The 72,089-nt window shown below is 43.5% G+C and overlaps 1 protein-coding gene across 3 annotated transcripts; it reads right to left on the bottom strand.

Annotated features, from left to right (window-relative positions):
* Positions 1-21,287: 21,287 nt before the first annotated feature.
* RRAS2 (RAS related 2) lies at positions 21,288-66,956 on the bottom strand. 3 transcript variants are annotated; one of them, XM_075048026.1, is made up of 6 exons: positions 66,632-66,956; positions 34,702-34,789; positions 33,864-33,966; positions 31,395-31,503; positions 23,211-23,329; positions 21,288-22,743 (listed from the first exon to the last, which is right to left on the bottom strand). In XM_075048026.1, exons 1-6 carry the CDS (start codon positions 66,734-66,736, stop codon positions 22,656-22,658), a joined length of 612 nt encoding a protein of 203 aa, XP_074904127.1. In that variant the 5' UTR covers positions 66,737-66,956; the 3' UTR covers positions 21,288-22,655. The 3 variants fall into 3 exon arrangements, with proteins under 3 accessions (XP_074904127.1, XP_074904125.1, XP_074904128.1); XM_075048024.1 differs by lacking the exon at positions 66,632-66,956 and adding an exon at positions 65,529-65,672; XM_075048027.1 differs by lacking the exon at positions 66,632-66,956 and adding an exon at positions 34,901-35,516.
* Positions 66,957-72,089: the final 5,133 nt, after the last annotated feature.

Here is a 72,089-nt window from a genome sequence, read left to right as displayed (position 1 = left end):
ACTCTGCTAGTCCCCATGTGGCACCCCGAGAGGGAGGCATCGCGTGGGCCCTGGACAAAGCCGGGGGGAGGCAGCGAGAGTGCTGATGGGCAACAGCCCAGCTGCCAAAACCTGTGCCGGCACTGAAAACCAAGCACATGAAAAAGGGCAGGTGTGGCTCTGCTCTGGAAGACAAGCATTTCTGCACACCCAGGGGGTAATAGGCATGGTGAGCAAGTAGCGCACTGCTCAAGGGGAAAAGAAACTGAATGAAAATGAGTAGTAACTGTCCAGAAAAGAGCATATCACCAAGGGCAAAGGGTGAAAGAGTGGCATTATCTTACTCTAGGAATTGGCTGGCTGACTCCAGAAGTCCCGAGTATTTCTAGGACCTTCAAAACATCCCCAGTTTTTGTTAATTGCAGCCTATCCTCTGCTTTCAGCTGGCAACATTCAGAGTGATAAAATTATCACAGCACCGAAAAGGGAGGAAGGCAAAGACATGCCCGACACAAGGCTAGCCTTTTAGGAAGGCCAACAAGTCAGGTGTGATCATTAAGAGCCTTTTCATACTGTACTGGTTTCTTTTTCACATACGTGCTGTTCTAGTTTTGGGGGGGGGGGGAAATAAAAGCTTTCCTTTGGTTAGGAGAGCAGCTGAGGTGAACTTTGTTGAACAGTCTTTTCTCATTGCATGGGGCTCCCTCACCTCGAGTTTCACAGTCAGTGTTTGGACTTGCTGCTCTTCATTGCACAAACTACATGCAGGAATGAGCAGTGGTTTTCCCATAGAGAAACCTGGGCAGCAAGTCTAAGGAAAGCCCACAATCACAGGGCCAAATGCTGAGATGATACCCAACAAGTGCTGGATAAACCCCACTAGAAAAACCTCCGCATGCTACACACCAGTGCTTTCATCTGCAAGGCACATGTTCGGCCATTTAGAAGGGACATAGCAACTCCCCTCTTTTCCATGGGCTTCTACCATCAGGCATCTTAGGGAATGCAGAGACCAAAACCTCTGTTTAATTCCCTTCACCTGATTTCATTGGCAATGAGCATTTTTTAAAATGAGAGATGCAGTTGTATTTATGGGAGGCAGCGCCTGCTCCATCGGCCCTGTCCCTCTGTAACTGCAGTGCTGATTCATGAAGGCCATCACCAAGAGGAAAAGCCTGGGCGTGCATCCGGATGAGCGGTCGTCGGCTTTTACACAGCACCTGGCTGGTCACGGTGCTGCCCCGTGCACCCGTGCGGACAGGTACGTGCCTAAACCCCTCCTGCCTCCAGGGAAACACAGGCTGGGGACAAGCAAAAAAGCACAGTGACTTCTGCAGGTCACACAGTAATGAGTAACCCAGGAATTGTAAATATTATGGGTTTAGTGAACAAAAATATATCAGTTATGCTCTCTTTGCTGCTAGCTGATGTTGGAGGAACCCTGCCCGAAACGCTCTGCCACAGAGCAGCTACCCCAAGAGCAGCTGTGATGTTTTGTGGCTGCTGGTGAGGAGGAACAACCCCAGCGTTATCACTTGGTTTCACAGGACTCTTGTAAATGAAGTAAACGTCATTAACCCTGCTTTACGAGCAGCAGCATTTCTTGCCCAAGGTTACAAGCACCCCTTGAGGAAGGAGCAAATTACATTATTTAACCTGACTAGCAAATCTCCTACAACCCACTGCACTGGAGCGCAACTTTCATGAAATCTTGCGATAACTTTTTGTTCCCCCCAAGCCCTGACGGTCGCATAAGCAGTCATGGGAGGGTCTCAGCCTGCGGGGGCTTCGCATGAGCCTGCGGGTCAGAAAGGCATCCTGCGCCCCGCTGGAGCAGAGCCGGGGGGAGACGCCACGTACCCAGGCGTTGGTGCACCCCGCAGATGCTCAAAGATGCTCAAAACGAGCACCTCCCGTCTCCTTCCCTCCCTGGCAGGACGTTCCCCCAAAGCTTTTTTCTGTTGTTGCTCAGCGAGACTGAAGATGGGACAGCGAACGTGCTCCAAATGCAATAGCAGCCAGTTTTGGGGGTTTGGATACAAAAGAGTTAGCTCCTTCTCCTGTCGTGGGCCTGGGCACAGGAGGGGAGTGGGAGGACAGGCTCAGTGTGCGAAAACAACTCTGCACCATTTTTCGGAAAGGGAAGACTGTGAGTAAAAGCAGCAACTCAGCCTCCTGCACTGAAAAATATATAGTGTATGCGGGCATCAGCTCATGGAGCTTAGATTTATCAGGAAAAATCTCAAAACCTGGAAACTGGCCACCAAAAAGCCAGCCTGGGTACTGAAATACTGCATATCTCCCCCCAGGTGCACTACAAAAGCCAAGCAGGGTAGACACAGAAGTGCAGCACACCTCCGGGTTGCAAGGCTAATAAACAGTAATCAGCAACTCATGTGTCAGTGTAAGGAGAACTGAAAACTGTAGAAAGAGACTGCAAACAATACATAAGGTTAAATCAAAAGGTGATAGCACTAGGAGAAAGCATCCAAGAGAAGGTTTTTGTGAAATTTCTGGATTATTTACTGTAGGGTTAGGATGTCAAAGCTGCTGCAAACTTGGACTGCATGGGACAGACCTGAGCACTACAGGGTCTCAGTGCTGCTGTTTCTGAGGACGTGGCATCAGATGGAAAGCATCCTCTGCGTGGGAGAATATACGCATAAAATCATGGCTTGTTGTATAACTTTGCTTTGCATATACAAAAACGTATACACGTTTTTTTAAAGAAGACACTGTTCCTATTGCCACCACTGTATGCATCTGTATGTATTTCCTGCTGAGGCAGTATGAACGTGCTGCAAATGAGTGAAACTCTCTAGATGCATGTATAAACCATATAAACCCACGCACCTGGTGAGCGTGGGCGACACTGAATACACGTTCAAGCACTAAAAACCACTTCCAAAGGTTATTTCTTTGGAATATTGTGGTGGCTTGTGGTAGTGATTCAGTGAGATGCTAATACTGCCTAGCATCTGGCTTCATTTCAGGCGTAATATTTACACAGACAAAAAGTAAAAAAAAAAAAAAAAAAAAAAAGTATGAAGTTTGTACCTTTTTTTCTATCCAGGCTTGAAGAACCTGTCAATCACAACCATGAATCACATAAAAGCAAAACTAATGCTACAATAATTTTCCATTCCCCGGAAGAGGAAAAATATGCATGCACAGTTGCATCTTGAGATGAAACACGGTGTGAGTGTTTTGGCAGTCTCAACGAGACACCTAATTCAGCCCCCTCAGCTCTGTGGTACCTGGGCTGTACGCAGCATTCCTCACAGTTTTTGCTTGAAAATATCACTCGTTAGGCACTCCCTGGCTCCCTGGCTCCTTCCTTTCCCAAGCCTTAGGTTATAAGTGTAGAAAATGTCTAGGTGCCGGCTTTGAACAGCGGTTTCTAGAGATCACCTTTCACAAGTCTAGGCAACTGTAAAAGCAGCGTCAGTAAAGGTTTATGCTTTCCTGAAGAGGGCTCTCCGTCTCAGTTTATATAAACAGCTTACCGGTTTTACAATATCAGGAAGGAAAAAAAAGAAAAAAGAAAAAAACCCAAACCAAAACAAGATAGACGATACCTGTTGTAACTCCATCTACTGTAAGACATGGTCCTGTTGCTGCCGACACCATCCATCTCCGGCTCGCCTACGGCGCTTCCAGCATCGCTCACCTCCCGCGGGCGCCGGCCGCCAGGCTTGGAAACCGAACACCTGCCCCGAGACGGGCCCACCGCCGGGATGCGGGCCCACGCCTCCGGCCTCGCACGGCGGGGCCAAAATTCGCCGCCGAGAGACGGCTTCGCCTTGAGCTCGGGATGCGCGGAGCGAACCACTGCCCGCGCCAGGGAGGGAGGGAGGGATGGAGGGAGAAGGGAGGGATGGAGGGAGGGAGGGCTCCCAGGGTCCCCGCCGAGGGGACGGCCGCCAGGATGCTCCCGGCTGCCCGGCAGACACAAAGGCGCTCAGGTAATAAACTGGAGCGAGGGTGCTAAGCCGCTTAAGAGATATTCGGCGAAGCCGTGCTGGGGAGCGGCGGCTTGTACGCCTCCTGCTCCGGCACACGCGCTTCACTTATTTATTTATTTCTCCCGGTTGCCACAGATACGGGTCCATCGCTCTGACATCAGCCGTCTCCCACCCCGCCGCGGGTCCCCGGGTCTCGCCGTCGTGATTTTCCAGGCGGACAGCGATCACGTCCCCTGGGCGCAGGGGCAGCTCGGCAGGATCACCTCCCTGCCGGGGACACGGCCCCGCCGCTCATCCCGCCGCGGCCCCTGCGCCCAACAGGTCAGCCTACGGATTTCTCCAGGGGTCACTCGGAGTACGGAAAAAAATGCTTCGCGTACCCCGTTTCAGTCACTGGTTTTGCGCGGCGCACAGCCCCGGTTTGCCCCAGAGCCAGGGCATCAGCGTGGCATCCCTCCAGCCTCGACGGGACTCTTTCTGAGCGCAGGCCTTGGGCATAGGACCAAGAGCCAAGCTCCTGCCCGCGTTTCCCCGCTGGGCACCAGCAACGCTCAGTGTTGGGGCCCGTGCCGTGGAGCTGCGGGTCTCTTGCAGAGCAGTTTCTCACCTCCGCCAGCAGCAGGTAGCACTGGGTCTGCTCCGCTCCCAGGTGCCCCATCCACCCCCGTGTGCTGGTGGGAATTAAACCTTGCTTGCTCACTATTTTCTGATCAGTTCCAATAATCTCAATAGGAGGGGAGTGTGAGACAGTAGTTCAAACTGAACCACTTTACCAAAAAAAAAAACCAACCAAACAAAAACAAACAAACAAACAAAATTTCTTCGAATTTACTTGTGGTTTTCTTTTCAGAAAAACAAAAATTTCAGCAGAACTTGCACAGCATCTCTGCATTTTCAAGCCACGTCTGCCTTCAAACTGCGCAGTGGTTTCTTGCATCTCTTAAAATATTTGCTTACCATCAGTTTTCCAGTGCCACACATTTGTGAAGTTTGGTTGCCAAGATGCACAGCTGTGCAATGACAGGCACACAGAGGCAGCTGGATTGTGATCCTCTGAACGGGGCACCCATCATAGCTCCTACCAGAGTTTGATTTGGGCAGCAGATCTCAAAAGCAAGCCTTACTGACGATGCTTGGTGGATGCTCCTGGGACGAGGAGGACGTCTGCAGGGTCAGGTGTAGGCAGGCAGAGGGTTTTCTCTCCAGAAGCCAGTTCAGAGCTGCTCAAACCTTGCCATGCACAGCTGTGCTCAGGGCATCATGTCCCACTCACAGCCCCACGGCACTTTGCTCTGTCCTACTCTTCATTCGTGGTTTAAGGAGTTACAGCTTCCCAATAGCCCGGAATGCCACGGGCGCAGGGGGCTACTGAGAAGACCTGGCCACACCTTGGCCAAGTGAGCTGCTACCTGAAGTGGTGCCAGGTCAGCACGATGAGCCCCCGGCGTGACCCGAGATGTCTATGTACACACGTAGGGGATGGGGGGACTGCTTTCAAGCCATTCCCAGACAGCTTCAGCTCTTTGGCCCACATTAGCATCTCCTGGCCCTTTCCCTCGCTGCAAGGCCAGCCAGGTGCCCAGCCCTGCTCTTAAGCTGTAGGACGCACTCCCAGCTCCTAAGGGTAAGATCTCCCAGCAGAAGTGACTCAAAATCCCAAACATACATAAATAAGGACTGGAAGGGACTTGGGTTAATCAGGCCCAGTCCTTCATCTCACAACCAACCATATCTGATGAGAGGTCTCAAGCTGAAGCTCCAGAGGCTGGTAGTGAAAAGCTTCTAGAAGCTCCTATTGCTATTTCACCGTTCAGTTCCTTTAGTTCAAGTTAAATCCTCTTTCTCTTGAATACCTGCAATCAGTCTGTTCATTTCCGGTCTTTATTTTGGAAGGGTGAATGGGCCAAGCCCTTAATCCTTTCACACAGGGAAAACATCATCCAGGTTTCCTCAAGATGGCAATGAAGATGTCCAGGCCCAAGCCTCATTCCTTGTAACTGTGTCTACCCTGTGAGTGTATCTTCCTGACTCCTGTTACAGATGCTGTTGTCAGTGTTACGTATAGACAGTGTGTTCCCATTTATCTCATGTATAACCTGCGCTGAGTGACCTAGACGAAATGAACCAGCTGGAAAGCAGAGAGTCAGTCACAGCCCAACTCCTCCACCTACCCGCATCTGCTCGCTGCTGTGCTCACACTAAGAAAGTTGTAAATGGGCAAACCGAAACCTGACCATTTACTTGGCTGTTGGATTACTCAGGCCAACATTTTCCACAACAGACAAGCTGAAAATCACCCACATGAGTCCCTGCATCCCAGGGAAGACTCCTTTGTAAGCAAATACTTCAAGGCGCATCAATAAAAGCAAGGAGCGCAGGTTGGCTGCCGGAGCACGGGCTCTCCTCTGCATGTGGCTCACCCGAAGCGTAGCTCGCTGGCACTTCAGGCTCCTTCTCACTCATCCTGGACCAGGGCATTGAGCAGGAATACACCAACCATGGTGGCTCATGCTGCGACAGGGGGAAATGCAGCTGTACACCCAGAGTAGTCTTGTCCCAGGAGCCTCGTTTCCTTATACTGTCATCAGAAATTAAAACTGTCCTGGCACACTGCGGCAGGTGGGTTGTGAAGACTTTGGGTTGACCCTGCTGAACTTCATGGCAAGTACAGCCTCTCTACGTGAGTAACACACCAAAAACCAAAACCCACATCCAAGCTCTAAATACAACAGGGTATTGCTTTGCCAAATCCGTGCTTTGAGAAATTCCCCGTGCCTGCTTCAGGAGACCCCTCCACAAACATCCTTGGACAAGAGATGCTCCAGAATAAAAACAAGTGCAATTTCCCCGTTGCTGTGCTGCAGGTGAATGACAGTTTGAGACTCCTCAGAAAAACAGTCTGGGTGGCAATTTAGCCTCCTAGGACCCAAGTGTCTCCCTGCTTCCTGCGCATGGATGGCAAACTCCCTGAATGCGGGTATGCAAAAACCTCCCACCCCTTCCTCCAAGGCATTTCTCAACTCCTGTGTCACTAGTTCAAAACAAACACTGACAGCTATGATCAATTGTATCTACAGCTCCTGCTGGGCTGTGGCTTTCTTATGCAAGTCTCCCAGTGCCACTTTTGCCATCTGACCCCACAGCTTGCATCGCTGACAATATTACTGTAAACCTGAAATTTGCAAAACAGCTTTGAAGGGGAAGACAGGGCACTCGTAAGCTTGTGCAAGGTGAAGATACACAAATCAGATCCCCGCTGGAGTTCACTCAGCCTCAGAAATGTTTGTCTTGCCATTTGCTCTGCTCCGTTAGCAGTGCCACAAGGCAGGTGTCATCATGTGTTTGTGCATGGGCACATCTACACACATCCGAAATGAGTCACATCTGCTCCCTGTTTCAAGAGATTCCCTCTGACCACTGAAGATACGGGGGCATCTCAAAGTGGGTATGTTTAATCCGGGGGGAGCAAGGGGGCTAGGCTTCTGGATTACAATATGTTAATGCTGGAGCAATAATAAAATTTCAATTCTTCGTTACAAGCATTGGAGAGCCACACCACAGAGCAACCATCCCAGTGCCAGCTGGGGGAAAGGTTGGAACCGAGCACCAAGAAAGCTCAAAACCTTCCTTTTTTCAGGTGTTTAGTATATGGCAAATGACCTTACCACCCAAATAAACATGATCTGCAATACTGGCTTGAGCTGTTGAAATACCACAGAAATGAAACTGGCAGGAGCACTGAAGCAAACAGGCTGTTCCTGCATTTTTATGCTGGCACATACCACGCTGCAAACAAGTGACAAAGTACCCGCTGAGTCACTGGATGGTGTCTAACAGGTTTAACAGTGGAAAGTCAAAAAACCAACATGGAACAACTCCAGATTAGGTATTCTGGAAAGTCTATGAGGTTTAAGCATACATTTTGGGCATCCCCAGACAGGAGTTTTTCCAGCAAAACATCGTGTTCACAACAAACCACCTGTCCCATCATCAGGTGTCTGTGGCTGCAGAATCTGCCCCTTCGTTACAGCCCAGTCCGAGTCAGGAGGTGAGCTCTAGAGAAGGACAGACAGGTCTCTGCATCTGTCCAGCCAGAAAGGCGCTGGCCAGAGCCGACTATGGCATTTGCTTTCCTGCTCCAGAAACCCACCACCAGCGTGGGTGCGCTCTGTCAATGAATTGCCGGGATCTCCCTTTGCATCAGATGGGGCTCGAAGCTGCACCTGCCAGCACCGCTCAGGTCATTTTCTAGCCACAGCCACAAAAAGTTCCTCAATGAGATTACGAGTCCTTCAGCAGTGCTAATTAGTACTTACGCAAGCGAGGATTTCTCCAAGCCCTCGGGCTGCTGCCTGGAGGGGACGATGCTCCTTGGTCTGCAGGCAGTGCCCTGTGACACAGGGACCTTCGTGGGGGCAGAAGGGCACTAACTGCCCCCTTCTCCGTGGTTTCGACCAAAGAATCCCTCCCTTCCTCCTCCGGAGGGTCTGCCTGTGTTCAGCCCCGCGGCCAGATGATCTCCAGGTGATGAGGAGATGAGAGGAGCGAGTGAGGACAGAGGACTCCAAGCCCCAGGTGGAGCAGAGCCAGCCTCCTAAGCGCCGCTGTAAGCAGGGGCTTTTTCAGGAAATCACCATCGCCTGCTTTGAGACACCCGCTGCCTCCGGCACGCTGCTGGCGGGGAGAGTGCCAGGGTGACGTTGATGAGATGTCAGCAGGAGACCACTGCAACCCAGTGTCTGTGTCAGCTCCAGAGGGACTCAGGCTGACTTGAACAAAACTTGCATATTCTCCTTCAGTAATCAGACATATTTTAGGAAAGCAACAGGAAAACCTCGAGAAAAACAAATTATAAACCCTTTGACACCTGGGCAAACGTCCCTGTGTCCCCCTGCAGAATAAACACCTGGGCCTCGCTTAGAAAGAGACTTGGGTTTATACCTAAGCCCCTACGCGACGACCCCCTGGGGTTTAAGCACACCCCTCAGTGAGGTGCATAAAACAAATGAGCAGAGCCTCAAAGCTGGTCACACCCTACCCAGGCAGATTTGGGAATTAAAAGCCTCAATCATTTGTTAGCACCACTTGCTGTTCCTGCAGCTACAGATACTTGGCCAGCCGCAACGCGAGATGCTATAGGTGTTCACGGGAAAGGCACTGCAGAGCCTGTCCTCACGCAGGGCTTTGCTGCCTTAAAAGAAGCACGAGATGCCTGTGAAAAAACACTATATAATTAAAAAAAAAAAAAAAAAGAGGCGAAGACAGGCTGCAAGGTACATTATGTCCTACCACAGCTGAAGAAAACAGCTTAAAAGCATCTGTGCTGGCAGAGAACAGCTAGCCATAATGAGGAGAAATCCACACCAACAGGATGAGCAGTGGAGACTCCAGGCCACCTAACATCTATGCTGGGGACTAATAAGCCAGTGCCTTAAATAAAATAATGTTTTATATCAGGGAACAAGGGAAGTAGGAATGCTGCTGTTTGTTTTTCCACATGTCCTCATATTACCCTGCCAAAATTAAGCTCATGAAAGTTGGGCTTAACAATTTTCTCTGAAAAGAGGGTATTTACATCCTTAGGAGCATCTGCCATATTTCTGTATTTCATCTTCTTTTCAAAGGATAATGCAGCTTCTAAAAATTCCCTCCAAGACTCATTATAATTTTACTCTGCTCCCAATATGATAAACAACTTCATCTGTCAGTCTCCAAGCACTTCGCAAAGAAGCCAGCATCACTATTTACATCTTACAGAGAGGAAACTGAAGCAGCGCAGCTTTCCCAACAGCAACCAAGAAACTACTGCCCGTAGTCTCCCACGTCCCGCTCCAGCACCCCACACATTGCTACTCCCACAAGTCCTACACGTGCACAGGACAGCACCGACCCTCTGACAATCTCTCGCCTGAAAGCATTTAGAAACCTGTTGTCCTGCCCAGCTGCCGTGCAATTTGTGCCTGTTTCAAAGTTCCTCTCTTTACAAACACAAGGAACTGGTGCTGCGCTCACAAGAGCTTGACTTCTTTCTTCCTTTGAGGAATTAGGAAATGCTGTATTTACTATATATGCTACATGCATGCTATATTTACTCTATAGAAAATACTATAATTACTAAACTGGAAAAAGTCCATAGTAGCATGGGTGCTGATCTGTATTTTTTAGCAGACTCTGCCTTCCTCCTGGAGCATATTACTGAAAGGACCTCATGCTGGTTTCAGCCATTTGTACAGTCCTAATTGCTAAGGCAATCTCTTAGTAGCTCTTTTCATCCTCTACTCATCTCTGTAATATTTACTAATTTCCCACATGTGCAGAAATTCTTGTACTTCAAACTCAAGATTGTGCTGATGGATGGTTATAGTGGCCTTCAGCGAAGCATTACTCCATTAATAGGAGTAAAAAATGAAATATGAAAATTGTTTTGACCATTCAGAATTTCCCTTGGGTTAAAGAAGGTACAAAGCTGCTCTGGATACTGATGCTACATTCAACCGCATCCCCCTCCTTTGGGACACCAGCGGCTCCCCAATGTTTACTTCAGGCTGCAGCAGCTCACATCAGCCCCAAAGGCCCCCAGGAGCCAGGTCACAGCTCTGCTCTTTGGGAAAAAGTGCAGAGAATTTGACATAGTGCATCAATCCAGTCTGGTGTTTGCTGTATACAGGCTTTGCGTTTCAAAAAGTTTTGTTTCTATTACTTAAGAGGCCCTAATGGTGCTAGGCTGGACCTGGGCATGTGATTTGAGAAGGCAGCACTCTGCTAATGTGGATCTTGGTTCAGATGGACCAGCTAACAACAGAGATATAAAAACTAGAAAAAAATGGAGGGGAAAGAGCAAAAAGTGGCACAAGAGAGGGCACAGGAGAGGCAGAGCAGAAAAACGCATAACTGCAGTGGGCAGCTACACAGAAAGAAGCTGAGCGAGTAATACATGACCCCAAAACACTGCTCAAGACCAGCAGCCGTATCAGATGCTTCAGCTCCAGAGATAGGCTGTGAAGAAATCATCTCTGAGTTTAGAGGGCTGAGAGAGGGATTAAAGTTATCTTTGATCTTTATTTAAAAAAAAAAAGAAAAAAAAAACAGAAAAAGAAAAAAAAACACGAACAAAATTAGTTCCATTCCAGTCTCCATCTGCTGGAGGATTTTTATAGTGCATCCATTTCTCTGGACCAGCATCTTCGTATCTGTGAAAGAAGTTCCTAGCTTTACTGACAGAAATTCAGGTTCAACAAAAACAAGGTGGCTTTTAAAAATATATCTATTTTTAAGAAACCTGGATAAAACAGTGATTGCGCCTACAGTAATCCACATCATCTGCAAGGAACGGAAGTAAAAATCTAAGCATCGGAAAAGATGAACGACTTTATCGCAGCTAGGCCGAAGCGCCCACCCCGCTACGTTCAGCTGCTGCGTGCGCGTGTTCATAACGCGGCGGGGGCAGAGAGAGGGGCTGCTCTCGGCTGACCCCCGCCAAACGCGGTGCCCGCGCTGGCCCCCGCTCTGTTCCCCAACCCCTGGCGCCCACCCCACGCGCCGTCTCCCGCAATAATTAAACCAGGGGATGTCCTCGCCCCTGGGACTGAGCTCCAGAAGGCAAACGAGCGTCTGGGACGTCCCGCAGCAAGAGCGAGGTGAAGAGCGAAGGACGGGGAGGACGCCGGCCCCCGGCGCTGCCTGCCTCCGCCCTGCGAGATGCCGACAGTTCGGAGCGTCCTTCAAACCTCAGCGTCCTGCGGGAGCGACGGCGTCGGCCCGGCACAGAACCGAGTCCTGCAGCCCAAAGGGGTTTAAATCCCCACCCTGCACCATACCTGCCATCGCCCTTGCTGTTCCTCCACGGCTCCTGCCGGCTTCGGCATTCAGAACCAAACCGTCAATGCCTCTTTGGTTGCGTCCGTGAACGCAACTACTGATGCTCCTGCGGATTTCTGTGACTACCACAGACAACAGACAAATTAGATACCCAGGCAGCCCTGTCCTTAAAGCAGTGCAGTAACGAGGACTGTCACTGACTGGCTTCTACTACGGGAAATTTTAAGCAACAGTAATCTTGCTAGAAAAGAAACTCAGCACCAGGAGCATTAAAGCAGTGCTCCTCCTCAGTTTTTTTACATCTGAATCTGAAAAAAAAAAAAAATAGCAAGTTAGCCAACTTACCCTTTTAAAAATTAATTTTTAAACCTTAAAAAATGAGTTGATGTTGTTTAAACGTCATGGGAAGCTGGGATTACTCTAGGAAGGTAACCAAACAACAGAACCTGAAGTACATAAAAACACCAAACTGTTAATTTGAGATTTTACAATGAAATCCAAGACAGACACATGCCCACATACCCACTTACTTCAGGCTGTTCCCTCTGCTGGGGCAGTGGGAGCTTTGTCACCTCAGTGCAGTAACACAAGCCAAAAATGAGGTGGCCACCACGCCTCAAACAAATGCCATCTTTGCGAGAGCTAAAAAAAAACAACAAAAGGCACCAAAAAAGCCCCACGCAACTGTCAGCTCTACCACATCTCAGGGGTTTTATACAAAACAATGACAGATTTCCTGTTGGAAAACACCCCAATTACACTTTCCAGCTTTTTAATGTCATTCTGACATGTATAATGTAATTTCCAGTTATGGAAATAAGTCACTTGATCCTGCTCTGGCTGAGAAGAGCTTTGAATTGCAAAATCCTTCACTAGACCATAAAACCATAGCAGAGATTGGCTCTTGCACAGGGTGTTGATTTCAGAGGATCCAAATCTGAGTATTAAGTAGCAGAACCTTTTTGCAGGTAATAAGTTGGAAACTAAACTGAAAGCCTAATAACTTATTGATTTCCCATTCATTAAAGACCAAAGCATCTTGTCCTTCCAGACACAAGGTACAGGAACTATTTCATCATTCACCTGAAAAATTGGGACCTGAGCTGCAAACCACCACCATTCGTCTCCTTGTCATCCCATTCGACAAGCTGCTTCTTGCCAATAAACAATCATCTTCTCTGTAGAAGGAAGTAGTATTTAATAGACTCAAAAATACGATGAAGTTATCTGATTATCCCCCTAAAACACCCTGGTCGCACAAGCCGCTGCTCCTCGTTACTACCTTCCCCTTTGGCTCTCTGATGAACGTGCGCCCGCGATGCTCCCCTGGCATGCCCTGGGCAGCCACCTGGGCACAGGTGCTCTGCTCAGCTGAAGCCGTAAACTGCTTTAACTGAAAACTCTGGTTTTAAAAGTTCTCTCAGGAATGTTTTTTAGAGACCCCCCAGGCGTCCCATCGAGGCCCAGAGCGCGCTGCAGTACATCCAGCCACCGCCTGCAACCCGTCGAAGGAAGCGCGCGCTTCGCAGCTCAGGTTCCGTTACTGTTCAATGGCTTGGGCGTACAATCGCACGTACAGAACCAGAAGTAAGGTGTGGTGGGTGCTTGTCACAGTCCAGGTGGAAAGGGTTTGATAGGTTAGACTGATACATATCTTGGGTTATTCCGGTTTGGGCTCAGGGCAGCTGCGTTATTCACTACAGCCAGCATCCTTCAGCCCGAAAAAACCTCTCCAGGACATCAGTTATAATGATATTCTTACTTATTTTCCCAGAAGCATCAAAATGAGAACCACCAGCAATTTCCCTCACAGATGTAACAGATCTGAACGCATATTAGACATCACCACTCTTACTGTCATCAGATTAGGTGGGAGAACCTTTTTCCCTTTCAAACTGAGCTCTTGCTCCATAGTACCTACCTTTTTCAAATGCTCATCTTCTGTAAAAATCATAGGACAATTAAAGTTGAAAGGTATGTCTGGAGGTCTCTTACTCAACCTTCTGCTCAAACTGGGGTCAGCTATGAGGTCAGCTGAGGTTGCTCAGAGCTCTATCCAGTAAGGTGTTTGAAAACTTCCCAGGACAGAGACTGCTCGGCCTCTCTGGGCAGCCCGTCTTCATAGGGAGAAAGTTGGTCTTTATATTCAGTCTGAACCTCTCATTTCAACTGTTGTCCTTTGTCTCTCACCATGCACCACTGAAGGGCCTGGCTCTGTCTGCTCACTGTCTTCCTTGCAGGTACAGTAAGGCTGCTGCTTCCCTCTCCCCCCCTCCCCGCAAGCTTTCCCTTTTCCAGGCTGGACAAACCCAGCTCCCTCAGCCTGTCCTCCCAGGACAAGTGCTCCAGCCCAGCTCCCAGATCTCCTTGGTCACCCTCCTTGGGGCTCGCTCCAGTTGATCAACACCTTTCTTGTACCAGGGGACTCAAAACTGGATGCGGTTTTCTGCGTGGGGTCTCACAAGTGCAGAGAAAAGGAAGGGGGTTAATCTCTTCCCTTGATCCAACGGCCACGCTCTTGTCGGTCCAGCCCGGGGTGCTGTCGGCTGCCGTCGCTGCCGGGGCACTCTGCTGGCTCGTGCCCAGCTCGCTGCCTGCCAAGGCCCCAGGTCCTCTTTGGCCAGACGGTCCCCAGCCGGTGTCGGTGCAGGGGAGGCTTCCTTGCTACGTGCGGGGCTTCGCGTTTGTCCTTGTTAAATTCCATCAGGCTCCCGTTGACCCATTCCTCCAGCCTGTCAGGGTCCCTCTGGATGGCAGCTCCACCCCAAAGCAGATTGACCGGTCCCTCCGACTTGGTGTCACCTCTGCCCGTGGGATAAGGCTGCACTCAGCTGTCTCCTCCAGGTCATTGATAAAGATGTTTAACGTGACAGGAGCCAGGCTAAACCCTGTGGCACCTTCTTGTCACTGTATTCTACCTGGAGGCCAGCCCATTACCCTCCAAAGCCAACCCACCAGTCAGTTTTTTTTACCCGTCTGGTTGTCCATCTACCCAGACCATAACATCCTGACTTTGATACAAAAATACCATGGGAGAAAGCAGCGAAAGCCTTGCTGAGTTGCTCTCCCCTCAACCACACGTTCAGCCATTTTATCACAGAAGGCAATCATGCTGATCAGGCGTGACTGGCCCTGGTAAACTGGCACATTCATGCAGAACGTTTCCAACCACTTCTCTTATGTACCCAGAACTGTGTTCCTGGAGGAGTCGCTGTGCGACTTTCGCAGGACAGGAGGGAGGCTGACTCCTTGCAGTTCCCCACGTTGCTCTCCAAACCTTGCCTGGAGATGGGTGCAACAACACTTGCTTTCCTCCGGTCACCAGGAATTGCCCTGATCCCCATGAAGGTCAGTCCCAGACCTTAGGACTTGGCAGTGACCGATGCCTTCCCAGGCACCTTACAAAACCAACAGAACGTGGTATGAGACCCTGGCAGATGTTGATAATATCAATCAGCTGGTTATTGTAATGAAGATTTGAATGATCTCAAGTTGGTTGTTCAAGAGAGAGATAAACAGGAGAGGTCTCACTTCCTTTTAATCACAAAAAAAGATCAAGAAGTTAAGACTATTAAAGGCATAGTTCATAAAGGCAACTGGAGGAGAGAGGTGAGCAACATCAGTGTGCAACTTGCACATTAGGAATCCACAAGACAGAAAAGTACCAAAACATTCAGAATTCACAAGGTATTCGCCCTCCCGTTTCCCAGAAATACACCTGGATAAATGGAGATTTTAAAAGTGAGATTAGAGAGGAACAAAAAGTTACAGCAAGCATATAATACTTTCCAAGATCTTGAAAAGGTAGCACTCAGAATGACCAAAAGTCAGCCTTCTGAATGTGAGGGATGACTGCATAAGTAGAAGAGGTACCAGGCCATATTGCCAGTGCAGTACTTTATACTGGCATTGAGGCACTTATTTTGTAAATAATAAAAATCAGCTCAAGACACAGAATGGCTTAGTCTCACAAGGAAAGAAATAGGACGGAATGGCTTTTATGGTGAGACAACAAGCCAGCAGTTCAGGAACATGACATTCTTCTGAGAGGCAGTGAAGGACAAGAGTATTTTACAGGTTGCAGAAGAAATATCAGAGGACACGTGAACTTTTACTGCTTGAAAGGCACAGCAAGTGTTGCCTGAAAGTTGCAGTAAGAAGGAGAAACGCATTAGTACTTCGTTTCACTTTCAAAGGTCAGCACCACATTCAAGAGATTTCCCTGCGTCCCAGGGAAATGCCAGGATGGGTGCCTAGACGAGATGGACTACATTTTTCTCATGCCAACAGTCATCCTCATTTAGATGTATTATTTAGCTGAACATGAAGGGTTTATACATAGCTTTCTGACTGCAAATTGTACATGTTACTAGTGCTATACAAAGATTACTTGTTTTTTCTCCTGTATTTGTACTATATTGTAATAAACGTGCATTTAATGTTTTAGATTGCAAGCATCCTTCCTGCTTTTCACAAATTTCTTCAGAACCACTATTTATAAATCACTGTTTTTTCCCTAGCTACTGACCATCCGGATTTTACAGAGTACATAGAACAAAATACTCTGAACTAGCACTGACACATGGCCTCGTTTAATTATAGATCAATGGCTTTGTTATGGTTCTTGTCGTTCATTCCTACCCTGCTTGTAAAAATAAGAACCCTAACTCTGTACAAGGGTCTCGGTAAAAGGAGCACTTAAAAGCCCTTGAAATACATATGTAAGCCTACCGATAGTGACATCTTGTGGTTGTCAATAAAATAGTTTCCCATGCATTTCACATTTACAGCAGAGTTTATTGCAGACCCACTCCAGGGCCAGAGCAACCTGGTGGCAGCATCCCCCGACCCCCCCTTTTGGACACACCACCCCTTAGGAGCAGCTGCAGGAGAGCACAGTGGGAGAGGAGCTGCTCCAGCTTTGCTCCAGCTTTACTCCAACTTGCGGTGCTCGTACCCAGCCGTCTTCTTTAGCATTTCCCCCTCCTTATGCCTTCACCTTCACTGCACTCCACATGGCTCTTACCACTCATTTTTTTATCCCACCTTTCAGCCCACGCTTAGAGGTGCATTCCCTACGCAAGTCCACTGTTTTATAAATAAATAATGGCAACCAAAAGATAATCCACTATCTACTCCGAGCAGATCCTTCTTCTTTAAGAGTACTTGTCTTACCCATGCAGATTACAGCTTTTTACAGGGAGGACAAACTTCTGTTATGTTTGCGTGGTGGACTACATATATGGTCCCAGATAGGGCTCAAAACACCTACTTTACAGAATACTTTCTAAAGCATATAAGCTATTCATATCACTGGAGTAAGTTCATTCTTTACATTTGTCATCAGAAATATGAGATGCACTCAGAGGAGTATTTGTACCATACTGTCACTCTTCAGCAGTCCAGTTCAAGTGAAATTAAAACTGTCTCGTAGTATGTATTAATTCATGCCTAGGACTAAGAGACAAGGAACTAAGAGGTTTTATCATTGCCTCTACTTGCATTTTTGCTGCCTGCACTTTGCTATGGTAACTTCTCGCCCTCTACAATACTTTCATGTCAGAAGCATTTAAAAAAATGCAGTAATTTATGAAGTGTTCACGTCACTACAAATTAATGAGTACCAAATACTCTGTGTATCTCACTACAGTTCACAGGATCCAGTTTAAAAAGTAGCTGGACAGACCAGTATTTGCTTTCCAGCAGCAAGATGATGCATTTAGTTCTATATATTACTTGCTGGCTGGCTCAGGAACATTACTAATTATATTACATGCCTTAATCCAATTCAGCTTTTGTATGGGATATCACCTGCCCTTTAATCCACAAAAATATCTCAAACTCTCCAAAATAACTACAGTCTTAAAATCTAGTAGCACACCTACAGAAAGCAAGCATAGCACACATTGGCAATGTTGCTCCTGGGTATTACAGTCTCCTTGTAGTTTAATCTATTGCCTCTTCCACATCTGCTGCCTCTCATTTAAAGCTCTTTATCTTCTCAGCTAAAGGCTACTACGACAGTCCTACCCATCCCCATTCCTGCACCCAATCTGTTGCATGCACTCAGGCTACAACATAGGAAAGCACCAAGGCTATTTTCTTTCTTCTTCCCTTCATTATCACTCCTCAGTGATTTTTCCCCATTTCCTACTGTTCTGCATATAGCCTCAACAAAAGCCAAGAAAGATCAAGGAAGTGGCCTAGACATCCACAAAGTTTTAAGAACAAAAATTGATTCCTTTCAACCAAATGTTCCTGTGGTCAGAGCTCCATAAGAATATCTGAATACCAAGAACATTCACAAGTTTTATGGCCTTACAACACGTGCCACACAACACAGGGATTAAGACCTTGAACATCCTTTTGCTTACCCCCACTTAAAACCCAGAACCTGCTCCAAGCCTCCAATTTTAACTTAGCTTTCCAACAGAACTAGGTAAGGATGGCAGAAAAGCTATATTTACAAAGTGGTAAGCACTGCCTTTACCATTCGAGATGCTCTGAGGAAGAGCCCATCTTAACAAATTTAAGCCTTCAGGTTTTGGCAAATACTGCTGCCCTGCAGCGCGACAGCCGAGTAACACGGGAAACCCCACCACGCCGCCGCATTCCCAGCATGAGCGTTTTTCTAAATTCAGTTTGCGTGTTTCTTTTATCATGGGTTTGGCACATGAGGGTAATCCAACTTCCAAAGTCTATGCCTGAGTCAAGTGAACAAAGCATTCCCTGTTCAGCAGATTCCTGAGCTTTTCCAGGCAATAAACTTCTAAATAATAAGTGCAGATAACTTGTGGCAGCGTTTGGCTTGTGGTTACCAACTTCAGTAATCTTCCATTTGGAATAAGCTCATTAAAGCTTTGTAACAAGATTACGTGGCAAGGCCAGTCAACGATGGCTACAGCTATTCCACGGGTGAAATCTTGTCACAAACCGACATCAGTGGAGCATTAGCTAATATTTTTCTTTGAATCCCGACTTGAACTTTATCAGTGACGACTAACCACAAGGCCATGCATAAAGTCAGTTTTCCTTGGCATTGGTGCGTGTTAACTCCTTCCAAATATATTTGGCTTTATTAACCCTTTTACAACAGCTCATCTCATTACATGCTCCTACACTGGGCCAGCCAGGCTCGCTTAGGGCATTTATCTGATCGCCTCTTGCCTGACGGTCTCACCAGCCAGCGCTTCTGGAGAGCCCACAGCACAGGTCAGTGTGCGGAGGAGGTGGCGGAGGGTGCATCGTACACTGTGTCCCACACACCGCTAACTTAATATTATTAGAAAAATGAAAGGAAAACAACTTTGACAGGAAGATCATCAACTCGCATGCCTACACAGCTCTGCAGTTTTCCCACACTAGGTTAGTTTTACCTGCAGCAGATAGGCTGACCGGCTGCAGACACACAGCTCGGGCAGATGCCCAATGCAACAAGCTAGCAACAGACTAAGCAACTAGTCCTACTTTTTATTTATCTCTTTTCTGCACAATCAAGGTCAATTTATAATTATCATCAGTATCAGTGGCTCTACTGCCCCTGAACAGGCCATGTCACAAAAGAGGGCAGAGTTTAGAGGAGGTGATGTAATACTTCTGGAAATTCTCCTCTTTACCTGTCTATGTTAGTTAGCACGTGAGTACTGATACAGAAGAGTTGCTAGGTCAGAGAAAGCCAATACCAGAGCAGGCGTAAGGAGCTACAGTATACTTACATGGAAGTAATTCTTCCCTGATTCTGGACCACCCATAAAACTTCATCAATTGCATAAAAAGACTTTTGCCTAGGAGCAGGTCAATCCTCCTCATACAGTGGAGTAGCAGGCTCAGTAGTGTGAGATTCCAGAAAGAGACAAGTTTTGTGCTTTGAGACAAAGATCCAGAACCTCCTCTGTGCTCTAGGAGGAGCAGGATGTCATTTGCGGATACATTTTAAGTACCCCAAATTCCTGAACTGTGAATGTAAATGATTTATGGATGTGGCCTTGAACTGATGTAACTACAAACATAAGCAACAAATCTTTAAGCCTTTCTTCTGCCAGGTAAAGTCATAAGAAACTCACTCTCAGGTTGTCAGCTAAACTGCTATCCTACAGTAAAGGTGGCAATGTTGCACACTCACAAACAATCCAAGGCATACAGATGTGGACTACTACTTTTAAGACTGACAAGGTCCCTATTGCACTTTGCAAGCTCCACACAAGGGACAGAAGCATCATTTTCACCATTACCTTCACATACAAAAATTAAAGCAAATCATTTAAATACCTTAAGCTCTTTTGAACTCACAACCGCCTAGATCACCATTACTGGCCAAAAAAACGTATTACTTTTCTAAATACTTAAAGTCTAAAGAGTAGGATCAAAATGCCTACGTTTAACAGCTCCTTAAAGCGCCATATACAAACCAGCCTCAAAAAGAGACCATAACATTACATGAAGATTTCCCTGCACATTCTCTCCAGCAGAAGCCTTAAAAACAGATGCACAAGAATATACTGTCTTAGTTAATAAACTTAGAGCAGACTCCCATAGCAGCAGCTGGTGTCCCCACTTCTGTTTAACTTGTTTATAAAGTTTACCATCCTTGCAGTATGGCTCAGCAGATAGTAGGTTGTTCAGCATCAACCACCTCAAAGCTATTCTCCTTTCTCTATGAGGCAAAGCAAGGGTGTGGTGCTCTCCACCTTCTCTACGAATTACATAGAGTATTAAAAGACCTATCTATATAACAGTCTACTATTTTAAAACCAATCTATGATGAGTGAAAGGTTAAAAAAAGGAAAAAAACTGATGAAAGATATTTGCACCTCACAAGTTCAGTCTCAAGACAACAAATTATAGCATGTGTGTTAACTCATTCTAATGCTACACATTTAATGACTTAACTCCAGAGAGCTTTAAATACTTGAGAAAACGCATGGTGTTTGCTACAGGCTGTAATTTCTTACATTTGACTTGAAAAACATAATACATCTCCCAAATGTACTTCCACTGTATCTTCTTCTTTGAATCTTCTATGCGTTATTCATAAATTGCTTTTAATCAACTAAACTTTATTTAAAGGGGAGTGGAGAGGGGGAAGCTAGCCACTATCTTAAAACAGTATTACACAACCTAATCTAGATTACATTAAAAAAACTTACTATGCATGGCACTAGTGTTACTTCTAGGTTTAATGCTTTGCTGCTGTAAAGGTAACTGGAACTCATTTAAGCACTGTTTTCTCAGCAGAGACTTTTACAGATTTATGGCAGAGCACCTGACAGTGAGCATAGCCTGAAAACACAAGAATTGTTGATTGACCACCGACTGCATACTTCAAGTCAAAACAAACATCAGCACTTATCATCTATCACGATTTAAACTCAAATGGCTTTTCTTTACTTCCAAGCTTGAAGAAGGGTCACGCAGACTTGCATATCTATCTCCTAACCAGATCCCTCCACCACCTTCTTCCCCCCACCCCCCAAAAATTCAGGTTTTGGAAGAGAGTCAGAAAGAGGCAATGTGCTTACCCCCCAATAATGGTTAGATCATCTTTAATTCTAGCACCTGAAGTTATACAAGGGTTTGCTTAATAATCAAGTTTCAAAGAACTGTTGGACACATTCAGTAAGGTGACAACTGTGCAATACCACTCAGTATTTCAATATCAGGGACCATACTCTTGAATTGTTTAAACACAATCCACAGAACTCAAAATTAAACAACCATCCACAGTTTAACTAAACAATCAGTTAAAAGTCTTACAGTTTAATAATTCACATAATGGTCAGTCTTTAGTAAGGGATACTGAAATTCATTAAAACACAACACTAGATTTTACTCTATGGGTGTGCTGGGCTGCCACATAATTGGCCATTCTTGGGTATAACCGGAAGAGTAAGGAGAAGTTTACCACAGTTTGGCAAATCCCACATTTTGTCAGTTAAAAGTGAACTGTGAGAATTAAATACTCATCTTTACATATACACAAGTTATGCTGTGAAAGCATATTTGCTTACAAACATATAAAAATACTTGTTAACTAGTTTGATAAGAAAATAATGTATAAAAGTATATAGCAAAAACATTTAATCATCTCTGACAATGGAAAGATCAAATTCATTTTTATATCACATGAAACAAAAACAGCTACAATTTTAGTTTTCCTTAATCCCTTACCCAGAAATACAAAGGAAGACACAATTTGTTTCCAAACAAATGATGTGAAATTTCTTAATAAGCTGAAATGCCTCAATCCAGAATGAGCTCAGGTATTTGGCCATATCCTAATAGTAGTAGTAATCATCCTGTAGCTGTTCTGGATTCATAAAATAAATACAGTAGACTGTTTTGGCCACTGAAATAAAACTGCAGCATAAATGACAGATGAAAATTTTTGCTGACAATGAAATTCAGTGTAGGTTTCTTAAGGCTAGCTGAATACTCAAGTCTAATTTAACTGAGGGCAAAAAAAGCCAATCCACCCCTTTTTTTAAAAGTATTCTTTATACTTCAATATAGGTCTTTGTAATAGCTAATGAAATGTCAGAAGTAAAAATAAATTAATTCACAAGAGACAACTTAAGCACAATTTCAACACCTTGTCCTACACGGTTTTGTTTCATCTCCTTTGCGAATAAAACTCCACAAGGTGCAAGCTCTTAAGGGAGAGAAGGAAGGAACTGTGGTATTAAAGAAGCAGCCTTAGTGTTTTGTTTTGAAGTCTGCCCCAGAATGACTGAGTCTTCTTCAAGAACTATTCTGCCAGCTTCTTGGACTAAGGCTATTCTGGTGACCACTTTTAGGACATGCACATGTAAGGCTAGACCAATACCAGAAGTGATGTAAAATGATGGATAGAAAAAAAAAATAATCTGGCAGCTGATAGCTTGGTTCTTGGGATTCTCAGAAAATAACACAATGGCAGCCTTTCTTGTCTTTTTCTTTCCGTGTTGGCTCTGGTGAAGGAGGGCACTCTTGTTCTTGAAATTTCCTGGAAATAGATATTTCAAATTAAATTCATAGAATCATTTTCAGTTAAATAAAAGTAAATACTGTATTTAAAGTTACAGTTTGTACACTTCTGTAGAGGATGGACTAACTTTTGACACTCTACTGATTAAGTGAGTGATAGAGGGGTTTGGGGTTTGCTTTTTTTTTTTTAAAGAAACACCATTTTTTACGGAAGGCCAATTTCAGATTTAGTCTGTCAGGCGTACTTACTGGGTGATCAATAAAATCTGAGACATTAAGGTGAAGAAATTCTTTCAAATACATACTACATTCGTGTAAACATTTTTCCTAATACACAGGAATATTTTATAATGGAGAACATTGGTCAAAGTTTACAGGTAACAGCAGGCAGAATTTTCTTAGTGATTTCCCACTACATTTCAATACGTTTGCTGTAGCTATCCATTAATGTAGGGACATTAATGACCTGGTCTCAAGTTATCATACCTTATAACTCTGACAAGTTCATGAAAAGCTTGGTCTACATTCAATCTGATTTTTGCCGAGGCTTCCATGTATGTTACTTTAAGTTGCCGTGCTAGCTGCTGACCTTCCTCTTGCGTCACCTGTAACAGACACCAATCATTACCTTCAAGGCTTCTGCAGGCACGTTCGTATCAGTAGACGCTGCATATACATGTTAAGGATCTATTTCCCTCAAACAATAATGCTTATTTGGCCACAGAAGAGTTTCCACACTGTCCACATAATATGACTGGGAAACAAACCCACGTAATGCATCTTTTCAAACGCAAGTGAAGACTTTTTTTAAAAAAGTTTCTGCAGTACACAAAGACTGATCCTCCAAGGAATTTCCCTCACTGCAGCTGCCTCCACTTCAGTTCTGCATAACAAGACCAAGTTTTCCTTCACAGGCATGCAAGAGTCCCTCACTCCTCCCTCCTCAAAGCAAGTGCTTCAGTCAGCCTCTGGTGGATTACTAACAGAACTATGAATACTATTGCTAAATTCACCTTCTCCCTGTGCCAGCTAGATCTAGAGAAAAAAAAAATCAGATTACTAGTTTTAAAACAAGAACTGATGTTTAGCTTCTGAACCTTTATAAGAGTAATTTAAAAAAATCTGTTTATGACACAGCAAAATATTAATACAGCCAGTTTTAAACATAGCTTAAATTACAAGAGATCTAAGAATCCATGAAGCCCTCAGGCTATGCAAAGACATTAAAGAAAGCCTGTCTACCTCTTGACTCCTTCAGACAGAGGAAAAGGAGATGAAGAAGAAATAATGAGCATCATAAAGAGATGGCATAAAATTTGAAGTCACGGAGCAGAAGGCAGGAAGCTAGTGGACCATTATAGAAAGGATTAAGTCAGTCACAGGGCAAAACCAAAGGAGATCACCGCATATTTTTGGATGAAGTAGAAAGCAGCGAGGTCAGACAACAGAAGGCCACCCCAAGCAGTGCGAGGCATGCAAGGCTTCGACAGGAAGGTCGCCCACAGGGCCAGGGAGGAAAGGGCAGCTTCCAGCGATAAGAGGAAGTACAACAGATTTTGCCAAGACAATGGCTAGTGGAAGAAATGTCAAAGATTACACTGCTTTCACAGAAAAACATTAAACCAGCATGTAGAGGACTGATACGATGAAAACAAAAAAGTATGAGTGTTTATTTTTAATTTAGTTTTGAAGAGGCACTCAGATATTCACTTAGATTAAGAAGCTACACAGAAATGGAAATAGATGGGAATAGAAAAGCATCATTGGCAGCGTTCACCACAGCGCAAGATACAAAAGTACTTTTTAGCTTGCAAAATACTTTCCTAACAGCTACACATATGGTTTGAGCGCCTTCGTGCACAGCATCTCAACGCTTTTGATCCCTCTGTCCTTACCACCCTCACTGGTATTTTATATTCATATTCATGCTGAATTGAAGGCTGCTCCCACTAAACCCTCATGAAGCTCTACAAGGAACCCCAGCACCTTGTGCCATTAGCTGTACTAACTCAGGGTGTATCTGGTGATCTCAAACACTCATGGAAACTCTACATTTATTTCAGTGTTATTACCATCAGCTGAAGCCAAAAACCACCCTCAAAACCAACCCAACCCCAAGATCAACTACTGGAGCTGCACTTTTAACTGCAGGGCACAAAGTGAGAATGACTGAGATCCTTCAATCCTCCATTGCAGCCTGAAAACTGAATGATATTCAAGATTCTTGCTCCACTAGCTAACAAATCCACTTCCACCTTCCTCTCTAGCCCCAGATGTTGAAATATCCTTATTCCAAAGCTTATGAAGGCTGCACTGGGAGAAATATTTGTAGCTGTTTTCTGGCACACCAGTGACATTGCAGAATCCCCCAAAATTTGCATCAGGGCTTCCAGAACCTTCTATGCACCTCTGCCTCCTTCACCAGACAAAAGTAAGTTAAAAGTACGGATATGGAAGTTTTTGCAAAACCAAACCCCTTTACTTTTCTTCATCCCTCCATAGTCTACTGTAGCCCCAGAAAGTGAGAGGCTAAAGTCTAATAAAAATAAATAATTGGGAAAGAATGTATAGTCCTGAAGAGAAACTGAACCCAGTCTTTAAATATATGTGGTTTCTACTTTCTTCATTACTGTTATCTAAAGCACATTAGAGGTACAAGTCAAACAAATACTGCAATAAAGTCAAGCTACACTTCCACAACGTTCTGCATTATTAGGGGCAACATTAAAGTCCTTATTGTATTTACTAGAATAGCTGTGATTGCTTAATTCCAAAATAATCTCTTTGTCTATCTTACAAGTATATTGTCAAGTAGCTTGTGACTAACTTTAGTGACCTCAAAGTCAGTTTAAAAAAAAATATTTGGTTTTGGGCACACTACAGAAGCATTTGCAGTGCCCAAGCTGTAAATTAGAGGCCAGAACATACCAGTTCCATTTTCAAAGCTGAGGGAAATGTAGTAAGTACAAACATAGAAATACTTGGAAAAAAAAATATATGAATTTACATCTTTTTATTTTCCCTTCTCACATAGGACAACTCTGTGTCATGACAGGCTTTTCAGTACGTGTGATGGGAGATCTTAAGTGTCACCAGCAAAATAAAAACTAAATTCTTTTTCTTCAAAGAACACTGTATTTTATTTCGACAGAAGTAAAGAGAACCACAGATTTTCTGGTAGTAACTGTGTGCATATGTGTGTGTGTGTGTGTGTGTGTGTGTGTGTGTGTGTGTGTGTGTGTGTTGGTTCTGCAGTCAAAGTCTCTTAAGTTTTGGTAAGCTTAAGGCTGAATACAAATGGGAATCACAACGCTTATCCTTTATTATAGGATATTTTACTGTTTGGTTTTGGGTATCATTCATTCACGCTGTTCAGATATTTGGTAGAAGTTTCTGTAATTAAACACCATTACAGAAGATGCAAGTGAGCAAGTCAAACATGGAAAAGTTTATTCCCCAGCTCCCTAAGTTAACAGTCTTCTTACTGAAAGAGTTTCCCTTTGAGTATCTGTGCAAGAATCCTGTGAACATATCGCACGTGGTCCTCTCTCTTCACTACTGTAGCTGAGAGCCATCGGAAATATATTCAATTCTGAAGTTTCTGTTTTTTCCTCCACCTAAACTCTACGAGGCTGCCTAACCTAACACTGCATCTGTATTTTGCCTGGACACTTACGCAAGACCAAGGGCCACATTGTACCTGCATCCGCAGGTAACAGTTTCCTCAGGTTTGAGAGGAATCTGTTTCTACCTCCTTGCGGTCACCCTACAAGTGCTCCCTGTGCAGAAACATTGCCCATTCCTGCTGAGAGCTCCATCACTCCTGAAGAGTGCATCCGTCATCCTGATTTTCTGCCTCAGCAGCCCACCCAAAAGTGCCGCTTGTTCATGCTTACAGTGGGCTACCACAATGCTTTTCTGAAGGGGTAGTTCACTGTCCACTAATTCTATTTTGTCCGCATTCCCATATAAAAGGTCACTTTGGTGCACACAAACTGTGGTTATGAAGCACTGACACATATTCAAACAGACTGACTTGCTGTGTTTGAATACTGCATCAGATACTTGATTGCTAGTTATCTATAAAGCTCAAAGTCAGGCAAGCCATGGGAAGACCTGAAGGTACAATGCACCTGTGAGAACAGAGGCATCACTATATATGGCCATAAAAACCTACCACCTCAAGAAGCTATTGTCACACTTTCATACCAGGTCACAATAGTTAAGAGAAAGGCCAAAAGGAAATGTTAATGAATTTGGGTAGGCCACCACCGAGGTCCCCGTACCCATCCACCCCCTGGAATAAGCCATCTCAGGCCAAGTAATTTGTGAAGCAGTGAGTCTGCAAAACCAACATATTAACTGCTTGTTTGCTAGCATCTAGGCTGATGCCGATCAAGGTCAAAGCAGGAGGCTGCTTGCCTGGGATCATCAGCTTTGCTCATCATCTACCTATGCATAAACTGAAGTCACCTGGACCTCTCTTTAAAACCTTGCTTTAAAGGTAGCTAGCAGCACAGATGATCTTAGCACTAGGTCATTGTATTAGTTCAGTCATGATGCAAAAGCTAGCATTTAATAAAACCCAAGCACTTTCCTGTTGCAACTTGGATTTTCCTTGAAACCCTGCCATCTGGGGAATGATCAGACTTGACCCAGTTTAAGCTAGCAGTTATCTACAAAAAGTCATACATATCCTGCACTGACAAGTCTACTCCTCCATCAGTAGTGGTTATTACTAAAACGTCTGGTGCTTTACTGAATTGTCTTACTGTAAAAACATCCAGTGTTGAGTTGTATGGAATTAACCCATTTAAGAGAAAGACTGCTACACAGCATTTATTTTAAGGAAAGAGCAATGAGAGATGGTGCTTTAATTTCAGTTTCACAGTCACCAATCTGTGACTGGGGAAGCTGGAAGCACTGGTAACTTTATTCCTTATCATACAAGGACATTCTAAAGACTTAACACTTGCCCATCCTCTAATAACTCATTTTTCTTTGTCAACCTAACCTGTGGATATTGAGGACTTTGCCTCCCATACCACAAAGGATACAAAGTTACAAGAAGTCTGCTAAACTTCATTCAGCTATGCAATTATTACGGTAGCACATTACTGTTTCAAACTTCCTCTTTCACCTCTCTTCTTCCAAAAACACCTGTGAGCTGACCGATAGTATGTTACAGCCACCACTATTTTAGACTACACCTTTGGAATGCCACAACACCATCAAGATCATACTATCATCTGTGCGCTTCTGCTGTACAACTCAGTTCATTTTTTCTTGAGAAACATTTGCCACCACACAAAGATTATTAGTTACGCATAATTTGCTTCCAAATTTACGGTATCACAATGATAGTACTCTACTGTGTTCAACTACAAAACACAGTTACTTGCATAAAGGTGGGGTCAGACCCTTGAGATATCCAAAACTTTCGTACATGTTTAACTCTTTTGGGCTCCAGGAAGATTTGTGTGTTAATTCTATTCAGTATCATTTGCCAATCAAAACACACACTAAATTAACTGAGTTTTATGCTCTCGGAGGTAGCATGTGTTCTCTATTATTTCACTAGTTTGCCTCCTGTCTTTCAGAAAGAGGTGGCAGATGTCTAGTACAAGTAGTTTTGCTCTAAAAACTCATACCCAGCTTCCTGAATTTCTAAAAACGCTACTTAAATCCTGAGGCTCAAAAATGTACATTTGTAATTAAACAAGTTAGGAAAGTAAGCTGACTTCTTGTAGAATTGCCAGATAAGCAAAAGGAGAGCAGTGTGACACTCTAGCCTGGCCGATGAGGTTTTTGGTGTAACCAAAGTGAGGCCTGACACACCAGCAGGCTGGCAATGCAAAAAATGAAGAGAACTAGCACTTCTCACATTTTGCCCACAAGTTAGAGCCTGGGGACACCCCACGCTTCCCACTCACCCCAGCACTCCTAACCAAGGGGAGGGAGTACTCTCACCGTCGCCCCCAGACCTCCCGTCCCAGCTGCCTGTGCAGCAAACCTGTAGCCAGAGCAGGACGACCCTGCTTGTCGGGCTGAAGTTTTTCCATACATAGAGAGGCACGGGGGTAGGACTGGTTTTCAGCCAGATAAGCAAGCTGGTCCAGCTCGCTGGGTGCCTGCACGGAGAGTTCGCGTGACGGAGCAGAAACAACCCCGCCAGAAACAACCCCACCGATGAAGTGGAGACTCTGGCTGCTTTTCACCTCCAGCTGATAACATCTAACTGCTTGCTGCTGCCAAAAGGCGAGGTCTCACTTTCTTCCCCCCACCCCAACTCCTCCCTGCCCTGCTCCCAGCCACAGTCCCACGCCTTCTCATGCTTTGAGCACTGGCACTCAAGTCTTTCTGCAAGCTGATTTAACTCACACAGGTCCCAGAAAGCCATTCCAGCTCATCTGTCCTCCTCCGGGTCTAGAGAGATGATTCAGCTCAGAAAGTGCTTCAAGTGAGAGCTAGGGCCAGCAAAGGAAAGAGCGGGAACATAAAACCAAGGGGGATCTAAGCCTCTCCCTTCTGGGGACTGATTATGTCAGCTCGGCATCCCCAAACAATTCCTTCAGGCTGACTTAAGGCCAACTGAAACACGCCATGTGCAGGGGAAGGGGCAGGGAAGAGTTAAGAACACACAAGTAGCTGTTTCAGCAATCCTGGAAGTGCTTTTTCAGTTACAGCTGTCTAAGCCCCAAGTTATGATGGAAGTCACAAATCCACCAATTTGCATGTAAACTGTGTGAGTGATAGCACCAAACATTATGCTCCTCAGCACCTTATCAATTAAGGCAATTAATATAGCCATAAAAAGCAAAAGGAGCTTTTGGGGACATACGCTCTTATTTGTGTTCAGATATAAGCAGCAAAACTGAAGTTAAGCAATTTGAAAACAGCTACTTTGAGCTCAAACATGGACCAGCCCATCATCATCTGAAAAATCAGCTAGGAATCGGGTGCAGAGGGACTAGCAGGAGAACAGGTGACAGGCACCTCTTTTACCTTTAAGGGAGAAACAGATGCAGTGTCATAACATTAGGAGGGTGGAAGACAGAGACCAAAGTTCAGAATTGTTTCTAGAAATGGATCTACAGGATTATGAACTACATTTGCAGGTATCCTCTGAGAACTCGGGTGACAGCAATGATGTTACTTCCCTCCCAAAGCATCTGGATGTTTGTCCTTCAGCAATCAGTTTGCAGAACAGTTCAGTTTCACCTACATGATTTCCATGCCAACATTTGTGCGTGAGATAAAGTACATTGTGTTCCAGGACCTCCAAGGCTATACTTGGGAATTTTGATGGGGGCATGACGGTAACTGAAGAGTGAAAGAGTTTCACTTCTGTCTCAGGGGTAGGCTGATAGTTCTGTGCACATGTGAGCACACACAGGTACTTCTGATGACTTTGTGAGCTACTTCTGTGAAAACTTCTTTCAAGACAGTATCTTTCTGCATAGGTTTTAATTTTATCATGATCTTTCTACACAGGTTCTGGGGTAAAGAGGCTGTGACAATCAAGGAAGCATACTCAACAGGGACTTTTTTGTACTGAAGGGTTTATGTTGTATTTGAGAAACTCCTTCAACAACAACATACTAACCCACTAAACTCTTTGTTTTGAACCTAATTTCTTCTTGTTCCAGCCACTGTTTTTTAACAGAGAAAAGATTTTATTTAACAAAGAACAAAACCTATGTAAGCACTTGTGGACAGAAAATTAAGTCATGTCCTGGGACACAAATCTGAGAATATCTTGTTGTTTAAAGCTGTGTTTTCCTTGTGAAACTCTTAAAATAACCATAGCAATTTTAGTAATATTTAGTTTACTCTCAGATAAAAATCAATCATGTGTTTGCTACCAAGCTTTAAGGGTCATCTTACTGTCTCAGGAGAAAACAGTAAACTTATTTCAGAAGCTGCTGAAGAAGAAAATAAGTTTGATGCCTGTTCCTTTCCTGCTGATGTAGTAAGATTATTTTCATTTCAGCTCAAATCAATTTGATTCATGAAAAATCAAGAGTAAACAGGGAAAACAAATTTAAATCTTCTTCAAATCATTCTAAACCAAATCTTTTAAGCTCTCTTACAACTAGAGGTGAGGTTGACATCTACTAGTTTTAAAACTTTAAGGTACATAAACATGACAGTAATTGTGTTGCTGTACTTCCAACTTTTAAAGCTTTAAGTCACTTATGCAGAAGATGAGTGGCCAAACAGAAAACAGTGAACGGCTACTCATTTATACACAACAGCAGTGAACGGTAAAAGCAACAGCACTGAAGTCTCAGGATCGTTAGAGCTAGTGCTGGAATGCACTCTGCTTGGCACAGCATGCTATGGTGAGTAACAGAACAGAGGAATTAGACACGTTCATGCCTGAGTAATCAAGTCATGACAGAAAACTCTCAAGTAGATGTGAATAGATTTGGTCTCAACATAACCCCACTGAGTCAGCCAGAACATGTGCTGTATGTGGAATGCCATCATGCTTCTAAGATTCTTCAAGTATAGAAACTGAGTGTAGTTGTGTTTCTTGCATTGGAATTAGTTAGCATGATGAGATTTTTTTTTTTCCATTTGTTTCTTGTTCCCACTCTATTTTGGGGAGGAAAACTGTAAACTTTCTTCTAGAAAGTGAGCAGTAACTAATAGCAAATGAATTACCTGTCTTTGGTGGTCCAGATCTGCTTTATTACCAACTAGAATCATAGGAAACTCATCGCGATCTTTCACTCTAAGAATTTGTCGCTGGAACTTATAGATTTCTTCAAAACTGTAAAAGAATAGAAGTAGAGTATCAGTGTACTAATTCATAGATTCTCAGGTTCTGTAGAAATTCAGAAATGATGAGTCACCTATTTGGACTTGCCCTGTCATGCCACACAAGCACAGACAGCTGCAGGCACTCCAGAGTCCACTGTCACAGCATGACCAGTTAGAGAATCATTCAACACTCAAACTAAAAGAATCCTCAAGTTAGCAGTGTGCTATGCACTGGACTTAGGTGGGGCTGCAGGGTAAGCAAAATGCTTACTGTGTCTCAATCTAGAGGGACCCAGCTGCCCATGTGTTGCAGAGAATCAAGCTACTACAGTCCATTTTACAAATATTGACTTTGGAGTTCAGCTCTGGCTAGAATATTCAAACTACGGTCTACAGACCCTGGTGAACAATCTCAGCTGGCAACCTCCACAGCTACGTCTAGGAATTTTGGGGGAAGCTATCAAAGCTGGAAAATGTTATTTCTTGAAGAACCAAAAAATGGCAAAGCTAAATGATCAGAAAGCTTTCCAGTTAGCAAATAAGTTATATCAGGTATTGATGCTGTTCAGTAAGGAATATTCCAGCAGTGCTTAAGGGAAGGCGAGCAAAGCAGAAAGCTTCTCCAAGGATAGTATATTAACAAGCTAATTCTGGTCTAAACAAGGATTTTTGGAGAAAAAAAAAAAAGCACTGCTTTCAAGTAAACACTGTTAAAGCTACATCACTACATAAGGAGCTTCAGCATGGATGCTTGCAGACAATTACACATCCTTTGGAGCAGACTTGCCAAGCACCATGTTTAGTCCCAGGCATATGAAGCCATTTACACTCAGATTTGCAAACTAAAATTTAAAAGCAAGATGATCATCAGTGAGAAAGCTGCATTAAAAAAAAAAATTATGTAGTCAGATATGACAGTGCCAATCCACCTCATCTACACAAAGCAATTATGAGAGGGAAGGTGAATTAGAAGGAAGTGTGCCACTAAGCACAGCTGGACCTCCATCTAGGTATGCTGGTTCAGTGCTCTGCTCAGAAGACTGTAGCAACTGGAGGAAGAGTTGAAAGTTACCAACTAAGTCGTGTAGATTTTGTCTTGGCTACAGAATTACTTTCTACCACACAAGGGACAGACATCCCTAGCAGTTACTTCACTGATAGGCAAGGTAAATGAAAACTCTGCTCTTCAGAAGTATGAGGGACTTCAGAGAGGACAGCAATATACAGGTTTAATGTGTCCAGACCTGCTTAAAATCAAGGCAGACCCTTAGCCAGAAGAACAGAGAAACACTTAAGATTTTTAGACAAACCAAGGAGTTCAGGCGACTACTTCAAAAAAAATCTACACTCCTCTGCAGCAAAAATATTTACATTAACACAAGTGCTCAGTATGTCTGAAATTTACAGATGCAGATCTCTGACAGAAGTCTAAGAGTCTATTCTGGACAGTACATCAAGAGAATTTATACATTTCGCTGCATTCTTAAGTGTAAGGTACAGGTCCAACAGAAACATGATCATGCTCCATAGAATATTTATCTTAATTCTCATTACAGAGCTGTTCATAAGATAAGTAGCTTATTAGAGCCTAGACTGAATATGTAAGGGGCAGGGGGGTGGGGTGGTGGTGGTGGAACAGACAAAATTTTGTCACTTGATTGCTCTTCTGTTGCAACTTGAAACAAGTGGAAGGACAGATCCCTGAGTATTTCTCCTTTATTACTACATATCTGATAGGCTCAGTGGAGGAAGATCGCAGCCAAAATGCTAAGCGACTGCTTGTATATACACAGCAGTCTCCTACTCTCACAATGATCAGGAGCTACCTGACCAAGCTCCGTGAGCTTCTAAGAAGGTATGTTTCATCTCAACTCTGCGGTCAATCAGTTATGCAGGTTCCAGTCAATTCCTGGGAGTAATCAGAGGAAGGACTGCCTGCCAAAGACTGCAGAGACATACCCTGAACCGGGTACACCTGTTCAGAAATCCAGAGCCAGGCACTCAGCATTGATGACCACACAGCAAGGGGATATTTCTAAGAGTTGATCAGACCGATGAACTGATAGCATGTTGCCCTTAGTTTAAATTTCTATCACTTCCAGGAAACTAGTATTCTGGACTGTAATGAAGTGCTTGAATAGAGCTGTCATTTTTTTGTGTATACTTGCAAGTCAACTATTGCAAGAGACAGATACTTTCAGCGATTGGTTTAAAATGGGTTTTCATCAGGGCTGAAAGAGCATCACACCACAGAATCTAAGAGTGCACGCATACGTAATGGTTCTGTTTGAGATTGTTTCAATAAAGGATAAGTAGCAATTTAAGATTAATTACAACTTTCTTGTTTTAATAACTTGACATCAGGCTTACCTTCCTCTATCAGTGACTGAGAAAACAAGCAGAAAACCCTCCCCTGTCCTCATGTACTGTTCACGCATGGCTCCAAATTCTTCTTGTCCTGCTGTATCCAGAACTGAACATAAGCAAAACACCAATTACTATAGTTCATGTTCCTAGAGTATAGATCAAGAAAAAAAAATCCTTCCTAACAGAATATTGTGAGAACATCTCCTATATATTGTAATTAAGGAGAAATCACTTTTCACAGATACTATTGGATTTTTGCTAAGATTTCCAACAAATTCTTGGACCAACTGAACAATTCAAGACCAACCAACCAAACTGAACAAGAAAGTTTGGTGGACTTTTGCTAAGTAACAACCAGCTGAAACAGCTGGAAAATGCTTAGAGAGGACTTAGGGATGGGGGTTGGGAAGGTTGCTGGTTTGTCCTTAAAGAAATCACTGACAAGGGAGAACTGAAGCTTTTAAAGCAAAACATTTATATTGCACTTGGGAGAGGCAGCACACAACAGCCAAGCAATGTGTTTTTCATTCCACCATGTCACACAGGTAACTGCCAGGAGTTACGTAAATTCTTCTAGTTTTGTAGGCACTAAGGCTTTGGGAATAATTCTTCAAAAAAACATCCAATTTACTTGAGACACACATAAATAAGGCATAAGCACTTCAAATCCTGGGTATCTCATTAATAAAACAAAGGTAGGCAGCTTTTATCAGCCACACACTTACATAAAAACCACATGCTGCACAGTTGTTTACCTGCATTACATTTTATGCATACAGATGCCAGCACTGGCACCAACAGCTGCAGGCTGTTAGTACTGTGCTTTAGCCAGGCTACTTACTGTCCAAGCGCGCAGCTCTTTCATCGATGACACATTGCTTGGTGTAGGAGTCTTCAATCGTTGGATCATAATCCGTAACAAAATAGGACTGCAGAAAATAAAACAAGTTTGTGTGTAAGACAAGCACATATAGGACACTCATCAAGTAAGATGCTAAAACTGGATGCTTGGCAGCTTAGGGAAGATGAGCAGGTTTTACCTGTATATAACCGCTTGCCACTATCCAGAAAGATCACAGGTAACGGCTTTTCTATTCCTAGTAAACACTCGTAAATTGTAGAAATTACTAGAAGAGTCACTGAATTTACTGGATTCCTACAGAATTTCTAGCATTTTCTAGAGAATTCTCTTAACTCCTGGAATTTCCCAGCAGGATTCCCTAGAAAGTTTTAGTCTCTAACAGCTTTTAAGGTCTCCAGTAAGTGCTAAGTTTCTCTGAACTTATGGTAAGGTTTAGAAGTTTTTCTGAATTCTCAAAAGTTTCCAGGATTTCTTGCCCTGTTCCCAGAGGCAGTAACTTCTAGGAAGTGCCAGGATTTTTTCAGCTCTTTCTGGAATTCTCTAGCAGTTTTATAATAATTTCTATAAACAGCTCCATGCTGCTGGCACTTAAGTTTGTAAGCTGTATAAAGTTTAGTGTGTCATCCTTGTTCCCAGCATTTCTCTCCTGGTTTTACTGACTGTAAGCACACGCACCCTCCAAAAAGACAACTCCTGAAAGCAGAATAAGATACGTGTCACCCATTGCCTAAGCCCAAGGCTTCACCAGACACTGCCAGTCTGTTATCACCAGAACTGCAGAGCAAAGCACACTCTGGTACATCTTTCTAGAGACTGGGTGACCTGGTATCAAATACTGGGGTAACAATACTATCTGAAGACAATGAGTTCAGAGTTCAAAGGATGAATGTGTAGCTTGCATGCAGTCATAGCAGTGTTATTTTCGCCCAAAACTAAAACACTTCAGCATAACAAATCCAAACTCTGATCAAATTCCTCCCCCCCCATGCTCAATGCAGCAGCCACCGGGGATGAGTACTACCCTGACTGTTCAGAAATCAAGCACGTTGGGCATGTGTGCACCCAAATGAATACCACAGTAACTGAAGGAGTACTACTTGCATATGTTACTCAGTTCTGTAAGCCAGTAAGGAAATAGGAAAACTAAAACTACATATTTAAAACTACATATTGGCTCCTAGGAAGCAAAAAAAAAAGAAGGCAGGTATTGTTCTTGCATTAAGCAGGTATCACCAAAACCAGGGTGCATCTCCCTATTCATGTCAAAATTAATAGTTCTCACTGAAACATCTTTCCCATCACACAAATTCAAAGATACCAACAAGATACCACTCTGTTCCTCTAAACTTACCAAAGTCAAGTTAACAGATGTCACGGTAGGGGAAAAAAAAAAAAAAAAAAAGAAATAACTGAAATTACAGCACTAGCCCAGTAACCTTCTCCAGACACATCACTGTCAGTGCAGAAGACAGTTAACTCTGTTCTTGCAGACACAGTTTTATTAATGTGGTTGTATTAGTTCTTGTCCAGTTTCAATCTGGAGTTGCCTACAGGGCTGGATGCAGTACTCTGTCCTGGCTGCACCCAGCTGCCTCCCTCCCACCACTTGTGCACATTCGCGCTGGGTTTCTGGTCTAACAGCATGGACATGGGCTCCCCAGCAGAGCTCATCAGCTGAGCTGCAGCTGCCTTCCTGGAACACATCACTAGTTCTAACACACTTTACCAGCTGCGTATACTATATATAACCTATGCTCATATACCACAACCTCACCGTCATGCGGTTGGCTACAGGAAGAGTACGTACAGGTTGTTGTTGACCTGCTCCTTTAGCTCTGGCACCATACTGAAAAACTGCTGACCCCTAGAGCAGAGACACTGAACAGCTCTGCACATCATCTCCTTTGCATTTTAAGCAGACATGAATAAACTATCCTCTCGGGATACACCTACACAGTAGTCTCAGTCACTCTGCATCAACGGCACCAGAGTGTAACCAGCTACCGTCAGGCAGCAATAACATTAAAACCACCCTTTTCCTCTCCAAGAAGGATAAAGTCCTAGCAATCTGTCCCACCAGAGATACCTGTGACACACGAGATGCTGTAATTCACTCCTTTCTCACAGTGTTTCACATGTCAAGTTGCTCATTTCTGGAAAAGAAATGGTTTCTCCCTTGTTTAGAACATTCACCCAGCCTAAGCAATCTCCTCCCTCCAACCCCCTCCAAAACTCCACTTACACAAAACAAAACAACCCCAAACCAAATCTTCCCCCGCCCAAATTCAAACAAACCAACAAGCATGGGCTCCTAAATGGAGCACAGAAACAAACTTCAAGTCTTCCAGCAGAAGAGTGCCAATTTGCAGACAGCAGAACATCTTGCCATGGAACAAGCCCCAGAAGATGCTGTTCAGACTACAAGTTGTTCCTTTACCTTGCTTCTCTGCAGATTTAAAGAGGAAAAAACACAGCCTTCAAAACTGTTCTTGTCTTTTCTTTTGCCTGCATCCATGACTCAAAAAGTGCTATCCAGGAGCTTAAGAACAGACTTTTTGAGGAATTAATTTCTTCATAAACTATGAATTAGGTCTCAAGTCTTCTGTGGCCTTTAACAGTCTTTGAAAAATGGAAGAGAAACTCCCTTATGAGAACATACAAATGTGTAAATAAATAATTTACAGAATCTGACTTTAGAAGGGACAATCATAAGGAAAGGAATTTAAATCCTGTGTTTCATTAAGGAAACAGAAAGTGGTATTTATAAAAAAAACATTAGGTGACTAAACCATGGTCTCGCCGTCAGTATATCTAGAAATTCAGGTTTCTAATTTGGAAGATGGAGCACATGCTCTGAAGTTACCCTCTAACCCTCTCCAGCTTCAACTTTCATTTCTCTGTCCTGCAGAATTCAAAGTTACTGTCTGACCCTTTACATCTATAAAGCGGTAAAGTATGCCAAGTTTTAAATAAAAGGGAGAATTTGGAATCAATTTATTTCACTCTCACGCAGCAGTATTAGTAGAACACCTAAAGCAGCAAGTTTATATCCAACAGGGGCAATACCTTTCACTGAGAGAAGTCAGAAAAAGAAAAGCATAATAATCTCAGAGGGATTTTTTATATTTCCTTATTCTCTGTCCAAAGGCCAAGAGCTGCAGCATGTTTTGTAATCTCCAGGGCATTTCTGTGATTCCCTCCACCCTTTATTGGTTTGGTTTTTGTTTGGTTGGGGGTTTTGTTTGGGTTTTTTTGTTTGTTTTGTTGGTTTGTTTGTTTTTTAAATGGAAACGACGCACAAAGTAAGAGTGCCAGACTAGGCACAGAGACATGGAACACAGTCTTGTTCCCTTTTTTGAGGGAGGAACCAAGTTGCCCTGATCAAGCATCAGCCACACCTCAAATTCAGAATGAGCAGATACCACAGCTTCCCCATTTAACAAGTCTCTTATGAGCAATTTCTTCCTTCCCATGGAGCTGCCGCTGCCAAATCCGTTGTCACAGCACAGGTTTGCAAGACAATTAGCATTGTGGTTTACCTCCGGGCACTGGACAAAACTAATGTGGCTGAAATAGCTACTGGTTTTGAAGGAGTCTTCCCAAATTGCACTGGGACTATTTGCCACAGGGAGCATGTCAACCACAGCTTGCAGGCCTTATTCAGTCAGGGTTGATTTACAAATATTAGATGTAGCCAACGCAGTATTTATCAATCTGAGCAGAAGTGGACCTTACTGCTGCTGTACAGACAGTGTTTAAAACAATTAAGGGATGGCAGAGCATATCCCAGAACACTCCCCGAGGCTGTACCTTTACTCCGGAATGCTATCCCACAACAGTGGGAAGGTGCCTGCACCCCCAGCAAGCCCAAGACCATATATCAGCATAAAGTAGCTTTGTAGAGGTCAAGGAGTTTGTGGCAGAACTGCTTAAAAGACTAATAGGAATGCAATTCCAGCAGATGCAAACCACTGCCAACCTACTGGTTTTAAACCAACGCTGAGTCCAGACAAATTCGAGGAGCATGCACACACCGCAGTGTTTGAATACCCAGGGCTGGCTGCCGCGGTCTCCTTTGGGAAAGCCGTATGTGCAAGTCCTAACACTTCAAAGCAGTTGTCCTACTAAACTACCAAAATACCAGAAAGCAGGTGTCTCAGATGCCAGCTGGTACAAAACACATTGGACCACTCTCTAAGGTGACCCGTTACAGACCAGGCTGTCAGAGCTGCTCTTCCAGGCGCACTTCAGTTTCTATGACAAATTGGAGGAGCTAAGTCTCATTCAGCTGGCTCCACCAGTTGGCCACTGCCTGCAGGAAATAATTAGAAGAAATTAAATTTCTTCTGTGAAGATAGCAACTTGAATATGCTCTTCTGTTACACCACTCCCTTAATCACTGTCGAAATCAAGGCTCTTTCCACCCACTTCTAGAAGGGAAATGAGAAGCCAAGCCCAGTAGTCTCATCAACCATTCAATTTACCCAAAATATTATGCAACAAGTTTTCTAGGTTTCCTCTTTCTAAGAGTGCTGAGGCAATCAAGTCCAGATATGGGAAAGCCTGCCAAGGACGCAAGCCCTTTTGCAGAGGTAAAAAAACCAAAACAAAACAGAACAACAACAAAAACCCCATTCCCACACCACCTACATCACTTGTAGCTGGGCAACCCACCACCAAAATCCCTTCCTATACACACACTTGTCATCTTAAAAACGTATTTCAAATGCAATCTCCAGACCTTTGCAGGAGTTTCTACTTGTGGTGCTCAGGAACGATGACACTACTACACCTAATACTGCTCTAGCAGTCTCTCTCCATTTAGGGTAATAGCAATCCCTAAATCATTGTTTCAATCACTTGAGCCTTTTGGCAAGGAGAACATGTGAAAACCCGCTTTGAGTTTATCATCTTTCCCCTTTGTTACGCTGCCTTTAATATACATGAGGGAATTCCTCCATTAGCTGGACTTGCTTACACCCTCAGGAGTCCCATTCCATAAATTAATAAACACAACTAAGTAAAGATATCTTACATAGAAAGATGGAGAACACCAGTGCAGTTTCACAGCTCTTATGCAGCTTTTCTTATTTATTCTTTGTAAGGTCATCAACAATCCACAAGCTGAAAAGCCACTGGATTACTTTCTTTTGCACCAACATTGAAGTTTTAAGGTGAGAGACAAGTCAGATGTTATCAATGGAGAGCTGCTATAAGCTGCAGTCCAGAGGCTGGTTGTGTAAGGTGCTTCCTTTCATCTTTACACAAAGCTTGCAGGACATGCAATGAAAGGCAGCCCAGCACAGTAGAAGCACACCACTATGAGTAAGTTGAAGGAGTGGTACATGACAAAATACATATTCATCCTTGCTGTGTCTATAATCTCCATTTGTATTTACTAAATATACACTTAAGGTTTCAAAGAGCCACTAGTTGCTTATTTAAATTTTTTCCACATGTTTAAAATTTTGGTTTCAACCCAGTGAAGGCAAGGAAATAGAAGGTTTTCCACCCTCCAGCTGAAGTTCCAGACCAGCTCTGGATTTAAATAGCATCTACAATTTCAGCATTGCAAATAGCCCAAAAATCCTTCCTAGCTATAATTTATAAGTTAGAATTTAAAACAAACATGTTGGTGAATGCCACACACCAAAGCTTCAACTTCAGACTTGAGTACATTTCCAAATACCTGAAATATATGATCCCAAGACAACTCCTAGGCTGTAAGTGCTACTTGACAGACTATTTATTTTGATAGTTTCTCCTTTGACTACCTAACACTATCACCTCTTCTCTAGGTTTTTCCTCATTTCCTCTGCACTTCACCAGAACATCTGTCTGCTCCTGTTCCACTCAACAGATGTAAAGTCCAATTCACGACCGGTAGCAGGTCCTCAACATGAGCATAGAACAAATAACAGTACCAACTACAGCCCTTATGCACCACATGGATCATATCAGAAATACTTAACCCAGAAAAAGACAGAAACCTGACCCAGGTCTCTTCTAAACAGCTTTCTTCGTTTAAATGAGTGTTTCTGGCATTTGTTGCAAGTCATAGACAAAGTCAGCGCCATAGTTTAAGACCAGAACTCTAGTGCCTTGGCCAATTAGTAGGACCATAAGTGGACACCTTTCTGTCTGAGGCAGCTTTTATGGTGTAGCCAAGTTTCCCAGACCATGAATTAAGATCTAAATGATTGACTGCACAAATCAGTTTGTAACCTTCACTGCTTTGCCACCCATGGAAATCCTAGAGCCTCTGCCTTCAGCTCTTCTACCCAAGAAGAGCGACACAGCACCCAACCCTACGCTGAAGCGTCCACAGTGTCACCTCGTACCCTCCTCCCGGCTGCAGAGGAGGTTAGAGACCATTTCCAGGAGTTTTAATCTGCATTTCTGTCCCTGTGCCTTGAGGAGCACAAGCAGGTTCAATGTCACCACAGACACGTTCCTAGAGGAGGGGTGGCAGTAACCTGCCACCTCACTCAAGCACTACCCTGGCCCCAGTCCCGAACTAACCCACCCAGCAGATCTGGTAATTAAGCAAAGCAGCTGTGAGGGCCTCAGCACCTGTAGAGATTAACTGAAGCACCTCCTTTCACACAACAAAGGAGACTACTCAAGTCATTTCTTTAGAAATATTTGAGTTGGCTGGCTAGAAAACAAGGAAAACATGCAGGAAAAAAAACCTGAACTGACTTCTGGAAGTAAACTTAAACCCAGACTGGATTCCAGAATAAAGGAACAGACACAACAAAACATAACAAATTTAGTATTTTGCAGAGCCCCATGTACTTAGATCACCAAAAAAACCCAAACAAAAAAAAAGCACACCACTGATTAGATAGCCTTTGACAAGCTTGTTAAATACTTAACATACACCTCCCCAAGAGCAGGTGGTTTGCGAGGACATGATGTTTCCAGACAGGTCTAATTGGTCGGTGTTGGGGGAGTGGGAGATGGATGCTGGTGAGTTGACAACAGGGAATGCCGCCTCTGCACCAAACAGTACCAGAAAGACTGCAGGAGCTACCCACAGCAACCCAGCATCGTTCTCAACAGAAGTGCTTGAGACAGCATTGAGCATGCTTTGCTGGCATAGAGAGTCACACTTTGTAGAACAAGAGGAAGAATTTTGGTGTTGAACATGGGGGAGAGTAGGGGACCAAAGGTCTAAAATTATGCCGATAAAGAGCAGACTGCAGGGATAACAAATAAAACACTATCATGCTACAGAAGGCCAGGTGTATCCTCCTCCAATTATCCCATATTCATACAAATCTTTAAGAGTAACTTTCTTTTAATTATACAAGAAGTAAGATCATCTCTTCTTATCTTCTCAAAAATACAAATTAAAAGATAGTCAGTGCTTGTGAGCAATCAACGATGCTTCCCTCAATTTACACTACTTCCCACCACTCTAATGTATACTGCCAGCATTGTTATGGCTATCCAGGGAAACAGATGTCATTTGTAACTACAATTACTGCAATTATCCAGTGATGTGAAACGCTTGATAATTTCATGAACAGTGAAAACTGAGACACAAAGAGAGAAGAGGATTAAGCTGAAGAAAGAAAGTTATAGTGAAAGAAAGATGCCATGAGCCATATACAAGATAAACCCTTTGGAAATTTATACAAAGGTTGAAAAGTTTTTATTTCTTCCTGAAGAACTAGCATTACATATACATAAAATACTGATATTTATGATTAAGTACATGCTTAATCAAATCTTAATGGTTCTGTTAAAGACACAAATCGTAATTGAGAATGCAAAGTTCTTGAATGACCCATGGTGGCCTCAGAGTGCCTCCATTAGATTACCCTCCCCCCCATAATTCAAAGACAGAAGAGATACAAATCTTAAATTTTGAATAAGATATGGTAGGATAGAAAAATAAACATCTGACTTGGTTAAGTATAGGTAAGTCTTCCCCTTAACTTTTTTATGCAACGCAAGGATTGTCAAGAGCTTGTGCTTGGTCTGGAAACACTAAACAAAGCATAAGTTAGTCCTATTATACAGCCACATACTCTTCTCTCTCTCCACTCCCTGCCCTTCCATATACAGCCATCACTGAATGAGCACATCAGGAAAGAGAAAACTATTAAGAAATCTGTGTTCAGTGCATGGGCATACTTATTGCCCATAGCCAAATATAACACAGCTCTTTTCTTTACAGGCTTTGTTGTGATCACTACCCAAAGTGCCTAAAGACAAAACTAACTTTGCTTCCCTCACAGGTGTTGGGAAACATGAGTTGGGATGGGGCGAGCAAGTGGAGAAAGGGTATAAAGTGCCTTCAATCTGAAGGCCAATACACATACCCGAATTCTGTCTATGCACCTTTAATTTTTGTTTTTCCAAAATGAACACTTGAACTTTGTATCCATAACCACACTCATTTCCAATTAGGTTTCTCTACATATCCATACAGTAGGGAATTCCACAGATTTCATCCACAGTTCAGCAGGACTGAGCCACATTAAGGATTTAAGAGTCATGTTGGTTCTGGAGCATCCACTGATTGTGCAGGTCACACAGCAGACTAAGACTCAGGAAGATGAAAGACTGAAATCAAACTGACTTTTGTGCTCTGAAAGGGAATATCCATCAGCTCTTTACACCTTTCAACACTCCTAAAAAACCTGCCAGTTAGTTTTTGGCCTGCCCCTAATTGCTACTTATAACAAAGCAGCTTCACCTTCGCCAACCTCACCGGGGCTACAGCAGCACAGGAAAGAATCTCCCTGCTTTTCTCCCTCAAACTTGGCACCAGAGGCATGACTTGCAAAACAGCTCAGGCTTACAGGTAGAAATCTGGAGTGTTTTTAACTGCTAAACAGATAATTACAAGATTCTGTGAAAAAACTAAGAATCCACCCAGAGACAGCAGATTCGCTTGGGAAAAAGAAAGTTTAGAAGAAACATAACTAAGGCAGCCTCTCAGTGCTCTCTCTGTTCAAATCATAGAGGTTTAAAGAATAACTGTTACAACTACTTTATTGAAAAATTACATGCCTCGTTGCTAACATCCTGCCAAGCTTAAACATACTGCTAGGATAACTCTTGTAAAGCGTTAATGCAGCCTCAACACTTGAATTATGGACAGAGTGGGCACTGGTTACATGCATTCAACATGAATACTAATGAGTGGAGGTTTTTTAATATATATTTTGAAATGCATGTGAACATCTTTTTAAATACTATTTTCCTTAAAAAAAAAGCAGATTGATACTTTATTAAAACAGCTTTCACCTATTTATAATTCTCAAATTTCTCAAAATCAAACCACACCAAACACCAAGTACACTCACACAGAAACTTGATTTAGGCAGTACATGCACTAAACTTTGGCTTCTTCAATACTTCCTGGTGATGCAGTTTTCATTACTCAAGATCAGAGAACGTATACTTCCACTGTCTGTTAAGACTTCTTTGTAATGCCTTGAATTAATGCCCTTTAATGCCAGTAAGCACCTACAAAATTCTTTGAAGGCGGCTATACTATTTCTCAAGTCGAAACATGTCTGACTCCAAAATGTACTCTATACTGCAAGCATCGATGAGTCTTGATTTCATTTTTGCTCCACAGTAAATATGTGCAAGAACTATGAACACACCAAGTACTTAATCTTCCCGATCTTGGCCACTTGCAATTCAAGGAATGTTTAAAATATTTGCTACATACTATCTTTTAATCCATAAAATTTTATCAGGTTCAGAGAGTTTTCAACATAGCAGCTCACACAAACTCTTCAGGATGAGCTCTGGTTTTTACCTCAAGAAGTCCATGATATTTTTTAAAAAGTACATATCTGGTTTTAAGGTATGCATATACCCAGGTAATGGGGAATATAGCTATGAGTGAAAAGAAAGAAAGTTTACTCAAAAAAATCCCCTGGTGGGGCAGAAGTAAAGTTACTGCCTTTTCTCATGCACATGAAATCATTAGAACACCTCAAGATATATGGTGTAATGTAAGAGCTTTTGATTTATAAATGTAAGAACAGTAATGGGGTAAGACTTACAATCAATTAAAATAGCTCTTCACTTCAGTAACTTAAACTTAACTAAAATACAGTCAGCAACAGACTTCAGGTTAAAGGCTATGAGGAGACCCATGTTTAAGGGCATTTACAGTCTATTAAGAAATAAGCCACTTCACAACTCCTTGAGGAACATACTGGAAGAACTGAAATGCAGTTTGAAAAAGCTAATTCTATGGCAAAAAACCTCTTGAGAAGAGTACAGGTATTCATGTGAAATCTGAACCTTTAAAATAAGTTCAAGTTGCAAACAAATTGCTCGTTAATTGGACTTTTCAGGTTGTCTAGCCTTGGTTATGGACATTTGGACCCACACAATTACCGTAATGAAGTAAGAAGGTTTTTTAGCCCAAACAAGCCAGTAAAACAAAGCCTCACTTCAGCAGCTCTCATGCTTTTTCGTAATATTAACTCCTACTGCACGTTTTAAGTACTTGGCAATGTTCGAGCCCTGGGAATCCACAGGAAGCCAAGGTCAAAAGTCTCTGAAGTTAATACCTTTCTTATTCTGAAAGTAGGAAGTAAAGACCCATTTTCAGCAGTAAGAGCCTTTTCCTACCTTCACCATTACATTTCAGTTCTCTACAAAGCCAGGTGCTGTTGTCAGTTGTGTAGGTTTGGAACACAGTTCACCAGAGCCAGGTAGAAAGCCTGAAGAAGGCAAGTCCTCTGTGTTCTTCCTCTCAAAACATTTAACACTGCAATACAGCCAGGTTAACTACTCCATTAAACCCAGAACCTATAGTTTTCTGGAATGATTCCAGTTAGGATTAAGTATTTGTAGGATAGTATTTCACAATACAGTTGAACTACACTAGCAACTTCCTGCTAGTGGAAGAGGGAGGTTTTGTCATCCCCACTCCTCACCTTCCACCAGGGTTCCCTGCTGCCAGCAGCACGATCAGAAGACCAAACAGTTCAAATTGCCAGCCAAAAATTTAAAAAAAAAACAACAAACAAACAACAACAACAAAAAAACCAAAAACAAACAAACAAACAAAAAAAACCACAAAACAAACCATCCAAACACTAGCCAGCTGCAAACCACCTTTATATGTCCAGACACTTCAGGAAAGCTCACGGTATATCACTAAAAGATGCCTTTTCCCCCCCACTCTAATATTTATATAAATATGTTTATATAATTTGCATATATATATATAAATAAAAATAAAAAGCACCAAACAGGGACTGAATCAAAAGAGTGAAAGATTCCAGAAGCTTTCATTATACCACTCATTCTGTTAGAAAAGAGACAGAATCATTAGCACACAGGTAATTAAAAGTTAAGATGACTCTTTCAGAGTCAGTAACACATCTTATTTATACTGTGAGATCACTGTAGTCATAGATAACAATACACTAGTTCCTGTCATGTAATTATTCCCCCCCCCCCCCCCCATTACCACAGTTAATCCCATGGAATTTTTGAACACCAGCTTGGACAACACCCAACATGAAAACATTCAGCTTCATTAGCAAAGTCTGGAGTACTTTATTTTTCAAAGATTTATTGACTGATCATTAGAAGCTAATTATTTAGGAAAAAGCTATGAAATACCACTTATATCTAGCAAGAACTATTGTGTCAGAAGATAAGCACAGTTCTAATAGCTTTATTTGCCCAAATTATGTGTTTATTCAACTCCAACCTTTTGGTCTGACACTAGACTGTCTAGACTCATTTTGCAGACTACAGACAATTACTATAATCTTTAAGTTTTGGAAGTGCCATCACCAGAAGTGCCAAGAATGCTGAAATGGCAGCTATAAGTGTTTAGCCAATCTATTTTCATTAGCAAAGCTAATTTTTGCTAGCCTTCCCCCAAAGTCCTTGCCCAACTAAGTAAAATACACAAAGCAGTTAGAGACATGAAAATTTTTAATAATGAAAGAATTGGTTGCCTACCTATGAAATAATGGACTTCTTGAAAGTGTTAATCATTCAGGAATGCCAACATCTGAAGCTGCATGATGCACATATTATAACAGTAATATGTGCAGCAATATCAATTAAAAAGAAAACATACTAGGCAACTTCCCCTTAGAAAAGGCTATGTGAACAGCTTGCAGGTGGCAAGCTATCAACAAAAAGTTCATGCTAAAAAAACCGCAATAGCGATAACCTGCTAAACGCACACTTTTAAACAAGGCAGTTCCTAAGTTTTCTTCGCACCACAACAGACACCGCATGAAAGCCACACCGTGCCAGGCTGATCGACTCACCGCACGCAAGCCCCACGCTGCAGTCTCGCCAGCCACGGCAGCTCAGCAGTCAGGGTACCTGCCAGGCCCCAGCGCCCTGTACTTTTGCACATCGGTATCGGGCATCACACTGTATTCTAAGATGAAAACGTGCTTTCTGCCTCCCGAAAAATATTTCTCAGAAGTTTGTGGCTAAGCAGTAAAACCTCAGATAGGGGAGAATTTGTAGTGGTCAATGAGCGTTTTTTCCATGTTATCTGTACTTTCAGGTTTGGCAGCTCTGGGCAGGGCCAGCGCGTGGGCTCCCACAGGGACCGGGAAGGAGAAGAGAGCACCTACGTGCCAGTCGCTCCCGAGTCCAGCAACAAGCTCCATAACCTTAACGTCCCCCCTGCGAAGAGAAGTTTCTCAAGAGATTAACATTTCAGCATCAGGTTTTTAACCCTGACGCATCAAGGAGAAGTACTGAGAACCTTAGTTTGGGATTTAGAGCCAAACAACAAAAAGCTTAAGAGTGTTTTCTGCCTGGTCTCTAACCTAGGGTGTCAGGTTAACCCACTTCGTTGTGAGAGTGAAAAGGAGGGAGGGGGATCTCTTCCCAGGTAGGGCAGGCTGTACAAGCCGTTTTCGCACAAGGGACAGCGTGTTCAGATCTTCCTGGCACACAAGCAGTCCCTTTGTTTTGTTTGATTGCTTGGGCACAGCATTTGACAGATTTGATTATCAGAGAGGAAGAAAAAACAGACCGGACTTGGTCATTGTCAACTAAGCTTAGCAGAGCAATGTGTAAGTTACTCCACCCTTGAGGCAAAGCAGAGAAATCCTACCCCACCTCAGCAGAGATACCCAACACAGAGAGATTGCAGTGATGCAGGCTGACCTGAAATCATAAGACATGATACCTGTCAAAAAGCACAAGTATTTTAAACAGAGGCTAGCCTCACAGATGTAGACTACTGCTTCATAAGTCATGGCTCAAATTAATACCACTATTTTCAAAAACTCCAGGTTTCTGTAAGAATAAAATATAAGAAATCCAATATATGGAGTTCAAGGAACATGCAGCATGGACTTGTGTAACTGAAATGAAGCTTCGGCTGGACAAACCACTTCAAAAAAAAAAGTAATATTGAGTATTTTCCATGACAGATACCACCAGACTACAGTGCTTTTCTTTCCAGCCTAATCAGTGCTTGCAGAGAAGTTAAATCTTAACATCCTTGGAGAATGTCTTCATAGCCTCTCTTACTACCACCAGCAGTAGATTTCAAGATCAAAGGTTATTACTTCTTCACATCTGACAACAGTGTAATTCAGACTGTTTTTCTCATCAAGTGGTAAATTGCAGCACAGTGCACCCGGATTGTTTACCGTAAGAAGTGTAACATTTCATTTCTGACCTTTCAGAAGCAAAGCCATGTGTATTGGAACTTTTACATTAGAGGCAGTTAGCTGAAGTTCCTAGAAGAAATACAAGGGGTCATAGAAAAAATTTTATCCTAAATAGAAATAAAAACAACAAAAACCCCAAACCACCAGACTCATGGTTGGGAAGACTTAGAAGTTACTGTTCCATGGTTTATGTCAGTGTCCCACAAGTCAACCCAACCATACTGTCCTACAGCAGCTCCAGCCCCTATGTTTTATTTCTCTGAGCTCTGTGTCCCTGCCTGTGCTACACTTACATCCATACCTCAGTGGCACAAAGTTGCTCAGAATCGGTGAATTCACTTTTAAACCAGGAAATTTGCAGACTAACACCTGAAGTTTACATACAACCTAACGTTTTCTGTGCACCTCACACCCAATCCATACTTACTTGTGCTTAGCTCAAGAGTATCGAACGGGGCAGTACCTATTTTACCCAAATTATTTTTACAGCGTGCACAAAGTCACATCAATGTCAGAATCACACGGCAAGAAAACAGAGCGATGCTCTCCTGGCAGAGGATGCAGGGATGGCCTCCCTTGCGTTTCACCAAGCAAGAGCCTGCACACAGGCAGACCCCAGCAGCGTGGCAGTCACAAAGCTGAATCGTTCACAACCGAATGTTTACTAGGGAAGTTGACAGAAGCAAGTTTTTAAGTGGCATTATCCTCCCAATTAAGGAAGGCTTTAAAAGCATAACGTGACCGATACTGTCGCAACTTAGGTATGGGGAAATGCATACAGACTCAAATTCCAGGAACCAGAAACTATCGAGTGGTTTTACGGTTGCTAATCCTGACATGCGAGCAAGATTTCATAGCACAGAACTGGTTACAAGCACTGTCTTGCTAAAATTAGCTTGGTAGCTGATCTACAGGGAAGAGATCCTAAAGCCCCAGTAAGCACAACTCAAACTCTCTCAAGCAGTGCCAGAATTTCCAGCCTCAGCAACTTTAGATTTTAAAGTCAAAAGAGTATCAATTGGAAACATGCTTATGTTCTCAAATTTTATTAAAAATGCTTTTGCCTTCAATATTCAGTCTACGTATTTAAGCAAGCATCAATTTCCATCTAAAAAAAAAGCGTATTTACCAGCAAAACATTTGCTTATACTAAAACCAACCACAGTGTTTCTTCCCCTTTGTCTCTGCACCTGCAGGTGCAGTACCAGTCTTAGTCAGCACCACCCCAAAATCACAAGACAGGGAAACATGTAGAAAACTCAGAGGCAGCTTACTTTTTGCTTGGAATGATCGTAGATGCTGCATGGAATTCAAAAAGATAAAGATAACCAAGATTTTGTCTAACATTGTTAATGTTGTAGACGTTAAGTATAGTTAGGCGTTAATCCTGTCTTTTACACTTTTGCAGAATTTATTATCTTAATAGCAAGGACTGTTTTACTTTAGTGAGAATATAATTACCCCCAAAGCAAGTGCTGTTATAACTAAGGCAAAAAAATAAATGCATCTCATGTAAGGCACCATCCTCCTACAATTAACAAAAGCCAGTGACACAGTATGCTAAAGTTGAGCATTAGCAGACTTGTTCTCATGTTAAGATCTGCTTCACACTACCCGATGCCACGAACTACAATTTTATGTGCAAATACCTACTTTCACATTACAAAACGCCACATCTATTATGAACCACATCAAGAAACTGCAAGCAAACATTCAGCTGAGGCACTCCATAATCAAACACCACACACAGTCAACAAATGTTTTTACAGTATGGCCATTTATGGTAGCAGTAAAGAAGGCAAATGAAACCTTGGAGCAGTTTTACACCAAGCAGCACAACTTCCCATGGTAGAGCTGATGCTAAGTAACAGATAAAAACATGATTTGCATTAAACACTATATCCACAGATGAACCCTCATTGTTTAGGGAATTCATAGTTTGACCCAGAAGCATTTGCTTAAGCCCCATAGACCTTATGGTCACTGCAAAGCAAAGTCTAGTATTTTCTTCTCCAACATCCTCTCCAGCAGTATGTTAGAGCAGGTTCCAGAATAGTTGTCTACCCACAGTTTATGAGTGAGGTTCCTCCACGGGGAAGGAGAGCTTAAAGATCAAATTGAGAGCAAATGCTATAGACAGTCTCATTCAGAAGCACAAAAAACTGCTAAAAGGAAACAGTGCTTTATTTCTTTGAAGAGCTGGATGCTCTGGCAAAACCTGAGCTCTACAGTGAAGAGCTTTTCTCATGAAACTACGGGTGTTGCAACTCATTGTTTGAAGCGCAAGTGCTCCAAATATTAACCTAGCCACACATGCTGTGATAGCACAGCACTGAGACAGCCGTTCTCAGATAGTTCTGCCATCTAAAGCTCATAAACACATCTTTGCTTAAGTAATTGGATAGCAAATTAATACTGCAAATAGGGCTTTATCATCAAAATGCTCTTCCTCCAGTATACCAGCAAACTCTCTGGAGACCATTAAATGAACCTACAGAACTTAAAGACCATTGAGAGAACGCCAAACCCCCATCAGATCTAGAAATGCTCATCTTCCTTTTTGCATTCTTCCCTTGCTCCTTCCCTATCCCTCATATTAAAAACCACAGGGAGCCCGTCTGCACAACAGACACACAAACCCTTCCAAGAGGGTATTTCTAGTATCGCCTTTGCTGGTGTCCCGAAGCTTAGCAGGCTCCCCTCACCCAAAGGTCTTTCCTTTCTGCCGACGGTATCTTATTCTTTCACATGCTTTGCTTTAGGAAAATGCCCCATCCCAACTAGAAGAGGGCAGAAGCACTACCAGTTTACACTCAACAGATGTCAGCTCAATTCAGTTAAGCAAAATATTTTTCTCATTCTTTTGCAACACTGTAACTTTCTATGCTTATTTAAACACATTTGAGCCCAGTTTTCTGTTGGCATTTCTTATTCAAGGGACACAGCTAAACCTTCAGAATCACCCACAAACCTTTGAGGACAGCTCTTCACCAAATTTCACTTGAATAGATTAATTTATTCTCTCCCTCTCTTGCTACTCCTGTTTTGAATAAAACACAATCTTGTATCTTAGCAGGCTTTCAAGTTTTAAGGGAAAATAAGGGATGCACACCACTAAATGCAAAGCATTTGTTAATTCTCCTACACCGTACTCATGTTGACCAGTTCATCATCCCATCCTCAAGACTGGTAGGCTTTTGGATTTTTAGGCTTGTTAAAGGTGTGAACTTAAAAACTAAGGGTTCAAATTCAGATAATTCAGTTTAGTAACAGCATGTAGTCAAGTTTTGCTCTGGGGGTTTCCAGCAAGGTGATTTCCCTTCTGTCCCCTGTGTGCTCTCATTCTTACAAAGAATTTACATATATTCTCAAATAAACTTGTTTTCTAAACTTACGAGCTACACAGAGCAGCCAGATCACATGATTGACTTCATTTGCATTAGAGGATACATGCTAACTTCTCTATATAATATTACTTTACAGACATCAGTTGAGGAGAAAAGCATCACTATCTGGAAAACACAGGTGCACATCAGATGAATATAGGTCATGAAAAGCATCAGTAAACATATTATCTAAACCTTGTACAAGTATGATCAACGTAAGGAAGGACAAGGGCTGATGAAAAATAACTCTATCATGCTAGTCGTGTTTCTCCACTTAAGTTGGTTTCACTACCTGCTGCTATCTCTCTCTGATTTTACGATTACTAACTTGTAACAAATCTTCAATGAAGTAAGCTACCTTCTTCAGGACAGATTCCATGAACAGCCACTGCCACAACAGCAACTCAGTAATTTGTTCATTGCTGAGATATTTTGCCTTTACAAAAAAGTTACTTATACCAGTATTCTTAGAGCAGATAGCAAGCTCATTAAAGAGAATGCTAGTATGAATCCAACAAAGAGCAAAGAAAGTACCAGATTTCTACACAGGCTGATAGTGACTTACAAGGCAGACCCTTTTTGGTTATCGTCTTAACATGACAAATTTCCACTACCAAATGCCATAATCAGCTACAGTATGCTAGTTTACAGTCTTTCAACTTGACAGGTCCCATACAATTTTCCAGGAAGGAAGCTGTTACTCCTGAAATGTAACCTTGCCGCTCGTAGTTGCCTTTTGGACCGCTCCAAAGCAATCCATCCATTCCTCACCTCATTTCTGGAGACCATTATCCAAGTGGAAGCTGACGCTACAGTGCAGAAGGCACAGCACCAGAAGAATTAGCTATCCCATGCAAAGTGCAAGAAGAAAGAAGGCAGCCCAGGAGTTTCTGTAGCATGAAATAGAGCAATTGTGAAATCCCCAAACAAAAACACAAGTTCTCCTCTCTCCGAGCAAGCTCACATTGATAGAAACTCAGCAGCTAATAAATAAATTACTTGAGCCCAATTCCTAACATGTACAGAAGTGAGGAACTCGCACCAAACTAGTCAAATTCATTGCATGCAGCAGCAGCACTTGAAAAAGTGGCCTTACTGTACATCTAGTAGGGAAGGCAGCTTAAAACATCTTGTGCTGAAGGAAAGAACACACTCCATCACCTAAAAGCACTCACTTGCATTAAGAAAATCATCTATACAGCAACCTCTAAATTCAAATTGTCATGTGCAATATTCTTCCCTGGTCTGACAGAGACACACAATAAAGTATGATGTTAAGTAGAGAACATCATTATTTGATTGCTTTCTTGATAAAAGAACTTATGCAAATGTTTTGTTTAAAGGTATAAAGAGATAGCAGTACAGTGACTGCCAGCTTAAAATGTGTGAGCAGTGTGCAAAGACCTTCAATTTGTTTACTTTCAGAAGGAGGTTTTAGAATGCACAGGGTTTGATCAGAAGGGTTTTTTGTTGTTGGGTTTTTTTGGTTTTGTTTTTGGTTTTTTTTTTTAAAAAAAAAACCTACTGCTATTTCCGCTCCCATATTCTACCGACCAGTGATCTTGTGGTAAAGGCATTCAGTGAAGAGAAAACAGAGCGTGGAATGCACAGGCAGCCAGCCTTCTGCACCGAAACCACAGGAAAGCACAGTAGTTTCTCTCATTTTTATAGATTAGAAACAGGTTCTTCAACTTCATCATACTTAGAATAATGGACTATTCAGTGTTATTCAGATTTCCAGTAATCATAGACGAAGTCTCTGGACAGGCAGGACATCAGTATGACAAGCAGAAACCCTTCAGAACAGCTTATCTTCTTGCTGGTTAACTCCTACGTAGTGAAGTGTGAACATACTTCTGAAAACAGCATTACCACCACACAGCTCTGCCAGCTTTTAACATGCAGCAAAGCTAATGTTATTTACAAGGACAGGGTGGATGCTACAATTAAAGGCAAACAGTTTCTCTTCTGAGCTTTCTTCCAGCATTAGAAAGTGTTTTAATTTAAATCGTAAGTCTTCTAGACTCATTTCCTGTGCATGTGTTAAAAGCAACCTTTCATAATGACCAAAACTCAAAACTGATTAGATGGGCCATACACATTACAACCTTGTTGAACAGAATCAAGACCACACTAATACATTGTTGGTTTTGGGGTTGGTTTTTTATAGAAAAAAAGCAGAGTTACAACAAAGTCCTCTTCAAACACGTTTTGGCGCTGATGGCCTACGTGCTTCAGGTTTAGGAAGCGATTGTCAGATCCTAAAGATAAGACATAAAAACAAATCTAGGGATATTTTCCTATGAATCACTATGGTAGCCCGCTGCTAGTAGAGCAGGCAGCCATGGGTTTGTGACAGCACACACTGAAAAGCATGAGCATGGAAGCTGACAAAAAGCCAGCGCTCCAACTCGGAGGTGTTCACTCAGCAGTAACAGAACTAGCACACACCTGAGGTTTTGCCCTGGAGCATCAAGTAGCACAAGTCCCTTTTTCACTAATCACACTTCGTGTATTTTCTAGATCTAGGAGAGACCAGAGACATCATAATCCATTCAAGGAAGAAGTTACAGAAAGATGATAAATACCTAGTTGAATAGTGTTAGGCAATCACAGTAGCATCTCATAATAACTACTAGCACTGGGGAAAACCTGAGGTACTTTTAAATTTCTAAGGCTACTCAACTGGCATGGAAGTACTCATGTGCAAAACAGCTAGCTAAAGTACATGCACTGCAGGAAATTTTTAAGTTTTAACATAAGCTGTTCAGCTGTTAGAAAACTCAGTCTCAATTATCTAGTCTGAAGCAAGTAGCTGCAGCTTAAATTATTCATCTTCTGCAACCACCCTGAACAAATTCTTCCAGATCACCACCTTCACTCACACAGGGAGGCAGCCAGCATCTTTTTCAGGAGATCACATCAAGAGATGCAGGGCTTTTGTTCACTTTCTGCAGAATATTTGTAAATTGAAGAAATACACAGAACACAGAATTTCAAGGTGCAATTTTAGCTTTTAAACTAGAAAAATCCCAAACTCTTAAGCCTTGAGCAAAATCCCTAACTCAGTGGGATTTCAAAACCCCAGGTCACAACTCCACTGAACAGACATCCAGGCAGCACAGATCAGATTATTTTCAAATTCTGCTCAAAGTGAACAATTCTATTATCAGTTCCCTTTTTTGGGAGAAGGCTTCTGGTGTGTCAGTCGAAATATTCAAGTCCTCCCACAAAACAAGTCAAAGCAGCTATGGAGGAGGGGAAGCCACTATTAAAAATGTGTGGAATGTAACCTACTTGGAAGGCGGCAGATAATATTGGGACACAGAAGTCAACTACTTCAGATCTGAGGCTCTCTTCCCATACAGTTCCACCAACATAGACACTGGGCAATTTCAAATTTACAAATACTAGTGAATTTCATCAACCTTTGTAGAATGTTCATGACTAAAAATTAGTTCCACAGAAAAAAAAATATTATCAAATCCTTCAGTTACCTGATACACACTATATTCATCCTAATAGGTGCAAAAATTTCTAGATAGCAAAAGGAAAAAAGCATCTTTAACTACTTCAAAAGCTGAGCTTTGAAGTGTCTGTTTTAAATTCAAAGAAGCTGAGATGTATGCATCAATATATTTGAGTGCACCTTTCCAGCAAGATCGAAACAAAGCAGAAACCCTGTAGGAGACAAAACATTTTCTACAGTTAGTGGATTTAGGCCACAGAAACAGGAATTCAGACATTTTTCAGATTTGAACATCCTTGTTAATAGTAAAACATTCACTTTTAAAATGTCTCCTTGCACAAAGTAATGCTCTCAGAACCAATACCCGAGGGGATCAAAGAGCTAACCCACTGACAGGCAGCAACTAACCTTCAGCCTTAGTGGTCTCGGAGGTGCACAGGCACCTACCGTAGCTAGACTAGTCAGGAGACCACAACAGCTTGAAGCCTCAGAGCTGCCTTGACATTTTCAGCTGAACCTGAAAGAACTCAAGCCTCTTGCTCCATTAGCTGATCTGACACAGTCTAAAGTCAGAGAGACTTCAGCTGAACACCCTCTTATCAGATAAGAGGAGTCACTCATCAGTATTATACACAGGAGGCATTTTGTAGCTCTTCTTGTGTTTGCTCTACACGGTAAGAGCAACCACTCTTAAGTCTCATTCTCCATCTCAAGCAGAGCTGGAACAGGTTAACTTCCCCCCCGTTGCACAAGATTTCACGCAGTTGTACACACATCTTCTTCAGTGGTTAACCTACTGCAGAAGTTGCTGCCTATCCCATCCCTCCCCCACTCACTCTGCCTGCACACGGGTCTCGGCATAACTGCGCTGGTCCACATTAGCTAGAGAATTTTACCCGGGTTTTTGTGATCCTTTTTACAGTGTCGCCCCACTGGCTGAAGCAATGTAACAGAGCAAGTTATGAACTGCATTAACTGGTGGAAATGGAAACATCTTAAGTTACCTCTACTGCTGAAGACCTGTTTTCATGTAACATTTAATGCAAAAATCATGCTCAAGAAGTTACAGTGAGCGGCCCAATTCCCTTCTGATGATTTCTTGATGATTCTGGAGCGCCTCCAGATGATTAATCCTCCCATAATCCAGGTATGGTATACAGCTTCAATGTTTAGTTACTGCGGCAATCAAACAAGATGACAGCTTTAAGGTTTTGTACTTTGGCAGTTGGTAGTATCACTTCTACAACATAAAATAATATTGCACCAAAAGCTAGAGAAGTAGTTAAACCATTCATAAGACTGTACAGCGGTTTAGTATATCTCTTCCCTTAGTTTATGGGAAGAGACTTCTGGACTTGAAAGAGCTAGAAGCACAAGCACCTGAACCAAAGCTAAGCAGTCAACAGCACCGTTGGTTGGTGACAACCTGTTAAGAGCCAGCATTCTAAGTAGCAAGGCAGGATACTCAAAGTAGTCCATTCACTGGATGCCACAGGCAGAACACTTCATTTCTAGAAACAAAACAAAAAACCATCCCACTACACACACATCTCACCCCTACAGAGACAGAAATAAGATATAAAACTTCTCATTTAAATACTCTCAGACAGTAAGGCAAGACATATTTGGCTTTAAGAACTTAGAGTTGTTTTACCATGCTTATGTGCTAGGAAGGATTCTGGCCTCACAGGTTTACTTTCAAACTTGAGGGTCTGGAAATTGTTTATCACGGCATACAACCTACTGACAAGTTTTCCAAATTCACTGCAGCACTAGGAATGCTGCTGAGCACAGGAGGATATTGTCTCCACCCATGATATTTTAAGACCCCAAGCAGGATCTTGAGAACTGCCAGCAGGGTGAGAACCTGGTTCACAGGGAGGAGCAACATCAGTTAAAGGAAAGTCAAAGTATAGGAAATCAAAATGATACAGCATGTATATTCGCATCTGGAAATCTCAATCAGGACATGCAGTCAAGATTCAGATAACACTGGGATGTGAGGGGAGGCAGGAGAATAAGATGCAAGGGCAAGGATAGTATGTTTCTGGAGAACTTTGAAGACAAACTGCTAGAAAAAGATCCTAAGCAGAAACTGAAATTGCAAGACAAAATTAAAATACACTCATAATTGCATTCTGAGTAATGCTGGGTCATGCAAAGCCAGAATCCTTTTAAATATATCACTGTTACCTAATCAGGTTTTGATAATGAAGACTTCTTAGTGTGAGCTAGTAGAGAAAAACATTGTATGCACTTTTAACAGGATCTTTTTCTTAAGTAGTAGAGTTGGTAGCACATACACAAGTATATTATCAACAACTGCTTTTTACACATGATTATAAAAGGAGAGATAAATGCAGAAATACTATTAGGAACATGCAATTTAGAAACCCTTTACCTCAAGCAGTACATATTACTGTAATCCCACTTACTTTCCTTACATAGAGTAAGTCTAGTAACGGAAGAAATTTAGCAGATCACTTTTCTACCCAAAGATGCCAGATTTTTCACACAGATTTATCACCGGCATCCTACCATTTCATGGTCTACTTACCACATAAGAAGCAAAATATTCAGATTTGCTTGCAAGTTTATAGATTCATATCTGCTTACATGAGGAATGCTGAAGATGCTCTGTGATACGAGCTGAGCAAGTTAGTTTTGTCAGAAAAACTCAAAACGGTAACTGCAGTGATTTTAACATTTCTCCTTTTCCTAGTAAATACAACTAGTGAGTCAACATATTATATCACTACAGTTACAGAATACTCAGAACAGGACTGGAAAAATAATTTGCTTGTAAGTTGTGTGGAAGCTCAAGTTTTTCTGGCTTAAAAGACTTGAGGAAAGTGACACACACTAAGGTTAACCTGCTGAGTAATAATGCTTCTCATCGGTCTTCTGTATAAAGTTCTTTGTAGAGTACTTTAGTTATTAGTGTTACACTAATTTTTTTTTGCTTGAACTGTAGCACTTTCATGTGTCAGTGCTAACATCTAGTTAATTATTAATGCATGCTGGTCCTAGCAGCTAGTACTTTATGCTATCTTTAATAGCGCCCTTCTGCATACATTCCTACCATCTGAACTCACTCCTATCTAGATTCACCAGAAACGACAGTTTACTTTCTGGACACGGCTGAGAAGCTGGTGCAGGTCCGGTTAAATGTGCAGAACTGCCAGATGAAGTTGTTTGCAGAGCTGCACAGTGAACCAGACAGGGTAACCAATCCCGGGTAAAAACATTCCCTCGTTATTTTTAACTCTGATCACTTGTGGAGTTCCAGAGAACTACATGGAGTAAATAGCTCTAGTGGTAAACTGCTGTGGCAGCACGGGGACCTTCTGAGTGTTTTTCCTCACTGGTAGCACTAGTTTATCAAATTAAACCTTCAATTGCAACAAAGCCCTGCTTCTTCGGGCTTGAAGAATAAGAACATTTCTCCAGCCTTGTGGCTTCCCACTGATTGTCCCTTCTAAAAAGCAAAGAAACAACCAACTTGCCCTCACTTTCCAGGCCTTTCAGTTTCTCCAGCTGCACCGGCACAACGCTCCGACCCACCACGGCGTCAGCAGCAGCCTCGGGGCCACGCATGCAGCCCTTGCCTCCCATCACGGTTTTGGGGAGCTCCACACAAGCCCATTCCAGAGGTACCTTCTCCTTTTCAGTCCTTTGTGAGCTTCTCCGAGAGGGCACTTGTACGTTACAAGAACTCACCGCAGCACTTCACCACCCGCGAGGGTCTCCATCAGGGAGCCGAGCACACAGGTAACTAGAAGTGCCCCGCAGCCCCCCGTGATCCCTGCCCGGCTCAGGTCCGAGGCTCTGCGGGTACTTAAGGACAGCTAAAGTGCAAGTCCTCCAGCCTTTCCCTTTCCAGCGGCAGATAAGAATCCCTGACCTCACTTTAATGACGGGCAGCCTAATGCTTGATTAGTCGCAAGATCAAGCACTTCAAACGTGAACGCGTGACCTTCTTTAACTCAACCATGAACAGCCTGCGCGCCGCATTCCAGCCAGCCCTCTCTGAAGCAACCTAGTAAAAGCAAGCAATCTATTAAAAAAAAAAAGTAATTTTAACCTCATAGAAGTGCCACCTAGAAGCAGTGCTGTGTATCAGGCAGTTTACACATGGGGATGTGACTAGCTTAAGTATATGCACGGTGTGTCATCGGAAGAGAATAAGTTAAACCACGACAGTAAGAAAAGGCAAAGCAAACATCGTTTTTGTCTGCTATCTACTTCAAGTAATTAAGGTATGAACAGAGGAAAGTAGTATTTTCTTGTGTTACCTGTTCCCACAGAGTGCCTTACAGGCTATCCCAGACCCAAGCTACAACCACACTTAAGCTGTGAGACAAAACATAAAAATGGCAAATAACAGAAGGTAAAAAAAGCCAAGAAAAAAAATTTGTTCACAATCACAGGGCATACCTCTCTTCATAAAGAAAGACAGAGTTCAAGACAAATAGGAAGGGCCTCACTCACTGCTCAGACAGAAATAATTCACCCGGGATCCAACTCAACTTTCTCAATCTGTAAGTAACAGGCTACCACTATTACCTGTCAGTATTTCAAAACAAAACTTCAGCAACTTTGTAAGGCAAACCGTTTGCCAGGCAAACACTGCTTACCGGTATTATTTACAATTAAGCTTTTTGATCTGGATCCCATTCACTCTACCCCTTTCAGTAAAAGTTTGTCTTGTTTGATCAAAGTTACATGCAGAAATCTTTGGACATGTTATATGAAAGCAACAGGGAAAAGTTAAAAAAAAATAAAAAAACAGAGCAATTATAATTACAGGTGTGATTTCAATTTTAATGCTGGTTTTACGCACTACTTGAAATAGAACACATTTATAATAAGTGCTGCATTTACATGGATGTTACATTTTCCTTTAACGGTGCTTATGGCCATAATTGAAGACAAGACTATCAAAGCGCAGTTAAGCCCCCTGAATCGTCAGAACCAACAGCGAAGTTATCCACTTGTGTCATACCAGTCTAGACCTGAAGAGCAACTAATTTAGGAAGGTCTGCAAAAAACCTAGCTTCCTACCAGCTAGCCAGAAGACTGCTACATTTCACTTCATGAAGCTGGTATTCACCTTCGGGTACCTCAAGGAGTTCAGCCACATTTTTAGCGCTGGCAATGCTTTCGGTAAATGCAGACAGGTTGCGTAAGGTATACAAACACGAGCCATTCAGATCCTTCAAAATTCTCCGAATATAAGGGCTCTACTTATTACAGCCACCCTCTACCACCACTACTGAACACTGGAATTCAGAGCTCCAGCCAAAACCAGAAGCAGAAGCTTCTCCCTCCAGCACGGGAAGGAAGAACAGGGCTACAGGCCAGCGGCTGCCTATTCATCCCCAGGAGTGCAAAGGGCACAGCAGCCAGCAGTCCGGGAAGCTGTGCCAGTACTCCTTGTGCAAGTGGCAGTAGAAGACAACCTGATAACCAAAAGGTACGTCAATATTTACTTGCTATACAAGCAACTGCTGCTAGGGGTTAACACGTGGAAAGGTGCTTTCTGACTGCAGTGTGGTTTAAGATATCCCAAAGGAATTTCACTTTGGGAAAGGATTGTAAATTCCTCAAAACCGGAATTAGCAGTATGTCAAGATTTAAGCACTACTCCAAATCTATGCCAGCTTTTGAACCCAGCTCAGTTCTACCCTATATGTACATTAATACATGGCGTCCCTGCTGGCTAAATTACGATGCACGATACATTGCTAGCTATACCAGCACACTAACATGCAAACCTTAATGCTTCCTTCTTGCCTGCAAGTTAAGCCTGAAGTCATCTACTACATTTCCCAGGCTGTAGATCTACAACGAACCGGAGCGAGATGAATCTTTTGTTTGGGAGCAGTGCTCTAGGAAGCAAGGAGCTGAGCAGTTCAAGTTTCACAAGAAGTGCAACAAGCAACCCTTATTATTCCAGGTGACTGCATCATAAGTGCTTTGTTTTGATTAGGATTTTTATTTCCCACCTTTAACCTCAACAGATGCCAACAATCAGTCGCTCACTCTCCTAAACTGTATTTTGTCACCTTGCATTACATTGCACTACTTACCGTAAGAAGGCCCCACGCTTTATCAAAAAGTAAGCATACCAGTCCTAGTGTAGCCCTGCATGAATCTGCAGCCTGGAATTCATGGCATTTTATTCCTTTGATTTTCTTATGCGCTTACTTGAAGAACATTTTTTTTGACGGTCGGCAACGGTTAGTCAGAATACCTAGAAACTGCAGAGGGATTTGCACATCCCCCAAGTCTAGCATACAAAAGTGGTACACTAAGACATTGGGGTCTGTCAAACATCCAGCACGCCCGCTCGAACACCAGCTGCATTTTCAGTTGTTGCTTTTCAATCTGCTTTCCTACTCTATTTCAGAGCTTTACCATAAAATTCAGAACAAGCTGTTTTCTTGCCCAACAGCTATATCGGAGATAAAAGATACTTTGAAATAACCCACCTTTAGCTTTATTGCTAGTTAATGAGAACTAACAGTCTTATGAAAGTAGCAGCTTGGAAAAGGAAAGGAAAAAGGGAAAAGAGAGTCTGAACAGCTGCTCACCACCCATCTGCAAGTCATATATGCTTGCTTTCAGACAAGTGTCTGATACTAACATTAAAGAGTCAACAAACCTACATCCAACTCATTTTACTCACTAGTTAGCAGAACAGTAAGCTCAGCTCCAATCAGAGCTTGTTACTGACAGCAAGAACATTAGTAAAGATATTTTATTTTACAAATTTGGCAGTAAGAATTAAGATTGTAAATACAGCATTAAATCAGTAAACAAACAAAAACCCACCCAAACACTGAACCCCTACACACATTTTTATATTACATTAAGCATTTTAGCAGTTTCAAACATGTTCATGCATTCCCATAGTAAACATTAAGCTGACTGACAAACTAAGCTCAACTCAGCCACACTAAATTACATCCAGTCAATACCATCTCAAGGTTCTAGGGACATTTATTAACCAGTACATCCTTGTAAGTCACCAAAATCTACTCAGTATGCAAAAATACACATGTCACTGTCACAAAACAAAAGCTATAGTTTTATGAACAGGAAAAATAGTGTGACATAATTTTAACAATTTTGATCAAAAGCATCCGCTATTTTGCAGAGCAGAGTTGAAAGAATAAAACACTAGTGGCTTTCTTGCCATATACTGCTAAAACTCACTATACATTGTTCAGTTTAACAACAAAAAAAAGCATGAAGTAAATGGCAACTGCAGTATAAAAAAATGCAGCGGGTGATTGGGTATTTGCTAGGCTGTACTCCCTTTGAGCAAGGAAACCTGAATATTACAAAGGACTGAGTTAGAAGGGAATGTGGGGTATTTTGTGACAGACCTCTGCACGACAGCTGGAGAAAAGCTATTGTAGCAACAGCTGTGTGCTCGGCACAGCTCATACTCCCAAATACCTCAGCCTGCTAAGAAGGCCAGTTAACTGGCTGCAATGCATTTTAAAAGTTTTCTGCCTCTTGGGATGTGAGCATGATGGATTATTTGTGTATGTTTCAAATAAGAGAAGGCATGCTTAGTTTATCGCTTACAGTTTTACAAAACACTGTGGTGTAATGTTGAACTCTCATTCACTGCTGCTTTCCTAAAGTTTATAGCTGCGACTGATCCCATCAACTCTCCTCTACAATTCAAGCGTCTTCACTTCCTGTCTTAACAGTGCACAGACTCGACACCAGTAACTTCATATATCATATCCTGATTTAAAGGAAATGATTTGATATTTCCAGGATGAAATCCTGGCCCACCAACAGCAATATCGAGCTGTGTTTATCTCCCCGGAGGAAGAATTTTGAGGAACACACCAGTCATCCAACCACCGAAAGCTTTGATCTGCTAATTTGTTCTCTAAAGCTTCTCCAAATTGTTAGCTGAACTTCTGAAAAGGGAACCCAAGCTCACAAGCACTTACACGCAAGTGACCAGTTACATCTCGTGTACCATTCCCACTGCACTGTAATAATTAGCACAACGATGCTGAACCCAGTACGTGAAAGGGCTTTCATTGTATGACGTGGGGTTGCTCACTCAGCCTCCTTACAAAAACATTGTTGTTTCAACTCAGACCGAGGCACAACGATCTTCAGGAACTGATACTCTCGTGCACAGGAATACTTTACGTGCTGATCACTACCAAAGTGGGAGTCCAACCCCAGCTGGTGCTACTCTTATAAGAATGAATGCTCTCTGCTTCCCCGCCAACACCTAAGCAAGGCTGGAAATGATGCACTGCGCACAAACACCAGGAAGCTGGCAAAAGAAAGACAACATACTGGTGGTTCTTACATCCTCAGTTCCTCATGTTTTTACTTATTTTGTCTGAAATGAAGGAAGAGTTTTCCCATTTTCAGATATGAACCCCTCTTCATCTTTGAAGGATACAACGTAAATCACAGCACATGCTTTCCCATGATATCCTACCACCACAACAGTCTTGTCTACTGGAATCAGCAGCACTGAAGTAAAAGCAAGAATAACTGTACTTGAGTACTGATTTACTGCAAATTAAATAGAGGATTATAGGAAAGCAAGACCAAGTGTGGAAATACTTGCTAGTATCAGTAAGAAGAAACTTTCCTTTTTGAGCTTCAAAACCCAGTTGGTGATAGCCATATTTTAAACTCAAGCAATAAAGAAGCAAAAGAGAATTTAAATACTTCACTGACACCAAGATTTGTCATGTTAACAAGAGCTAGTACTGATCCACATTTTAGTGAAGACAACTACAAGTTTGTCACTTAATCCTAAGAAATTCCAAAAATGAAGCATGTGACTTGCTTGTTATCAATTTTTAAAGTAATTTGGAGCAGTTTCTATGCAGTCTTAAAAGACAAACAATGTATTTGGCAATACACTTGCAGTACAGAAACTACAGAAGTGGTTGCAAGGCATCGCACACACTCGATAACATCATAGCTTTAAGAGCTCAGGAAGATACCATGGTATATAAATAATATACCAAGCCTTGTCTCTTATTATCTGTAACTACATAGCAAGCATGGAAACAATACAAAACTCTTCTCTAAGGTACCTGAGGTTCTGCTCAGAAGGTCTTTATTTCCCAGCTACTTCTCATTTTTTTAGAAGGTTGAATTTTCTGCTAAACATTACTTTGTGGTGGCAAGATTTTATCTCAAGATAAAGCAGCTGAGAGGGCAAGAAGATGCAGATAACGCAAACTGACAATAAGTTGTTTTGAAAAATTCACCCTCAGCATGTCAGCCTAACACTACAGTGCTTTTGCCTCAACACTCAAAGCCAACTATTTCTTTTTCTGCTATTAATTTGAAGAGATCCTTATTTGTGACAAAGCAGACATAGATTCTTCTTCTGCAGATATTCGCTGGAAGACAAGCGTCAGTCGCAGCACTTGAGCCCAAACTTTTATTTCTATAGGGGTGTAGCTCAAGCTTTTTTTGTAAAGAATGAACTTCTACCAGCATTCAAATACTGAAGCTATCTAGTACTTGGCAGGACTTTACTGCTATTAAAATAAATGGACATACCAAGGCATCAAGTGTGAACCTCACTTTTTTTCCTCCTTATGTCTTTAATAGAAATTACAGCTTTTTGTTGTTGTTAAGTTAAAATTATCCACAAGCCTTTAACATCACCAGGGACACCAGAGATCCATTCAGCAAAATTTTCCACTGCAGCCGCATCCAGCTGCACACATTACTGTCACAACCAGTTCAGATGTCCACAGGAAGACACAGGCAATACCGTTAAAGCAGTAGTACCGTGTTTGAGAGAATGGCACTCTAAAGCAGCTTCAGTCAACCACAACAATTAATTATCTCCACATACAAGCAGTGAGGAATTCAATCCACACACCAAGAGGATGGCAGTTGTTCTAGCCCCATCACCTTCAAACAGACCAGCCAGTCAGTATCTTACCCGTATCTGCCCAGCTACTACATGACCAACAAACAAGGCACCTGTACCGCAGGCATTTCCTTTCCATCTCAAATGCACTGTTCAAACTGATTTCCGAAGAACTAACTCTCCTGAAGTGTCAGTTATTTTAATGTCCTGCACAATACTGGACCTTCTAAGCATTCAGTTATCGAGTGCTCACCCAGATTTTGAAAGTGCTGTTTTCTATGTAGTTACTTAGTCTATGCTGCAGAGCTTAAATTCTCAACAGACGGTTACAGATAACACACACATGGATGCATGCAGTAATGAAGAAAATCTGAAAAAAAGAAATAGTCTATTTGCTATCAGATCACCTGTTCCAACAGTACATTATTTGAGAGTATCATTGCTCCAAGCGTCAAAAGACAAGTTTGCCTCGCTGTCAAACAGCCCGTCTTCAGGGTAGGTAGAGCATTACGGCCTCTCCTCGGTGGAATTAAGGAACACAAACAGAAAGTCATTCTCCCCAGATTTGCTGATCTGCCATCAGCAAGACCAGCAAGCAGAAAGCAAGTAGCTGTCTCCTCCTTCCACCATGCACAGACAGAGGCAGATTAATAACGCTCCCACGGCAGCACTAGAAACACTGAGAGCAACAGGGCAGAAGATGAAAATAAATAAGGGGGGTACGGCCGAATTGGCGGCGGACCAGTAAAAAGGACTCTTCCTCGTGAGACTGAGACGCACGCTTCAAATCACCTATCCTGTCACGGTTTTTACCGAAACCGAAGAGAAAAAAAGTTCAATTATCCAGAAGTTGAAGATCTCGGAGGGGCGGTGGGCGGCGGCCGGTCAGCGCTGGCCCAGCGCGCCCCCCGCCCGCCCCTCTCCTGCCCCGGGGGGGGCTGCAGGACCTTCCTCGCCCCCTCGCCGGGCCGGCCCCGGCCCGAGAGGCGCCGGCTCAGCCCCGGGGCGGCTGTTCCGCAGCCGGACGCCGAGTGTCACCGCTCCCCCGGCCGCGGCCGGTTACCGCCGCTGCCGCTTCCCGGGCGGAGCGCGGGGCCGGACCCCGCCCGCGCCCCCGGGAGGCCGCCGGCCCCGGCGCCCCCCGGCGCCCCCGCCCCGAACCGGCGCGGCCCGCCCCGGCGGCGCCGGCCCTGCCGGAGCCGCGCGGCGCGGCGGAGGCCCCCGGCGGGCCGGGGGCGGCGTCCGCCCCTTCCCGCCCTCCAGAACCTTCCCGGGGCGCCGCGCCCCGACCGCCGCCCCGGGCCCCTCAAGGTCACGCCGCCGCCTCCCCGCCCCTGCCTTCCCGCTTCCCCGCCCGCCGGCGCCTCCGGGAGCTGCCGCCCGCCGCGCCGGCCCCGGCCCCGGCGCCCCCCCCGCTCCTCCTCGGCGCTGCGCGCCGGGCAGCGCCCAGGCCCCGGCGCCGCGGCCGGGCGGAGCGGCTCCCCCCGCCTCGGGCGCCGCGGCCGCTCACCTGGATGAACTGGATGGTGAGCGCCGACTTGCCCACGCCGCCGCCGCCCACCACCACCAGCCGGTACTTCTCCTGCCCCGGGCCGTCCCTGCAGCCCGCGGCCATGGGGGAAGCCGAGCGGAGCCGATCGCGGCGGCAGCAGCAGCAGCAGCGCCGCCGCCGGGTGCGGGTCCGGCGCCTCTCCGCCTCTCCCTCCTCCTGGGCCGAGCAGCCGCAGGCCCCTACGCCCCGCCACCCGAGTAGCGCCGCCGGCAGCGCCCCGCCGTGCGGTGCGGTGCGGCAGCGCCGAGCTGGGGAGCACCGCCCGCCCCCGCAGCCAGGGCGCCGCGGCTACAAATGGCCGCCGGGGGGCGGGGCCCGCCTCATCGGTATGCTAATCAGAGTCACGGTATGCATGGCGGGCGGGGCCTGCCGCTCACCGCCCCGCCGCTGCGCTCCGGCGGGCGGCCCGGCCCGGCCCGGCGGGACACGGCCGCGGCCCCGGGGCACCACGGCACCACGCCTCTTTGCCTGGAACGGGCGGGTCGTGGCAGCCCCGGCGTCGCCCCTCGCCTCTGCGCTCTCCCTCCGGGCAGAGCGCCGGAGAGAGGGTCGTTACCTCACGGGTGTCCGTCCTCACGGGCTTTCCTGAGGCGCCCGCCCGCCCGCCGCTGGGCGCTGCGCCGACGCCGCCCAGCCTCTCCTTCGAGCCGAGGCGCAGAGGGGCTCGAAGCCGAAGCGTGGCGAGTGTCCGGCACGGCTTCAGCGGGAGGGCAGAGGGGGAAACCGGTCCCAGAGGCTCCAGCCCTTCCCCGCGCCTCATCGCGGCTTCTCTCCCGCTCGTTCGGGCCATTCGGATGAAGGCCACCCTCCCGCCGGGTGTCCCAGCCCCGCGGCCACCCCCTCCTGTAGGCGGTCAGCGCCCGCCGGTTGCGGTCTGTGGTGAATTGCCCTTGGCCCTTCACGTCCCCGCTGCCCCGGCCGGGGCCAGGCTGCTGCTCTCCGCGATGCCCCCCCTGCCTGGGGACGCGTTACCGTCCGGTACGTGCCTGGACGTGCGAAGCACCCGGCAGACGGCCGCTGCACTCACTACAGGGAAGCAGAACTTTTGCTTGGTAGACCTACTGGCAGGTAATTCCTTCGTCCCTTCCTCTCCCCTGCCCCTTTTTGAAAAGAGACATAGCGACAAAATCGTACCTGTATGATTTTACGTGCGTACGTACACACGCGTACAGCCTTTTGCCAGCACGGAATGACAGTTTGGTGACCGCGTTCCTGAGCGGTGTAGTCACGCCAACAAGTCTGTGAGACGGACGCGCTCCTCCTACCTAGAAAATAACAGACCCAGAAGCAGTGGCCGTGTATGAAGCTCTGTTGAAGGGACTTGCCCCGTACAGCAGTGGAGCTGGGTGGGGAGGCAGGGACGGCAATCCAGGCAACCTTCTGCTTATTCACTCAAGAAACCCAGACTTCCCACATTCGACGTACATTTGGGCTCGGCACCAAAGGAGGTGAGGGTCCCACAGGCAGGAGCCTCCTTCCTGGCACAGACCCCACTGGTTAGCACTGCCTGCCTGACGCCGTGACTAACAGAGATCCACAGAGAAATAACATATTGTGGAGCTAATTAAGAACTAACGTGATACCATATATACACATGGGGGTAAATCAGTGATGTACCCATAATCTTAATTCCACCATTTCATAATTTGTCACACTGAACTTTGCAATTCTTTCACTGGACTTCTCTGCTTAAAAAAGCCGAACTGTAAAAACAAAAGCAACATAATGAATAACATCTTTCAACACCCATTCTGTCTCGGTGGAGGGCAAGAGCGTTCCACACACAGGAAACAAACCGATACCTTGTGAGTTAACGGGGTAACTGTATGAGAGGGAGAGGACGGAGACATTTTGTCACCGGGATTCACAGCTGAATTTTGGAAGAGGAATGCCAGGACTCGGGCCCCGTTGGCTTGGTATTCTCCTGTAGGGATAAGCTGCTTTTTCACATCCATTTCCTTATTGCCCTGGCTGATCAAAAATACGGAACAAATCACACAGGAGAGAATGCATAGCCTAACATTTTCCAGTTGGGAAGAGAGATAAGTGAGTGGGAGATATAACAGAGGTCTGTAAAGTCATAAGCAGCACAGAGAAGTTCAAGAGAAAGTCTCAAAATAGGAGAACTAAAGGACGCCTAGTGACAGTATGAAGAAACAAGTTTAAACAAACACAAAAAAAAAGATAGTGTTTTCTGCAGACACAATCATGGAACTGTGGAAGTCGCTGCCACAAGGGGCTGTGGAAAACAAAACTGCATCTGAGTGACGAAAGGTTAGACGAAGTCACAGAGCATAAAGTGGCTACTAAGCACAGCGACCAGGGACACAGTTTTGAGTCAGGAAGTTTCTAAAACTCTGGCAGCCTGAAGGCAGGCTGGCTGTGAGAAACGAGTTGCTTTCCACGTGTCCTGGTTCGGGTGCTCTTGCCTACAAATCGCTGACTGGCCACTGTCAGGATCAGGAACCCCTGCAAGTATTAAGCCAGCAGGACAAGTCTTGTCCTAATTCTTAATTATGTTCTCTCGCTTAAGAAAAATCAAAAGTGCGGAATATGATGAAGTGAAACTGCAGCTAGTTTATCAAGTATTAGGTGTTTTTTAATAAAAATACAGTTACGGTCTCATAGTTGGCTGTCAGTACAGTAACCAATAAACTCCACTGTCAGGAATGGCAGTGACATGAAAAGCAGACTTTAAGTGAGTTTTAAGAACACGCTCATCTCTATGCAAACTATTGCAACAGGATATCTGATTTCTTGGTTTAAAGATACATAGAAAACCAAACATCTTTATTTTCCCTTACCTTTTTTTCAGTTTCATTATACATCCTTTTAAATAGCTACTCTCTCTGATGTGGCTATCCTGTCTTGTGAATTCTACAAGAAAATCTTGGGGTTTTTTAAACAACACTGACAGATACGCTAAAGGATTAAAACAATGAACACAATCATCCATTATGATAAAAAAGACTCTGTTGCAAAAAAATTGTTACTGTTAAAATCTTTGCATTTGTTATTTTTGGTAATGGAATCCAGTTTCATAAATAGAGTGATATTCTTGCAAAGCACAAGGTAGTGATCAGAGAAAAACAAGAGATGGACAGCAATTAATGAATAGCATTTTTTCTGTAGTTTTTTAACTGCATGCAAAGATCCCAGTAAGATTTGTTTTCTCTTTGTTATATAAACCTAGGTAGAGAGAGAAAGTCTCAAGTACAGAGATACAGAGAGTCTAAAACCTTGGGTGTTCAAACAACTATGCATAATAGGAACTTTATACATGGAAACAGTTGTCTCGTACTCCCCATGCTATCAAAGGACAGAAGCTGGACCCTCCAGAGGAGGGCACCAGGGCAGAACCAGCCCTGGAAGTGCCAGTCTCTACTCCCTGCACCCCGAGCCCTGGCAGAGACTCAGCACCTTGTCTTCCCTCGGGAGCAGCCCTTGCTGTGAGCCCTGGTTTCAGGAGACAAGGTGTGAATAAAGACATGGAGATGAGGATACAGCACGCTCCAGTTTCATTTCAAGACCAGCTAACCTGGGAAAGACTGAGTGGTGAGGTGCCTAGAAGGTGAAGACAAGCAGCTTGTGACTGATACGAGGTGGCGGGGGAAGATGATTCAAAAGGGGTTTTGTATGGCCCATGCAGTTAGGAAAATAAATTTTGCAGCACCAGTTTGCATATCCCTAGGGAGATAGAAAATGCAGGGTTTCATAACAGAGAGGAAGAACTTGAAATATCAAGACTTGAGATGATGAAGACATGGCCAAAGTTTTGATGAAGCGGCTGGGAAAGAAAGTATAGCTTTTAGAACCGTTAACATAGGAAGAAGCTGCGTCATTTCAGGTCTAGCCTGAATATGCGTATTTAAAAAGAGACAAAATCAAGAATGACATCCAGATGGCAAGCTTAAAAGAAAGAGCACCATGGTGCTTTATATAATGACAGGAAAAAAAAGATTTCAGGAAGTGCTTGGGGGAAAGATCCAGAACTTTATTTTACATTGGCAGCCTGGCAAAGATGTGGGTTTGGAAGGTTAGAAGACGTGTATGCAGTAAGTGACATACTGGAAGCTAAAAAGTGCTCTGTGAGAACATAGTAGCTTAATTAAAAGAAAACTTGTTCACAGGCTTATCACAGAAAAAAGTTACAAAAATCTTTGGGACACGAGTCAGCGTGGTAGGTAACTTTAACACTGAGTTTTTGCACTAATTTAGGATTATATATGTACCTATTGGTGGCACTTGTTTATTTACCTTGCTCAAACAGGCTTTAAACATCACCTCTTGTTCCGTGTGAATATTGTGACCTAAGGAGATCCATGTGCTGCAATTCTCACCAAGAACTCCACCACTGACCATAAGAAGATGGGAGGAAACTGGCTTTCTCAAAACCATAAAACAAGAAGCTTGGGAGAGAAGTTATAAACAATTTGATTTTCCTTGGGATAGGAATGTAAGAACTAATTCAGAATAAAATGGGCAGTAATTTTTCCTGTGTATAAAAAAATGTGAACTATTTGTTACAATTATAGTGAGCACCCGGAAACTAGAAGAAAAGATAAGCCACTTCTCATTGGACACACTTATCAGTTTCTGTCTAAGTAAGGAATAAAACTATTTTCAGCCAAGTAGCTACAGCTTTTTATAAATGTTCATCTATTTTTGTATCTACCTATTCCAGTAAAATAGTCAGTAGTAAACACTTCAAAATGTGTCATTTTCTCTGAGGCTTGAAATTGATCTACAAAGGAAAAATACTGTCTGTGTCGTGTCGCTCCCCCCTTTTTTTGCTGTAATTTCTAAGATGGGCTTGTCAATTTTTATTAATTATTATGATTACTTTAGCAATTCTGATGCGTTTTATACCCATTTGTAATTACAAAACAATAACATCACAAGAGAAAAGAGTAAAATAAACTGTGTAGGAACAGGCTTTTAGACAACATTGTTTAAGTTTCTGATGGTATATGTTTTCCCTAACACTTACATAACTGCACTGAGCAATTAACATGTGGGCGAATTTATATATTTTTTTTTTAGAGAATGCACCAGCATCAGTTCTTTAGTGAGCAGGTCAGGTTTTGCACACCCAGGCATTCAGGCAATCCTCTAGCAAAACAAGCAATCCAATCTTGATTATTTTTTTCCCATATACATTTAGATGTTATGTATGTGTATATTTTTACATATGTATTTATTTATACATTTATTTTGTGATATTGCTAGGATAGAAAATAAGCAGGAAAGAAACCCAAACTTGTACCTTTTAGACCTTCCCCCCAGACCCTAAAAATGTGAAAGCGAGCCCAAAAGAAAATTTCTCCACAAATCACCTCTAAATTACTGCTCACAAGAAGACCCTTACCCTATCGGAAGGGAGAGCGTACCTTTTCTGGTCTCTTTCCAGATGAAG

Source organism: Buteo buteo, chromosome 16 (assembly GCF_964188355.1).
Source record: "Buteo buteo chromosome 16, bButBut1.hap1.1, whole genome shotgun sequence".
In the NCBI taxonomy this organism is placed as follows: Eukaryota; Metazoa; Chordata; class Aves; order Accipitriformes; family Accipitridae; genus Buteo; species Buteo buteo.
Note: the sequence above shows the minus strand (reverse complement) of the source record. Positions and strands in the feature narration are given on the sequence as shown.

Excerpts from the sequence above, each read along its gene's own strand:
- RRAS2 (XM_075048026.1), bottom strand. The coding sequence starts at position 66,736 with ATGGCCGCGGGCTGCAGGGACGGCCCGGGGCAGGAGAAGTACCGGCTG. Across the intron at positions 33,967-34,701 it reads AAGAGCTGCGCGCTTGGACA|TTCTGGATACAGCAGGACAA; the intron begins GTAAGTAGCCTG and ends GCTTATGTTCAG. Across the intron at positions 22,744-23,210 it reads GAACTTGTCAGAGTTATAAG|GAAATTTCAAGAACAAGAGT; the intron begins GTATGATAACTT and ends ATCTATTTCCAG.